The 72,089-nt window shown below is 43.5% G+C and overlaps 1 protein-coding gene across 1 annotated transcript; it reads left to right on the forward strand.

The window, feature by feature from the left end:
- Positions 1–2,002: 2,002 nt before the first annotated feature.
- Positions 2,003–43,541, forward strand: SFXN3 (sideroflexin 3). The gene is made up of 11 exons (XM_044297433.1): positions 2,003–2,122; positions 11,450–11,616; positions 16,731–16,901; positions 18,394–18,492; positions 23,013–23,088; positions 26,777–26,862; positions 30,194–30,321; positions 33,319–33,368; positions 40,299–40,348; positions 41,320–41,367; positions 43,056–43,541. Exons 2-11 carry the CDS (start codon positions 11,453–11,455, stop codon positions 43,150–43,152), a joined length of 969 nt encoding a protein of 322 aa, XP_044153368.1. The 5' UTR covers positions 2,003–2,122; positions 11,450–11,452; the 3' UTR covers positions 43,153–43,541.
- Positions 43,542–72,089: the final 28,548 nt, after the last annotated feature.

A 72,089-nucleotide genomic window follows, 5' to 3' on the forward strand; every position in this document is an offset into this window, starting at 1 on the left:
CTGAGTACGGCGATACCAGATGTGTGACACTTTTTTGCAGCCTAGGTGGGCAAAGGGGCACACATTCCAAAGAGCACCTTTTGGATTTCACTGGTCATTTTTTACAGATTTTGATTTCAAACTTCTTCTCACGCATATGGGCCCCTAAAATGCCAGGGCAGTATAACTACCCCAAAAGTGACCCCATTCTGGAAAGAAGACACCCCAAGGTATTTTGTTATGGGCATAGTGAGTTCATGGAAGTTTTTATTTTTTGTCACAAGTTAGTGGAATATGAGACTTTGTAAGAAAAAAAAAAAAAAAAAATCATCATTTTCCGCTAACTTGTGACAAAAAATAAAAAGTTCTATGAACTCACTATGCCCATCAGCGAATGCCTTAGGGTGTCTACTTTCCGAAATGGGGTCATTTGTTGGGGTTTTCTACTGTCTGGGCATTGTAGAACCTCAGGAAACATGACAGGTGCTCAGAAAGTCAGAGCTGCTTCAAAAAGCGGAAATTCACATTTTTGTACCATAGTTTGTAAACGCTATAACTTTTTTTTTTGCCCAAACATTTTTTTTTTATCAAAGACATGTAGAACAATAAATTTAGTGAAAAATGTATATATGGATATCGTTTTTTTTGCAAAATTTTACAACTGAAAGTGAAAAATGTCATTTTTTTAAAAAAAAATCGTAAAATTTCGAATAATAACATAAAAAGTAAAAATGTCAGCAGCAATGAAATACCATCAAATGAAAGCTCTATTAGTGAGAAGAAAAGGAGGTAAAATTCATTTGGGTGGTAAGTTGCATGACCGAGCGATAAACGGTGAAAGGAGTGTAGTGCCGAAGTGTAAAAAGTGGCCTGGTCATTAAGGGGGTTTCAGCTAGGGGGGTTGAGGTGGTTAAGTAACTGAGCAGTTGTGATGTCATAGTAATGACCTGACTAAAAACACCCTCATGTCACAGCAGCTTACCTGATGGAAACCTATTTGTGATATCACAACTATCTACCAGTTTGAAACTTGTGATCAGGATCAGGCTTTACCACCATGCAAAACAAGCTAATACTTGGGTCCCCAGAAATCTCTGATAATAAATGGAGTAGTTGCTTAACTAACATACCCACTGTTTTATATGGACACAAAGGCTGAGATTCTGTACGCTACCTATTCGTATGTAGTGCAGTCAATCATCTGTGTCATGTGCCACTTTTGCAAGGGGTGGGGGACTGGGGGCATCCCCTTTTTTACGGGCCTACGGTCCGAGCCTCCTTATTTATCATTGTGTTGGGTAATCAGGAGCTGCAGGATGAAGGTTCATGAACCATACTCAGGTCACCCCTGAATATATACTTATCATATTATACCAGTTTGGACAAGCACATATTTGCTACAAATTCAGCCCAGTTCTACCGTGTCTTAGGATACAGCTACACGCAGGGGCGGACATACCGTATGCACATGGCCCAGGTGGTAGGGGGGCCCATGTCACCTTAAAAGTTGCTACCTGCTGCCTGTTAGTCTGTATTTAATGGACCGAGCTAAGAAATGTCATTCTCAGGCATCTTGCACAGGGCCCTCTCCTGTCTGTGTCTGCCCTTGGCCACACGGTCAGGTTTCTGCATGCAGTTTTTGCAGTAAAAACCTGGATTTACTTTAAAAAGAGACGCGGTATCTGCCCTTTCTACTTTCTCTCCTTTTATGATTCTCTCCTGATTCTGGCTTCCAACACTTCATCAGGAAACCGGACCGTGTGACCATGCTCTTAGTATTTCCACTCTTGAGTCTATATGGGTTATGCAATGCAGGGAGAATGTTCATATGACAGGATATACTTCATGTGATAGCAGGCAGCAGCTGGCCTCAGCCGGCTCCCCCTTCCATGTGAACCAGTTAGGTGGAGCTGATATTCTTAGACAGCCTACCCATGCCCCCCCCTGGAGTCTTGTGTGGTTTCCACTGACAGCAGAACACGCTGAGCCACTCACAGGGCGGTATTATGTGGGCATTGGTTGTCAGCAGGCTAGGCTGTGCTCCCCTCCCTTCTACTGTACAAGCATGTGATGTCATTGAGAGGTCACTGCGATCACTGGATGCTACATACCATTTGACTTCTGAGCAAGGACATAGACGAGCGTAAGTGTACACACCGGCTTTTCATTTTGGCACAGAACACGGCTAATATTTTGTGGAAATATTTCTATAAGCTTCTGGTGAATGGCAACTTTGTATCTGAGTGTCTGGCACTGGAAGGGTTACAGTGTAGCAGCACATAGCAGAGGATCTGACAACAATAGGGCGAGTGATGAGCCTGACTGATGGTGGGATGGTGGGCAACAGAAGGGACAGTAATACCTAGAGGTCTGCTCCACATGGGGATAATGGACAGTCTACCTGCGTCAAAGCGATTCTAATCTGTGTGTAAAGAGTGATTGTTCCACAGAATCTATCTATCTATTATTTATTATATATCTATCATCCATTATCTATCTATCTATCTATCTATCATCCATTATCTATCTATCTATCTATCTATCTCTCTATCCATCTATCTCTCTATCCATCCATCTATCTATCTATCTATCTATCTATCTATCTATCTATCTATCTATCTATCTATTATCCATTATCTATCTATCTATCTATCTATCTATCTATCTATCTATCTATCATCTATCTATCTATCTATCTATCTATCTATCTATTATCTATCTATCTATCTATCTATCTATCTATCTATCTATCTATCTATCATCTATCTATCTATCTATCTCTCTATCCATCCATCCATCCTTGATCTGTAACTCTACCACTGGTGCATGAAATATGGTACATGTTGCGTTCCTGCCCCGCAGCTCATGTGCTCCTCAGGGGGATTTTCAGGTGACAGGCTGCTATTTTTGGCACAGAGAGTAGTCATTAGAAATAGGTTCATAGTTTTAGGGTCCTTTTCTTTTTCATATAGGTTACGTTACATCCTTGGGTTCACACTGATAGTGGATTAGAGTATGATTGGGAGGTTTCTGTTAGAGGATTAGGACTCAGAGGAGCTTAATCCTAAACATATCAGCACATAGACTTTCTGCACATATACAGGTTTGTGTGCATTGGAGCAGATACACGAAGAGGCCTGGAGCCATAACTGACCATAGACTTGGAGCTCCAAGCCTTGTGTATGTGTGTATTTCTATACATTCCAATATACAGTAATATATACTAGTGCACACTGTATATTAGTAACCAGCTCCAGTATACAGTAATATATACTAGTGCGTACTGTACTGTATATTAGTAACCATCTCTAATATACAGTAATATATACTAGTGCATACTGTATATTAGTAACATCTCTAATATACAGTAATATATACTAGTGCATACTGTATATTAGTAACCATCTCTAATATACAGTAATATATACTAGTGCATATTGTATATTAGTGACCAGCTCTGATATACAGTAATATATACTAGTGCACACTGTATATTAGTAACCAGCTCCAGTATACAGTAATATATACTAGTGCGTACTGTACTGTATATTAGTAACCATCTCTAATATACAGTAATATATACTAGTGCATACTGTATATTAGTAACCAGCTCTGATATACAGTAATATATACTAGTGCATACTGTATATTAGTAACCATCTCTAATATACAGTAATATATACTAGTATGTACTATAGATTAGTAACCAGCTCTGATATACAGTAATCTATACTAGTGCATACTGTATATTAGTGACCAGCTCTGATATACAGTAATATATACTAGTGCGTACTGTATATTAGTGACCAGCTCTGATATACAGTAATATATACTAGTGCGTACTGTATATTAGTGACCAGCTCTGATATACAGTAATATATACTAGTGCATACTGTATATTAGTAACCAGCTCCGATATACAGTAATATATACTAGTGCGTACTGTATATTAGTAACCAGCTCTGATATACAGTAATATATACTAGTGCATACTGTATATTAGTAACCAGCTCTGATATACAGTAATATATACTAGTGCGTACTGTATATTAGTAACCAGCTCTGATATACAGTAATATATACTAGTGCGTACTGTATATTAGTGACCAGCTCTGATATACAGTAATATATACTAGTGCATACTGTACTGTATATTAGTAACCATCTCTAATATACAGTAATATATACTAGTGCATACTGTATATTAGTAACCAGCTCTGATATACAGTAATATATACTAGTGCGTACTGTATATTAGTAACCAGCTCCAGTATACAGTAATATATACTAGTGCACACTGTATATTAGTAACCAGCTCCAGTATACAGTAATATATACTAGTGCGTACTGTACTGTATATTAGTAACCATCTCTAATATACAGTAATATATACTAGTGCATACTGTATATTAGTAACCAGCTCTGATATACAGTAATATATACTAGTGCATACTGTATATTAGTAACCATCTCTGATATACAGTAATCTATACTAGTGCATACTGTATATTAGTGACCAGCTCTGATATACAGTAATATATACTAGTGCGTACTGTATATTCGTAACCAGCTCTGATATACAGTAATATATACTAGTGCATACTGTATATTAGTAACCAGCTCTGATATACAGTAATATATACTAGTGCATACTGTATATTAGTAACCAGCTCTGATATACAGTAATATATACTAGTGCGTACTGTATATTAGTGACCAGCTCTGATATACAGTAATATATACTAGTGCGTACTGTATATTAGTAACCATCTCTAATATACAGTAATATATACTAGTGCGTACTGTATATTAGTAACCAGCTCTGATATACAGTAATATATACTAGTGCGTACTGTATATTAGTAACCAGCTCTGATATACAGTAATATATACTAGTGCATACTGTATATTAGTGACCAGCTCTGATATACAGTAATATATATTAGTGCGTAGTGTATATTAGTAACCAGCTCCGATATACAGTAATATATACTGGTGCGTAATGTATATTAGTGACCAGCTCGGATATACAGTAATATATACTAGTGCATACTGTATATTAGTAACCAGCTCTGATATACAGTAATATATACTAGTGCGTACTGTATATTAGTAACCAGCTCTGATATACAGTAATATATACTAGTGCGTACTGTATATTAGTAACCAGCTCTGATATACAGTAATATATACTAGTGCGTACTGTATATTAGTAACCAGCTCTGATATACAGTAATATATACTAGTGCATACTGTATATTAGTGACCAGCTCTGATATACAGTAATATATACTAGTGTGTACTGTATATTAGTAACCAGCTCTGATATACAGTAATATATACTAGTGTGTACTGTATATTAGTGACCAGCTCTGATATACAGTAATATATACTAGTGCGTACTGTATATTAGTAACCAGCTCTGATATACAGTAATATATACTAGTGTGTACTGTATATTAGTAACCAGCCCCTATAAGGTTTGTTGCGCTCGCAGTCTGGGTGGGGTCTTGGCACTGTTGCAGAGTTAAATTATCTGAAGAAAACACATTCTCTGTGAACAGATCTGCTCAGTGAGTTTCTGTTCCCTGTTGGATTTTATCTTATGGCCTCATTGCAATGAATGTAAAAGCTGGAGCACAATGAGTATTCTCTGCAGCGCCTCGACCTGTACGTGGGGACATTTGCACGTCAGAACACAGTGCGAGTTCAGTCTCCAGCAGCGGAGGAATTAATATTGTCCTCCTGTCTTTCATGTCTTGTATATTTTACAAACAAAGGAAGTACAATAATGGGAAACTAGGTAACGCCTCCATACACGAGCACGGGAGCTGGTGTCACTCCGACAGTTGTCATGGAAACTGCCTGTACTGTGGAATGCAGCAAGCGCTTGCTGACAGGGAAACCTTAGTGCAATGTATTCCATTATTCTTCACCTGTCAGATACTTCTTTGCAGGAAAAGTAGAACTGACTCGTAAAGCAGAAGGAGAAGGAAACAGTTAAAAAATAATCCACGCCTGCAATTGACATTTTTGGGTGGATAACTCTTGAAAACGGAAAGTTGAGTGTAATGTCTCTAGGCATTGTCCCAAAGGGCTGGGATTGGCACACGAGTTCTGGAAAACATGAGGAATGTGGCTTTCTGTAGGAGTCTCATGAATTCAGCTTTGGGTGGTTGATATGTTTTCTTTAAAACCAAGGTGTAAATTTCGAGGGGCAGAGGTTGCATTCTGGACCCTTGTCTCTGAGGCCACACTTGTCATATAAATGGCACTTAGCCCTGTTAGGGTACGACCACACGGTCAGGTTTCTGCATTCAGTTTTGGAGGCCAAAACCGGGAGTGAATTAAAATAAAAGGGGGAATTGTATCTTTCCGTCATACTTTCTGTCCTTTTATGATCCACCCGATTTTGAATTCTGAAACTGCATGCAGGAACCTGCCCGTGTGGCCGCACCCTTACAGAGTTTACGTTGGGGACTATCAACTTCAACCATGCCAAGAAACAGCTGCATCCAACTGAGAACGGACTTCCGTCAATAGGTTTGAACCTCTGTTCTTTCTTCCTTGTGCCAACCATAGTGATAAATGTAGGACTTGAAAGATGCAGGGAGGAAGTAGGGGCAGGTAAGTGCTTATGGTGCATTGTGTGGGGGCAAAGAAAGGGGAGACACTTATGACCATACTTGCTGGAAAAAGAGATGACCTCCTGGACTCCCAGAAGAGTTGGCAAATCTTCCGAGTTCCACTGAAGCCTCCTGGAAATCAGCACATAATAAATGTTTCCTGTCAATGGTGCCAGGATGCTATATCATCAGATAAAGTCCTGGGGCCAGATTTATCATGACTCTGACAGCTCACTCCACTTTAACATATGGCTAAAGTCAGTTTTAGCCAAGACAGATTTATGATCGGCCTTTTAAGACTGTAATAAATGTGGTTTGACGGTAGCAGTTTATCCGTCAGTAAGCAGCTTTACAAAAGTCACACATCTTTACAAAAAAGTCGCACGTTTTTATGAAAAAGTCGCATGTTCTATTAAAAAGTCTCATAAGATAAGCATGGTCCTCACTGGAGTGAAATTGCGACTTTTTTGTGACTTTTTAAATAGTCCCAATAGTAAATCTGTCTAGAGATTCATTTACATAAGAAAACACGCCCACTTTCAGAAAACTGGCGAGCATAGCGCAGAGCAGAAAATTTTTGCGCAGTTTAAGCGATTGCGCAAAAATTTGCGACTTTTTCACTCCATTATTCTGACTTGAGCTAATGATAAATCTGGCCCCTGGTGTCCAAATTCACATCCAGGGGCCTCTGCTGTGTCCATGCAAAGGGACATGACCTACAAAAGGTGCATGGTCACGTACCCAAAAAATTCTGCACCGCCTCCAAGATGCTGGTTTCCCAAAGTCGGCAAGTATATCTATGAAAACCAAAAAATAGTAAACACTGGGATTTTATAAATCAATCTATCTTTATTCCATGATTATAATAAAAACACACAATTAAAAAAGATTTCATCTCTGGTGGTACATACAATACGCATTTCGCTCAAAGCTTCATCAGGGGGGCGATGATGAAGGTTTGAGCGATATGCGCGTCGGGGTGCAGGGTTCTCGCGGTCGGTATGGTATTCTTATGACTTGCACTGTATGTTGCTTCTTCCTGGCACTTTTATGGGTGTTTTTTTATTTAGCCCATGTTTGTTTGTTTAGTCTCTTTGCACTTTACTAGTTGTGTTTCTAGCTTTATACAATATTGCCAGTTGTATTTACCAGATATTTAACATCTATTATACAACCTTTTCCGTCCGTGTATGTCCCCTGCTTTGGCTATTGGTTATATGTATTCTATGTACCACCACAGATTAAATCTTTTTAATTGTGTCTTTTTTGTATAATCATGGAATAAAGATAGATTGATTGATTTACAAAATCCTGTTTTTTGCAATTTTGGGGGTTTTCATAATTTGGGGGTCATTGCCCAGGTAGATTGTTTTCTATATTGCCTGATATGTTTATTGGTGTAAGTATAAGGGTCCATTTACACGTCCGTAGTGCATTGCGGATCTGCAATACACCCGGCCGGCAGCCTCATAGAACTGCCTATTCTTGTCCGCGGAGAATAGGACATGTTCTATTTTTTTCCGGAGCCGCGGACTGAAAGATCGGGGGCGCGCTCCGGAAATGCGGATGCGTACAGCACACTGTGTGCTGTCCACAACCATTCATGCCCCATAGAGAATGAATGGGTCCGCACCCGTTCCGCAATTTGCGGAACAGGTCCAAACCCATTCTACGACGTGTGAATGAACCCTTAGTATGAGTTAAAGGGGTTTTCCAGAAACATAATATTGATGACCTATCCTCAGGATAGACTATCAGTATCTGATTGAGGGAGTCCGACTCCCGACACCCCTGCCGATCAGTTGACATCACTTTCATTGTTCACATTGCCTAGGCCCAGCTCAGACCTATGCAAGGATATAGGTCTGGGTTGCAATATCAAGCACAGCCAATATCTAATGAATGCTGCTGTGCTTGGTAAGTTGGAAGCACCTTGATCTCTTCAAACAGCTGGTACTGATGACTTAGCCCGAAGATAGGTAATCAATATTCTTCTCCCGGGAAAACCCCTTTAACCTAAAGAAATAATCCAAGCCAAACTGTTACTTTGTTATGTCTTGTGCAGACCTTGACTGGTATTCTCTCTTTGGTGCTCTCTGAATCCCTGTGTCATGTATGGTCCCATCAGGACCTGCACTTGGCATAACACAGTATGTCAATTTCACCCAGAGTAATACTTTAAAGGGATATATCCATATGAAACCTTAGCATATTCACAGGATCTGATTGGTGAGAGTTTCATCTCTGGGACCACCATGTATTGTGAGAGGTATCCTCAGAGAAGAGAAAACAAGGTAGAGAGGTCACCATGGATGGATGCTCCTCACTCTATTATAGTTGTAAAATGCTTGTCTGTGTTCTCCCCGTAGGTGGGAGTACCAAAAATGGGTCCATTCTGAGACACTGAAGAGACTTTCAAAGCTCTGTAATGAATAATTGTTTAGAAATGACCTAAATATGTTTGAACCAATGCTTATCAATAGCAGCCATAGCTTACTGGTGGTAACTTGTAGAGGAAACAAAAGCTGGTGATGCATTTTTATGCACACATCTATAGCCTAGGTCAGCTTCCGATGTATGTTGGGTTAGACTATGGTAGTAACAGTGGAACTCTTTTCTAACACACTCCTAGCTTGTAGAGCATGTTTGCTTTGACATAACCAGTTGGCCCTGGCTTCTGATCAGGGTCACCTAGTGCTGATGCTCCAGCTCTTCCAGTCAATGCAGGAGAGAAGAAGCTGCCAGACAGTTTCCAGCTCTAGATCGGGGGTTATCATCTTCATTTATTCTTAGAATTTTTTTTACAGCAGAGAGTCATTGCAGTATTGGATTTGCATCCCAGGAGATTGTGGACAGAAAATTCAGATCTAGCAGTGTCTGTCAATGTCACATCAAGGCTGCACTCTAACCGCTAACTCACATAAATATATGTACCAAAACGAGACTACTGCACCAGCTGCTGTCAGAAATATGTTGTGTCACTGATTACTAGAACCAACCCAGTAGTCCTTTGTCATGGGGGCTTTCCATAGCTTAACCATGGGTGTAACTTGGCCCCGAAGGCTCACTCGGTCTCCTATCAGCCACAGACCTGCTGCTTAGCTTCGGCCTCGTTCCCAGGCCAGCTTTTGCTAGCTGGGAGGCTCCATGCTCCTAGATCTGCCTTGAGCGCCGAGCTGATCACTCGGTGCTCGACTTGTCTGTCTGTCGGTCATGTGACGCTGGCCACGTCACATGACCCTCACTCCCCACTATAAATACAGGCAACCTGCTGGCTATAGGTTGCCTGTGATTCTGGTCCCTTAGGCTGTGTATTATTATTGTTATTAAGCTTACCTTTGGATTTGACCCTTGATCTGCTTCCTGACACCTCTTCTGCCTGCTCCCTGAACCTTGACGCTACCTCTTGGATTTTGACCTCGGCTTGCTTCTGGAGTTTGTCTTTGCCTCTTCTGTTGTACTGACGTGACCTCCCAGATTTTTACCTCGGCCCGCTCTCGGATCTGTCTTGGATCTGTCTCTGTCTCCTCCCTCCTACTGACTGGTCTCCTGGACTGACCCCGGCTAGTTGACCCGCCTCGCCCTTCCGTTTTTGGTGGTACCTTGCTTGTTTCACCTCTCTGTCCGCTCGAGTGCTACCTCTCATTGGCTGTCTGCTTCCCTGCTGTCTCTATCTCTCTGCTTGCACTTACTCAGGTCAGGGACTGTCGCCCAGTTGCGCCCCGTCACCTAGGGCGGGTGGTGCAAGTAGGCAGGGACAGGGGACCGGGTTGCAGCTCAGGGGGTGCACCTCCGCTCTATCTTTATACCCGTGACGCTACCCCGTGACACATGGGCCTAGGTAACTGAGCTGAAGGCAGAAGAAGCATTGAAGTTCTCCAATAAGTATTTCCTTTATGTTTTGCCTTTGTTTAGTTTCCACTCCTGATTTATGGTAAAAAAAATGCTTAGGTAAACTATGGAGGTTACAGCCAGCAAACTCTAAACTGCTACCAATCGTCCAACACCACTCCTGTTAGTAGATCTAAGGCTACCAAATGTAGCACCAGAGCCTGCCAAAGGCCAGATAGACTTTATTGCTTGGGATTTAGGTTACATCTACAGAGTAAAGCAACAGTGAGCTCACAGTTAGAAGAACTTATTGGAAGAGTAGTCAGCTAGCCAGGGTCAAAACCATGAGAATAAGTAGAAGCCAAATTAGCAGAAAAGGGGTTAATCAGAAACCAAGTCAAAGTTGATACACAGAGGATATCTAATCAAGAATAGGGGGTGAACATAAAGCAATGTAGGGCAACAAGGAGCCGGGAATCAAACAAAATCACAGGCACTGACCAAAGATGACCAAGAGTCAATGCCTGATTTAAATCCCCCACCCACCTAGCCCTCTGATTGGACATCAAGCCAAGAGGCCTTTTTGGTTCGGTATCCTATCTCTAGGCCGACCATCCAGGGATAGGCATTGGAGGCTCCTATAGATGCTAATAGACTAAATAGTGCATCATGCTCCACTTTTTTGCCTGGTATAATGCCAGCCTAACTGATGGAAACCTGACTGCACACATTAGTCAGTGGGGTATACAGAGTATACAGTTCATATGTATGATTGATTGTAGTCATTTTCAGTAGGAAGAGGGGCGCTCTAGCACATGTTGCTTCTGTAAGTAGTAAAATACTGACTAAGAAAAAGGATAATATTAATGAGCTTTTTAGATTTTTTTTTTTACTTAAGCAGAGATCCCTAAAGCATAAGATATAAAAACAATATAAAATACTGGTTACATTTCTCTTACATTGATAACTGTCACCATTCATAAAATATTTTATCGATCTTTGTATTTTTGCAGACAATGCCTGAAGACCTTCCTTTCAACATTAACATCAAGGAACCTCGATGGGATCAGGGCACGTTCGAAGGGAGAGCCAGACACTTCTTCATGGTAACAGATCCTCGTAATATTCTGCTTGGACCCAAAGTTCTTGATGAAGCAAAGAACATTATTGAAAATTACAGGTATATTTTTTATATGACAATGTTTCACTTCTTTTATAGGATTCTTTGTACAGACGAGGCAGTGATAATCATCTCCAGCTCTCAGGTTCATCTGGTCATAATTTAATGCAAGAACGCTGATGGCAATTCCTAATGTGCTGCTCATAAATATATCTATTGTGCAATCCTGAGAACACAACCTGTTGGAGGTAGTTAGGACTGGATTTGAGAAACCTTGTCATTAAACATACACGTTTTATTTTCTGATCTTCTGAGATGATTTCTTCCACCAGTTATAACATATTTTTCTAAGGTGAATATTTACAGAAATTTATGTTAAAAGAAAATCCTAGTCCATAGGCCTTGCTAGGGCGCTTAGGACCCCCACTTGCCCTTCTCTTTATTAGACAGAGATCTAAAAAGCACTGCTACCACTTCATCATGGCTATGTATTACATAATAGCAAATTCATTTGTAATACTATTGTAACGGATCTCCTAGCACCCCGACCGGGTACCTCTGTCGATAGATGCTCCTAGTGCTTCCCGAGGTCTCCAAGCACTCCACTTGACACCGTAAGCGCTGCAAACCCCACGAACCGCCGAAGCTTGGTTGAGGCCTCACCGTCTCCTACCCACCCTGGACCTATGACAAGGCTCCAAGCTCCAGTGGGTGAACCTCTCCTACAGCCAGAGAGCAGGAACAGCTCTTACAAGAGCTAGTAGTTATGCCAGGGGAGTATAGCAAATCTTCAGCGTATAGCAATCCCCCAGTGTTGATCAGTTACCCAAACACCAGCCTCAACATGATGAAGGATAAAACAGGCACAATACATCCCCACAATGCATCATGGTTTCCTCCTCTCTGCCCTGGAGACACCCGAGGAGTAATTCAATTATCTCTCAGGACAAAGGGAAATCGCCAATACACATGTGGGGACAACAGGACAGAAATCACCATTTAAACATACAATGTCACAACCCTTACAGTAAACACAGACATTTAACATATCCCCAGATAGCTCAAGTCTGAGTGCATATTATTAGGTGAATGGCACTCAGACTACACGAATACAATAAAATTAGCTATCTGGGTACCCTCACATAACATACAATACAATTCCAAAGACAGATTTAAGCTGTGCGGCCAGTCTGTCTTCTCCTTTAAAGTTAGTATGGGCCATAATCCTGAGGCAAGAGGCTGGTAGCCAGGCCCCTCCAAAACCCAGTGGCGAGGTTGGTTTCGCCACAACTATAGATCACTAGGAGTCTCAGGAGCTGATTTTTTCTTCACCCCTTAGTGACATCCACCTTAAATGTGATACCATGGCATCTGAGTGGTCAATTAGAGGGGGGAGCTCCCTCGGATGTTTGTAAACCCCCACTTCTCACCTGACCAGGGATGTAGCTAAAGGCTCATGGGCCCTAATGCAAGAGTTCGGCTTGGGCCCCCTTCCCTCAGTGCTTTGTTTCTAGGGGCAGGAAAGTACATAGCCTTCATACTGCATTAGCCAAAAATTGAAACAGAGCCCCCCCCCATTTCCCCGTGCCAAGTTATTGACCTAACCCCTTATCTCCAGCCAGAGGTGTAACTTGACTAGCATGCACTTTCTATAATCCCAGTGTCTTCTTATGTGGCACAAGTTTTTTTTGGCCCTCTTAGGCTCCTGGGCCCTCTGCACCCCCTATAGCTATGCCCGTGAACCTGACCAATTGCTGATTACAATATTGGCGGTTTGGGTGGCTGCCGAGGGCCCGAGTATCCCTGATCACCCATGATCTTCCACTTCAAAGAAAAGCTGCCATATATCACACTTTCTATTTTCTCTTATTGAGGCACAGACAACCCCACAAAGTATGCCCTTTGCAGCAGTTCAGTCAGCTTGGCTTGCAGGGCAGTGAGTGATGACATCACTGTACCCTGTGACCATCTGACTACCCAACATCAGCCACAGCACAGGGCTGAGAAAGGGGTGTGGCTATGATAATATTTTAGCAATATATGGTATCATATCTATGTAGTATTCTTGGTTCTGGTATCGTATGTATCTTGCAATCATATCTGTGTATTAATATTGGTATTAATATTGGTTCTGGTATCATATCTGTGTAGTAATCTTGGTTTTTGGATTGTATAAATATATTAATCTTGGTTCTGGTATCGTAACTATGAAGTTATCTTGGTTCTAACATCGTATCTATATGGTAGTCTTGGTTATGGTATTGTATCTATGTAGTAATCTTGGTTCTGGTGTTGTATCTATGAAGTAATCTTGGCTCTGGTGTTGTATCTAAGGACTAATCTTGGCTCTGGTATAATATCTTTGCAGTTTTACTGTAGATGGATGGAAGGGGACACATTCTTAATTTAGTCGAGGGCCCATGGTAACCTTAATTCGCCCCAGCCCACAACAAGTCCATGGGATCTGTTTTATTACTCTGGCAGCTAGAAACTTGTAAAAGCTCAAAGGTCTGCCATTGTAAAGTTCTTTTAAAGTCCTGCTTCAGGCAATGATATCTTATTGCAGTCTATGGCATAAGCAACCCAGTGATTGCATGTTCACCCCCTTTTCCAATTTTGCAATCAAATAAATGTAAACATTTATTTTTTGTCTAATAGTCACTAACGGGCTTTAGGTTTGGCTGCTGTCTTTTAATAGAGTCCTAGTCTAAGTGCAGTGGAAAGCAGGAGCTGGGTTCTCTTTTGACAGCCAGGCTCCTGCTCTAATGACTGGTCCAGGCTGTATAGCCCCTTAGGAGCAGCGGTCAATAGCGTCCTTGACATCTAAGTTGTTTAGAGGGAGGAGTCTCCCTCTCTCAGGCATCAGCACTGCTTCGAATGAGATTACAACAGAGTGCCGATATTTTAGTATGGTGGCAGGGGTCCAAATGAAGGGCATGAGGTCTGCCTGTAGTGTATGCCTATCAGTATCCCACTCACAGCATAATATACTGTACTAGATAAGTAGTACAGTGTATTATAGAAACAATCAGTAGATTGCCTGTCAAAGTCTCCTTGAGGGACTAATACATTGCAAAAATACAAGTTAAAAAGTTTTATCAAATAAAAAATATCTCCAAGTTAAAGGGGTTTTCTGGGATTTACATATTGATGGTGTAACAGTGGTTCGAGCGCCGTGTTCAGCGGTGATTTGCGGCCGGTGCTTCCCATTAACTGCTGCAGTCCTGGGCTCTGTCTGTGTGTGTGCTGTTGTTCTGGGATCCGCTCCACAGTTTCCTCTCAGCCCTGGCCACAGCATGCTTGCTGTTTGTTTCCTGCAGCACTTTCTTAAGGGCCAGCGCACGTCACTTTCTGGGCTTTATGGGTTAGGTCATGTGACCTCGCTGACCAATCCTAGCCATCCTTCCCATATATAAGTGGCTCAGCCCCCTTCCCAGATGCCTCAGTGTCAAGGTCCTTGTGTCCTGCTAAGGTTCCTGGTTTCCGCTCGTGTTCTTTTGTTCCTGACCTGTATTCCTGGATTCTGCTACCTGTTAGATCCCTACCTGCTTGCCTCGACTCTCCTGTTGCCAATCTGGATTGCCTGACTTGTACCTGTGCCAGCTGCCCTGACCTTTTGCCTGTCTGACTACACCTCTGCCTCATCCTTTGGTCCTGCACCTCTGGTACCTTTCTCAGGTACCTCCTGGTCCGCCTGGACCAGCTGCCTCATGTGCCTATCCTCCTCAAGAGGTAACAACCTGGTGTTCCCCTCGGGAAAGTCTATCCCCACCATCAGGGGTACTGTGAAGATCGAGTGGTTCACTTAGACAACGCCCTTAGAGGAGCTAGGACACGTGGCACAGTGGGTTCACACCCGCTGGTGCGTGACAGATGGCTTATTCCCAGGATATATCATCAATATCAGATCTGCAGGGGTCCAACTTTCGGAACCCCTGATGTAAAAAGAGGCTTCGGCACTTTGGGAGCACTTAGGTCATGTGATGTCACATTCATCGGTAACATGGCCTACCGCTATCAAATATATGGAGCTGTGCTTGGTAAGCTGTAAAAAGGCCAGGGCACTGAGGAGCACCAGGACTACCTCAAACAGCTGATCAGCAGGGGTGCTGGTAGTCAGACCCCCACAGATCTCACATTGATGATCTATCCTAAGGATTGATAGCATTCTCTGTGTAAGTGTGTATACATAGATATCTGTTAGTCACTTCTGTACTGGGAGTTGTTCACTTTGGTTGTTCACTTGCTGGCTGGATTAATTTTTCCATCACATCATACACTGCTCATTTCCGTGGTTACGACCACCCTGAAATCCATTAGTAATGGTAATGCTTGCACACTATAGGAAAAAGCACTAGCCTATGTGCGCTCCCATGGTCCCGGCCACCAAATTGGCCAGCGCTTTTATCTATAGTGTGCAAGCACGACCATCACTGATGAATTGCAGGGTGGTCGTAACCATGGAAATGAGCAGTGTATAATATGATGGAAAAATCCAGCCAGCAATGGAAACAATAAGGATAATAACCATACATTAGTAAATGGCTTGTATTAACTTCCTCTACATGATAAATGCTATTGGCTGAACTGAGATAACCCCTTTAAGTCAGAAAAAGCAGAGATGTAAAAGTATAAATGACATGTTTTACTGAATATTTTCCCATAAAACCATATGTGGTGACAGGTTCTCTTTAAATATAAACTAATCATTTTAGTATATATAACCAACCAAAAGGAGTGAGACAAGTATAATGCAAATAAATCTAATGATACTAAAATAGTCCAAAAGTCACATAATTTATTTGAAAATCACAAAAGGACACATGATCAGCTCATTTTAGTAGTTTCCCCCCATTGACATAGCTTGTGTTACATCAAATAGAACAAGGGTTCAGACATGGAAGAGTTTTTCTAAAATGGATTTTCTGCAAATCCATGATGAATCTGTAGAGAATCTATAAACATATGCAGCAACTCCTCAATATACTGGACATGGCATATCCGAAAATTTGTAGGATGTTTCCTCTACATATGGATAGGGTTTTAATAAGTTCTTCAACATGTATTGTACTGTAACAGAAAGGAGGGGGAAGGGGGCGTGCTGATGAAAATTTCCCGAACTGTCCAATGATAAATTTATTTTTCTTGTTATAAACTCTTATTATTAATCACAGAAATGGAGTTCGAACGCCAGGCCTTACTGAAGACCAGCTATGGAAAGCAAAATACATCTATGATTCCGCATTCCACCCGGATACAGGAGAGAAGATGGTCTTGATAGGACGGATGTCGGCACAGGTGCCCATGAACATGACAATCACAGGCTGCATGCTGACATTTTACAGGCATGTCTCCATCTATCTATCCATCTATTACACACAGAATGGTTACTATATATGGTCATTTTCTAGTGAAAAAGTGGTCTTCTCTTGACATGAACACAGAAGTAGGTGAGAAATCATCAACAATTTGATACAATAGTCTGAACTTTAGTTCCCCAAGACAACATATTTAAGGCTGGATCAGCTGAGGATCTTCCAGTTGGCACAAGCTGTCAGATGACAATTGGGACAAAGAGGTCCAACAGGTCCAACAGTGGACAACCACTTCTGAAGCTCACTGTATAGTTGTCACTTGCAGTTGGGATTTATGAAGTACCCAATTTTACAGTAGATCTTAGTTCTATTTGTCTATTTCTAAATCAGGAGAGAGAGAAAAAGCAGGAATCCTAAGCAGAAAGTTACTTATGAGTAATTGACTTTTCATTAAGGGTTTCTATAGACACAGCTCAAACACAGAAGACTCTTTGGCATGAATTCATGTATTCGAGCTCAATTTAGCATGTTTTACATTCTTTCTGTGAGCCCAAGCTGTAACCTCTTATATAGTACACAGAAAAGAAATCTGATATTTAGTATGATGGATTTCATAAGCCAAGTACGGTATATGTGGTAGCTTCTTATGGTCAACTATATTTGTCCAGTGGAGAACATAAAAGAGAGGGGTGGCCATAGCAATAAACAAAATGGGTCTCCATTACAGTGTTGGTTTTACTACCCACTTCAGTTCTGTTTCCATGACCTTTGGGCCAATGACCCCTTGTTCCTTTTTAGGCTTTAAAGGGGTTGTGCCACCATTAAATGTTATTTTAATATAATTCAGCATGAAAAGCTGATTACTTTTGTAATGTACTTTCTGTTACAAAAATGCTCCAGTTGTGAGATATTTTCTTTAATTCATTATAATGTCGCCACCTCCTGAGGTGGTCGCACATGCTCAGTTCCACTCTTCAACTGTCACCAGCCATATCTACTGCTAGAAGATGTAACTGTTACAGGTAGAGAGAGCTGTAGCAGAAAGGCCATCTCCGCTGAGAAAGAACATGTCCCCTGGAGCTGCCAGCTTGGCCTAAATCTAGGAGATCAATTTTAGCAAAAAAAGTGTGGTAGCTCTGGATCTACAGTATGTGAGATATAGGTCTGGTTCTAGCTTTGTTATAAAGAGAGTGTAATTTACTATATGGAGCCTGATTTTCTTTTTCTACATCAATCATGACATAATGCCAGTATGGCCGGCCTTAGGCTTTGACTACAGCAAGAAATGACAAGAAGCACCATTTCCTTATCATTTTTTATTGTGTCTGTAAAGAATAAATCAATGCAACTGGACTTACTGTAGATTTCTTGAAAACGTTTTCAAGAAATCTACAGTAAGTCCAGTTGCCTTGATTTATTCTTTACAGATATACCATGACCTGGATAAATGAGAACCTTCACAGACATTTTTTATTGTGGAAATTCTATATTTTTAACTAGGTTTCTCTCCTCTTTCCTACAGAACAACCCCTGCTGTTGTGTTTTGGCAGTGGATCAATCAGTCTTTTAACGCCATTGTTAATTACACCAACAGAAGTGGGGACGCTCCTATCACCAACAGGTAAAACACATTTTCCGTTACTTCCAGTTATCTGTATAGTTGTTATTTTAAACTTTAACCTCAGCTGTATGGCATGACTGATCGTTTTAGTAGTATAATTTCTTGAAAAATACAGTAATTCATAAACTGCGTTTCTAGATTTTTCTGTTCACCTCACATTTGTGTACTCCAAAACAACTTTCATAGAATATATACTGACACAGTACTGTAGTAGTCAAAAGGGTTTTCCAACATTTTAATACTGATGATCTATCCTGCAGACAGACAGGTCATCAGTATCTGATCGGTGGGGTTCCGACTGGCACCAATCGGCTTTTTCAGAAGGCACCATCGCTCCTGTGATCACCGCAGCCTTCTCGGAGCTCACCAAGCACAGTGCCGTACATTGTCTAGCGGCTGTGCCCCTTGAATGGGGCTGAGATGCACCTAGGCCAGTGATGGCTAATCTCCAGCGCTCCAGCTATGGTGAAACTACGACTCCCAGCATGCTCCATTCATTTCTATGAAGTTTTGAGAACAGCCAAGCAAGTGTGCATCTTGGAAGTAATAGTTTTACCATTGCTGAAATGCCGGAGGTTAGCCATCACAGACCTAGACCATGTGACCGATGAACGTGTTGTCACTGGCCTAGGCAAAGCTGTGAGAAGGCCTTATCAAACAGGTGATCAACGGAGGTCCTGAGTGTCGGACCCCCACAGATCAGAATACTGATGACCTATTCTGAGGATTGAACATCAGTATTAAAGGGATTCTGTCATCAGATTTGTGCCCTATAAGCTAAACATATGGCCATGTCGGTGCTAATAACATGAATCCTAAACTGCCCTTATTAAACCTGCTTGTGGCTCTATTAGCCCAAAAAACAGGTTTTAATAAGCTGTCACTCACCTACCTAAGGTGCCCAAGGGGATTTACGTTACGTGGGCACCAGACGGCGAGGGTGCAGGCGGGCACCCTGGATTAACATAAAACCCCTTGGGCACCTTAGGTAGGTGATTAAAAACTCACAAATGCATTAAAAAGTTGTGACTTTTCTAAGCCAGAAAGAAGCATAAGGGGAATGATAAAACCCCCTCTGTCCTTTTATATATATTTTTTTTACTTCTTTTTTAAATGCTTCACACAGGATCTTAGTGTTGAATACCTCATTTAGTTTTATAGAACCGAAAAAAGAAGGGCCTCACTATAATACCGTAGGTAAGGGCAACCAGAGAACCAATCATATAAACCTATAAATGCTGCTATAAAAACAACCATAGAATGCCCAGTAGAAATATAAATACTTTATTAGATCATCAATGGATCACAAAAAATTCATAAAATATGTTTTATACACAGATATGCTATGGAGAATAGTCAGCAAAACAGACTGGAAACAATAGTCCCCCCCGTCGGTGCCTCAAACACCCACCAAACAGATGAACAACATGTCAGTGTGATGTGCAGTGAGGTGATTCACCAGTAGAGAGTGTCAGTAAACATCCACTACAAGTGTCTGTGATATCCAACTCACTGCACAACCCAGGGAGAGGTTATTGTGTGAATACAGCAGAAAATGATACTGATATTCTGGAGCACAAGGTTACAACACATCCATCAAATACATCTAGATGCAATCTGCCCATATATAGTAAGTTAAAGATATCAGGCTGTACAATCAAACTCCCACAAAAAAGTATCCACTGGGGACGTGAACATACCCACAGACATGATGGAGGGTGGAGGCACCGAACACAGGGCTGGAAGGAACCCCGACGCGCGTTTCGCCTCAGCTTCGTCAGGAGGTTAATGTGAATGTGGCCATGGCTCCCCCTTTATACCCCTCATGCAGCTACACCTTCAATTAATATATTTCAGCTGATACTTACTTATCGAGCGCTTGTGCCTGATGATGCGCGCCAAGGACATCATGGAGACGCCGCATTCATCAGGAGGAGGGGTGGAACGCAAACGTGCGTTCCAGCCCGCCTCCCAAGGAAACGTAGCCGCGTCACCACGTGACCCGGCGCGCAGCGCATCCTGGCCAAGCGCTATATCAGCCTCTACAGCGAGCCTACCAAAGCGGCTCAGAAAATACCAGAGCCCATCCGAACATATGGCAAACAGTCTTAACCCTTAGTGGGATTTGCATGAGGTCTATAAAGTTCGGGAATGCCTTAAGGCCGCTGAGTATGGATGGCTGATAATTGGGATACATACAGGGGGGGGGAGGGGGGGGGTGGGGGAAAGAAAAATAAAGGTGAAAAAGAAGTTGAGGAGAAAACAAATGGATAACAATAAATCAACAAAAAGTATATATAAAGAGAGGAAGATAAATACAGAGAATGCTGTAAAAATGATTCCATAATTTCATTTTTTTGTACAGATATTCATAAATTTTACACCATGGTTGAATATATAAAATATAGCATGATTTCTTATGAATTATATCCCATGATTTTATGAAAATAGATACACACAAATGTTACAAATTTATATATCACGAATAGCATAATTTTTTATATAATGAATTAGGTCCCATGATTTTTAACAATAAATTTGCGTATCCATGGAGTCATGATTTAATAATAAATTTACATATCCATGACATCATGATTCCATATATAATTACAAAAATTTATAATAAGCAGACTTTATGAACATGATTGTATTGAATAATATTTCATATGTGTTTCCTCTAAGACAAGATGTATATATATCAATTATGTATATGTACAGAAAGGAGCAATGTGTTTCAGAAGAACGAATACCAATGCTATGTTCTCACCAATATTATCAATAGTAACTACAAGTGACTCGTGCAACAATAACTATATAGATATGAGATCTACCCAGTAAAGGTCCCGTCCTATCTAGCCCATTCAAAATAAGGCTACATAGGTCCTGTGAGGTTATACTGCCGAACAAAATGTTTACATTAATAATTGTTATGAAGTATTGCGGGGGATGATCGATGGACCAGGGTGCCACCGACCCCACCCCAACCAAGTGGAGTCAGGCCCATCGCCACACCCCCAGCAGCACCCCCAATTATACACAATCATTTACCCTGAACCCAAAATTATAAATTAATGTAAAGAGACCGTGTTGGTCAATAGCATCATCCAACACCCATCATGTGCATAGTTAATTGTCCAAAACGGACATTGTGAGCTTGTGTAGAAAGGCTGTGCTGGTCAAAAAATGTCTCCCAGCACGGACTATATTACACCCCCCCAACAACCTGTCTGTGCAAAGAATATTAACTAAATAAGTAGGAATTTCAAAATTCTTAATAATAAATATTCATAAGGTTAACTATTCATATTAAAGGGTGAGAGTGTGTCCAAAAGCAGCTGGGTACCATCAGTCATGGTTGTACCAGCCTAATCGGGCACAGCATCACCTAATGATATACATAAAGTTCTGAAACAACATCACATTCCAATTTTACTCCATACAAATTTATTCACCAATAGTCTAGCCCCACAAATATATTCACCAATAGTCTAGCCCATATATCATAGCCTATTCCTTGTCAAATAACTGTGGAACCACCCACGCAGAGATAAATAGAGGGATCATAATATTTCTTCCCGTTGGTATCTTCCTCTCCATTTGCATCATACAATTTCCGATACATATAGGAACTGCTCCTCAACTCGAACACCTCCACTCATCGTACCATGTCCACACAAGAACTAATTTAGTTTTAGCCTAGGGTGATGGCAGTTGGGGCATCTCAACATCACGTGAATTAAATCAGCATTGGAGCTATCCAAAATCTTTCCACAATTAAACATCTATTTTGGCGTGTAATGCACATGGTTTGGTGAAAACAAAAAGTTTTTAATCAGAATAAGATTGATTCTTGTTGTTCGCCCATTTTTAGGGTGCAACGTGCAATTATAATAGTGAACAAATTGTGAAAAGTCCAGTAGAACATTTTCAACGTAGAGAGAGTAATACAAAAAAGTAAGAAATAAGAATCAGTTTTTTTGCACACAAGAAGTGGACTGACCACCACAACAACCATGTCAGGTTACAAGTACACAGGTGCACCAAATACAAGGAGGAGCACTTCCTATATGGTTTTAGGAGGTTATAATCACCCTCCTAATACCAAAACCCCTACCACCATAAGGTAGCTGGTGATGGCCCTCCTTATGGTCATGGAGGACAGGGATACTGGCAAATGAAGTTTCATGTTATCAACCTTTTGTCTAATTGCTTTAACTTTCAGAATCCAGAAGAATAGTTCAACATTAATAATTTAGGTTAGCAATCACTACACAGAAGACTCTGTAGCAGGAAATCATTGAAAAACTGTAAAAAGCATCGGGATTATTCTTGCACCATATGAATGGTCATGACTTTTTTTGTGTTTACATTGAAATAAATGTATTGAGATAAATATTTTCATAAAAGTTCTTTAAAGACTAAACTACTACATATTGTATGTATCTTATAATAGATTCAGAAGCATCCATACATTTACCTTTTCTTTGTCTTTCTAACATATACTTATATCAATGTTGCAGCCAACTGGGAACAGCCTACGTTAGTGCAACCACCGGGGCAGTCGTCACTGCTCTGGGACTCAAGTCATTGACCAAGGTAAATATGATGCATTCCTGTCAATATACTCATCCTTACAGCGAAATAACCCTGTGACACGTCATTGGATCCCCTGCACATCCCATTCATTGTACAATAAAACTCCTTCAGCAAGAAGTCTGGGCTTTAAAGCAATACTGGTCTACTCTGAATTGTAACCACTAGCTTTTCCCCTGATTGGTGGTAGTACTTTTAGCAAACTGTAAATGTTGAGCTACATGTACATGTACTATAGGTGGTCTAACGGGGGTATAATAGATATTGGAATAGATATTGATGACCTATCCTCAGGATAGGTCATCAGTATCAGATCAGTGGGGTCTGACACCCGGAACCAGCTCAGATCAGCTTTTAGAAGAGGTCAGACACTCATTTAGTGCCGTGGCCTCTTCCTAGGCCATGTGATGTCACTGTACATTGGTCACATTGCCTAGTTGCAGCTGAGCCACATTTAAGTGTATGGGGCGGAACTACAATATCTAGCACACTACAGCTGACCAGTGGGGGTGCGGGGATCCGGACTCCTGCCAATCTAATAATGATGACCTATTCTGAGGATAGGCAAACATTATCATTTACTGGATAACCCCTTTAAGAGGCTACCCACAAAAAGTATTCCTATGCCTTCAATAGGGCATTTCAAATTAAGTATTACTGCAATTTACATGCAATAAAAATATTTGTAACATAGTAACATAGTATATAAGGCCAAAAAAAGACATTTGTCCATCCAGTTTGGCCTGTTATCCTGCAAGTTGATCCAGAGGAAGGCAAAAAATACCCTGTGAGGTAGAAGCCAATTTTCCCCACTTAAGGGGAAAAAAATTCCTTCCCGACTCCAATCAGGCAATCAGAATAACTCCCTGGATCAACTACCCCTCTCTAGTAGCTATAGCCTGTAATATTATTACACTCCAGAAATACATCCAGGCCCCTCTTGAATTCCTTTATTGTACTCACCATCACCATCTCCTCAGGCAGAGAGTTCCATAGTCTCACTGCTCTTACCGTAAAGAATCCTCTTCTATGTTTGTGTACAAACCTTCTTTCCTCCAGACGCAGAGGATGTCCCCTCGTCACAGTCACCGTCCTGGGGATAAATAGATGATGGGAGAGATCTCTGTACTGACCCCTGATATATTTATGCATAGTTATTAGATCTCCTCTCAGTCGTCTTTTTTCTAAAGTGAATAACCCTAATTGTCTGCAATTGCGGACAAGAATAGGACATGTTCTATTTTTTTTTTGCGGAAAACGGAAGCACAGATGCGGAAGTGCGGATCCGCAAACGTGGATGCGGACAGCACATTCTGTCCCCCTTGAACATGAATGGGTCTGCACCCGTTCCACAAAATTGCGGAACAGATGCGGACCCATTTTGTGGAAGTGTGAATGGAAATGATATCCCTCAAAATGAAAATAAATTACATTATTAAAGTTAAAGGGGTTCTGCACTTTGTTTTAACTGATGATCTATCCTCTGGATCAGTTGTTTGAGAAGGCAGCGGCGCTCCTGCAGCGGCGCAGCCTTCTCACTGTTTACTGCTGGCCCAGTGATGTCACGACTAGTATCAACTAGCGTGGGCGAGGCTAAGCTCCATTCAAGTGGACAGAGCTTAGCCCCGCCCACGCTAGTTGATACTAGTCGTGACCTCACTGGGCCAGCGGTAAACAGCAAAAAGGCCGCGGCGCTGCTCAAGCGCCGCTGCCTTCTCAAACAGCTGATCGGCGGGGGTCCCGGGTGTCGGACCCCCGCCGATCAGATGCTGATGATCTATCCAGAGGATAGATCATCAGTTAAAACAAAGTGCAGAACCCCTTTAAGCAAAAACCATAGATGTGGTAGGCAATAACAAGTGCTAGGTGGCACCAAATCAGAAACCATATGTCCTACCACAATCCGGGGGGTTCCATCTATCCCTGGGCTAGATAATGATGTGGTATTGAAGGACAGGGTGGGCAAAGAACTGTCCCTGATATTGCCCTACAGGGGGGTGCTATTCTGGCCCTGATAGCCTAACCACAGAGCACCCGCCCTGATAAGAGTGACCCCGTCCGGAACCTTACCCTATATAAAAATGGCCATAGTCCCTAGCCCCTAGGCCCCTGACTTCCAGGTGATCACTATATAGATCTATGTGTTTTTGACTCATTATAAAAGTATATTATAAGTATATCGCACCCCTCTGTGTATTACACCTATCGATAGCACACCTATACTGGTGCTTAAAATAACTTTTGTGGCCCTATTATCTAGCATTTGGTGTCCCTAACAGCCTGTCCCTGCTCCACACAGCAACCTCTCCCTACACTGGCAAAAGACTGAATGTAAAATGGCGGCCAGATCAGGTTTATTTATAAGGTTGGGGGTATTTCCATGCGCTGAAACGTCTCAATTGGCTGTCCTGTACCACCTGATGGATGTGTCATGGGTCAAAGTTCTTCATAATGTAAAAGAATACGGCGGGCGCAAATTTCTCCATATGTTCGCATGTTTGGCGAATCGCGAACATGCAAAGTTCGCCACAAAACGACCGCCGGGCGAACTGCAAGGCCATCTCTAGTTATGGGTATAAAAATGTATGGATTTATTAATAAAGATTCTCCACGCTGGAGACAGGTGCAGAAATTTGGTGTGCCCGAATTTAATCCTGGTTATTACAAACAATTGAATTAAAAAGACGTCACTGCTATTATCAATCTGTATATATTCTGATAAATGAAGAACCAAAGCCTAATAATGATGTTATGAAGCATTGGATTTGTAGCAAATGGTGCAGTTTTCTACTTTGCCTATTCATTTTTCCTATGCTGTATGAAGAACTAACGACCGTGTCTGTTTGGTAGACCGCAAACTGCGGCTCCGCAAGACACGAACACCGGCCATTTGCACCCAGCATCTCAGTGCAGACTCATTGATTTCAATGGGTTCACGATCCGCATGTTACAAAGGCAGGGCAGCCACAGGGACCTGGAAGCACATGGAATGGTTTCCGAACACGGCCGTGTGAATGCATCCTAATTCGTATACATAAAGCAGTCAGTACCCACGTTATATCACCAGCCAGGGATCCACATCCCTCCATCAAATCCATACAAAACTGCCGGGACGCAGACAGTCATTTACTTTATCTTTTTACTAATGCAAGTATAAAATACACTTAAACATAGTGTTCGCCATCCCAAAGAGCATGGTAACAGTGTACTAGATGCTACTTGTGACGCTACTTGCCCTTTCTCAAGCAAGCCAATGCTACTTGGCCTTTTTCAACCAAAATATATGCCACTAATAATTAGGGCCTGCAAAATACCCATAAAAATAATAAATAATATTAAAGGGATAAAAACAGCAATATAAAATCTGAAAACATCTTCACATGAATATAAAGATATGTAAATATACTACGGTATATAATTAAGCTGATCTGAAAAGCGCTGTATGATAAAAAGACAAGGGTTGACTTCTAAATGCAACCTCTCATTATCACGAAAAAGGAAGGTACAGTAGTTGTTACCAGTGAAAATAGAACAATTATTATACAGTATGTGGGTTTTATAAATTCTGGAAGAAAAATTGACAAGATAGTAGAAGCAAGCGAAGGTAAAATTTCAGCTTTAGATGGGAAAGTTTTTACAATGTGCTTCCACTTTGCATCTATGAACAGTTCTCTCCCATTATGTATTTCAGCGCCTTCCCTCATTAATCGGGCGCTTTGTGCCTTTTGGTGCTGTAGCTGCGGCTAACTGCATCAACATCCCCCTTATGAGACAAAGGTAAGTGTGTTTCTTTGCAGTAAACCATTATGTCATGGACATTATACTGACTGATTCATGACAAGTTGTAACAAACCAGGATTCGGCCCCCTAACAGAAGTGGGTTAAAAAGGTTCTCTGGAAATAATTTCTTTGTATCTTATTTTATCTTATATCTTAAACAGATAACTGGAGAACAAGAAATTTTTCTCCGATACAATATATTACACAATTTCATATATTCACCTGCACTATTGATTTATGCAAAGTTGCGCGAAAGTACAGTGACCACTAAGCCTCCTCAGAGACATGTCCGTATTCTCAGAGCAATTTGCGGAACGGCACGAACAGCCTTTACATATAACTGCCTATTCTTGTCCGCAAAGCGCGGGCAAGAATAGGACATGTTATATTTTTTTGGGCGGGTGCACGGAATGGAGCAACGGATGCGGACAGCACACAGAGTGCTGTCCGCATCTTTTGCGGCCCCTTTGAAGTGAATGGGTCCGCATCCGAGCCGCCAAAACAGTGGCGCGGATGCGGACCAAAACAACGGCTGTGTGCATGAGGCCTAAGGGCTCATGCACACGAACGTGTGCTGGCCGTTCCGTGCATTTGCAGTCCCCAATGCACGGGCAACATCTGTGTGGTGTCCACAAACGAATGCAGACCCATTCAACTTGAATGGGTCCATGATCCGTCCGCACTGCAAAAAAATAGAACATGTTCTATTTTTTTTTTGCGGTGTGGAGGCACGGAGCGGAACTCCTTCCGGATTGCGGACCCATTCAAGTGAAAGGGTTCGCATCTGTGATGCGTTGCGCAAACGGCCAGGGCCCATATATTGCGGACCTGCTCTTTGTGTGCATGAGCCCTAAATCCCCAAGTTCCAGTTCCTGAACTGGTTTCCAACAGAAACAGTCAATAGCAGACAGCTTTTCAATCAGACAAGCTGAAGATTTAGAGAGAAGGATCTCGATTAGACACAGGTAGATGGCCAAAGGTTGAATGACTACATAGGAAAAAATCGGAGGTCTAGGCAGCCCAGATCAGCACTAATAGACTGGACATGAAGACAGAGCACACTTTGCAACACAGATATTAGAATTGTTTATTGAGCTAGAAAATATGGTTAACTGGAACTTGTCACCAGGTTTTACTCTTCTAAACTGTACCTACCAAGCTGTACACCTATTCAAATGTCCTGCTCCATATGCAAATGTATTCTCAAGTGTTGGACATATCTGAACCAGGCAAGTGTTCTGGACTAGGGGCACTAAGCCAGACCCTATGTCTTTGATTGAAGATCTTGAAGTACCTTCTAGGTCATTGGCTTCTACAGTCATTCAGCTGCAACAAAAGTATCAAGTGGAAGGCACATCTTTGAACCGCACATGAAGACCTCCATTTTGTGTAATTGTTGCTATGGTCAATGAAAGGCTGTAAAAGCTGATGACCCCGAAGTTACATTGGCACTGGCGCATGCACAGAATGAAATCAAGTCCTCTCCCCAGAAGAGGGCTACCACTCGCCGCACAAGCCAGTTCTCTGCTTTATAGAGCTATAAATCCATGTCTGTAAAAAAAAAAGTGTAGATGATGTAGGAGGCATCAACCACCTTTATCAAAGGTAGAGGGACGAGATTTGTGTGGAAAGACCAGGGCATTTGCATGGTCCAGATGTACCCCAGTGGACACTTAATTATTTGCATATGGCTGAAGAATTTTTCAAACTAGTTTTTCTAAATGATGCAGGTATACTGGTGAGTCATAAAACATGATGAGAATGATTTAGAGGGTAAACCTGACGGCAGGTTCTTTTTAGCTGATGTGTCATGGGATTCTTGTGCATTGTACCTAAAAAAAATGGAAAGGTGTCTCATATGTGGCCCTGGAACAGCAGGTGGCAGCAGAGAACAACTCCAGGAAACCAGCTCAGGAGAACAGAATATTATGATGACTGCACGGTAGATGTAGGTTGCAATAGTTGGCTGTATGTCAGTGGTTTGTTTAGGGCCAGCTCTTACTGCTCTGTTGTTTGGATAAGTTACCCCATAAGGAGCCTCATATTAAAACTTGGAACAGCTAATGATTATTTTAGTCTCCACCCTGCACCTTGTGTCCATGGTTGGACCGGCCAACCAGAGTACCAAACTCTGACACAATAATGAACCTCTACTAAAACAGGGCCCCAGGGTCTAGTAGAAGATAATTTGGAGAAGACCCTGGAACTAATACCTAGATATCCTATTAGATCTTGTTGATTAACCATGCATGCGAAATAACAACAATTACTTAAAAGTGGACATCCATATTATACACAGAGGGTGAGCCCTCAGAATCATGTCCTCTGGTGGGCTTAAGAAACTTCAGTCAGATGCTGCGTATCTTTTCTTTAGTCTCCAAGGGGCAGATTTTATCAAGACTGGCATTTTGTACACCAGTCTTGATATTCCTTATGCTCAGGGGCGGACTGGGAACTTAAAGTGGCCCAAGAAAAAAAAACTTGAACCCAATGTGGGTCCAAATTGACAGAAGGTGGGGCAACACAAGTAGGTAGGGTCAGTAATACCATAGTGCAACACAGAATAACATCCCACAGAATCGAATACCACAGTGCAGCACAAAATACCTCCCCAGAAGCTGCCCCTCTGTGGTGGCCATCAATAGCTGCCACGTTCTGTCCTCCTCATCCAATTGTCTCTAAAATGGATATGGAGCAGTAGGCTTAGGGGTTGAAATGTGGACCACAACATCATGCCAGCCCTACCTTCAGCATTCTTCCTGGACTTCCTGCACTTCTAATAATGATCCCTCTAGTTCTCTCATTAGTATGTACCTGACAAGTGGCAGTGAGGGGAGCTCGAGTTGCCCTATGGACATGGGCCCACCTGGAAAATGCACTATAAGGTTTATGACCAGTCTGCCCCTGCCTGTGGTGATGGAAGATGAGCCTAAATTATGGTGAGATGCCGGACTTGTCATAAATTAGGTGCATCCCCTGGCAGTCCTTGTACCTAAACTGAAATTTACGGCAGTTCGGAGACTCCCACCCTTGCCACATGCCCTACTTGGAAAGTGGCGAGAGCACAGTAAGAACTCACAATGGCATTAAAGCTGCAAACATGGGTTTTGCAACTTTTTTCCACCAGAAAACTGGCGTAGGAAGATAATAAATCTCTGCCCTAGTGCTCTATATTTATTTTTTCACTCTTGCCCTCCATCATACCTTGTGTGAGGTGCCAGGTAATGAAACAGACCACCTCACCATTCACCCTTATTTTTAAAGTCTCAGTTTATCTACTTTTTTTTCAGAATTTCTCTTATAATCCAACTATTCATGTATTATACAGAGAATTGAAGTTTGGGATCCCCATTACAGATGAGAATGGAAACAGACTGGGAGAGTCTACAAAAGCTGCTCAGCAGGCCATTGCCCAGGTGGTGGTATCTAGGATTGGCATGGCAGCTCCGGCTATGGGTGTGTATTGTATGGTTAAAATTCCTTACCTTGGAACATCAACACCTTGTTTACTGTGGTCCTGCTGAGGTCTTAGTTGCTGCTGATATTTGATGAACTTTCAAGAAGATTTTCTTCCTTTGTTTGAGGTTACTTACCACCATGTTCGGCATTTCATGGGATAATTGATATTTTCCTGTAAGGAATGGAACCTTTTCTCTACTACATGCCTATGCAAAGTAATGATCGGTAATAAAAAAATAGTAATCGACTGGAAAGGTCATATAATACCAAGCAGCGTGCTTTGCACAAATCCCTTTAAGCACGACGTACTTTCTTATCTGAGGGCAGATTTATTTGTTTATTTCTTTATTAAAAATAAAAGGGGGAAAAGAAAAAAAAATATCCATAGGCAAAAAATTATCCAAAAAGGGAAACAGCTACATTTCTGATAAAGTGTTTCTTTAAAGAGGTCACATTGCTAGAATCCATAATCTTCTACTAAGGGCTCATGCACACAGCCGTTGCCCGGCCATGGCCGTATTATGGCCCACATACAGTGCGTCTGCAATAGACGGGCACCGGCCGTGTGCACCCCGCATCACGGATGCGGACCCATTCACTTGAATGAGTCTGCAATCCAGGAGATGTGGTGCAGTACGGAACGGAGGCATGGATCGGAAGTCCACGGAAGCACTACGGAGTGCTTCTGTGGGTTTTCGGTCTGTGCCTCCTCACTGCATGCACTACTTTTTTGCGGTGCGGAACGTCGGATGGGGATATCGGACCCCATTCAAGTGAATGGGTCCGCGTTCCGCATGCGGCGGCCCTACGGTCGGTGCCCGTACATTGCAGACCGCAATTTGTGCTCTGCAGCATGGGCCCGGCCAGCACACGGTCGTGTGCATGAGCCCTAACAATCATTTCCCAGAAGTAATGGGCTTTAGCTCTTTAAAAAGTTCCTAAACCCTTTTGGCTCTGCTTCAGTTACTGGAAAGTGGTAATACAATATTCCAGGCTAGTGTAAGCAGGGGTGCACCTAGCCTTTCTGCTGCCTAAGGCAAAAACTGAAACGGCACCCCCCCCTTTCCCAATGCCAATTATTTTACCTAACCCCTACCCTTCAGGCCATGGGCCTTCGGCTGCCCCCCTCTTGCCTCTACCTGGTGCTGCCTGAGGCGATCCCCTCAGCTTGCCTCATTGGTGGTGCACACCTGAGTTCTTGACGTGGTGCGCCATGCCTTCCAAACAATCAGAATAGACCCACATTCCCAAGGACACCACTTTTCTGTCCCAACAAAATTGCTCTATCACAGATCGTTTCATCCTGGAACTGGTACCAGGAAAGTCAATTACAAGTTAAAGGGGTATTCCACACAAGTAAAACAATGTTCCTAGTCTGCAAATAATTAAAAAAAAAAGAACTTAGGACGGGTTCACATCACCATTTAGCTTTCCGTTTTTGTGATCCGTCAGAAGCACAGAAAAAAAAAATGAATCCGTTATTTTGAACATCAATTTTGATCAGTTTGCATCAGTAAGGGGACTATAAGATTCTTTATTTGCAGGCCATGGGTCATTGTTTTATTTGCGCCAAAATACCCCTGTAATGTATTTCTAGCAGCAAAAGAAGCATTCAGTCACTGGTGAGCTCCGGGTGTGAGGCCCTGGAAGAACATTTGTGAGAAGTCTTCTTGTAAGCTGCCGGAAGAAAGGGCGTGCCCTCCTATCAATGCCTGACCCTAGGGAGCATCGGTGTGAGGATTGCCACTGTGAATAAGGCCTAGTTCACACAAACTTTTTTTTGCAAGTGTACGGGCCGTTTTTTGGGGTTTCTGTATACGGTCCGTTCCGCAAAAAAAAATGAATGTACTCCGTATGCATTCCGTTTCCGTATTTCAGTTTTTCCGTTCCGTTGAAAGATAGAACATGTCCTATTATTGCCCGCAAATCACGTTCCATGGCTCCATTCAAGTCAATGGGTCCGCAAAAAAAAAAAACGGAACACATACGGAAATGCATCCGTATGTCTTCAGTATCCGTTCCGTTTTTTCTGAACCATCAATCGAAAATGTTATGCCCAGCCCAATTTTTTTATGTAATTACTGTATACTGTACATGGCATACGGAAAAACGGAAAGGAAACAGAACAACGGATCCGTGAAAAATGGACCGCAAAAAACAATAAAAGCCATACGTTCGTGTGAACTAGGCTCATGCACCCAGCATCACGGATGCGGACCCATTCCCTTGAATGGGTCCACAATCACGGAGATGCGGAACGGAAGCACGGATCGGAACCCCACGGAAGTGGTGTTTCTGTCCGTGCCTCTGCACCGCCAAAATATAGAACATGTTCTATTTTTTTGCGGTGCGGACGTATTACGGACCCATTCAAGTTGAATGGGTCTCGATCCGTCCTGGCACCTGCACGGCACTAGCACCTGCGCGTGTGCATGAACCCTAACTGTTGCACCAAAAGCCACTACCACTCCAATCCTCCTCTCCTCCGGGGCTTGTGGCAAATACACTGTGAAGTTGCCACCTCGATTTGCGTGTTGAAAATCTGCAGCGTTTTACAAAACCGACAATTCTGAAAACTCATCCACACAAAAAAAAAATCAGCAGCGTAAAGTGAGCCGCAATGTGAATGCCAAACCTGCAGCATGTCAGTTTAGGCCACGGAGTTCCACTGGGGATTTCTCCCTTTGCAATGTAGAAGGTGACAACAGAGGCAACTGCGCTGCAGATCTGTGTCAGAATCTCTATGTAACTCATTTTGCTGCTAATTTTGCTGTGGATCTTCATGTAGATGTACCTTTCACCCTGCCATGCACCCTCGTGCCTAGTATGAGGGGGCAGTCAATGAGGCAAGGTCCTGACTTTTGTCATCTTTTATCTCTGTGTCATGCTCCGCCCCCCAGGCCCTGCACTATTCAGAATATGGATTACTTTTACCTGGAATGTTCCTTTAGTGCTTATTCTCCAAATAATCAGCATTAATTTGCTTTTTTCTAGCAATCCCCCCAGTGATAATGAACATATTGGAGAAGAGAGCATTTCTTAAGGTACGCATTTATATTACTGGAAACACATGTCTCAGTATTGCCCCCCCCGATTCAAGATAAATTCTCATTCTCAAAACACGGATCTGCAAAAAAAAATGTTACGTCCATTTTTTTTTTGCAGACCCATTGTAACTATGCCTGTCCTAGGACATGTTCTGTTTTTTTGCAGAATGGACATGGAATGCACAAAGAGTAATTTCCGTTTTTTGCGGCCCTATTGAAATGAATAGTTTCACATACGGGCCACAAAAAAGACCAGTACGGACATGGACAAAAAATACGTTCATGTGCATGAGCCCTAATACTGCACATTTAGTCAGTGCAGTAAAATGCTGTATATTAAAGAGGACCCGTCACCCCTGTGTTTTAGTAACTACAGTACTCACATTCCCCATATAATTGCAATTCTGGAGCTTCTACTCTTATAACGCTATGTTTTATCATTCAACTATTATTCCTACATAAAGGTCTAAATGGGTGTTTCCATGCACAGTCTGACACTGTCCAATCAGTGCTGCCAGTGTAAGGTGCAGGGACCCCCCCCCCCCCCCCAACTGGTAACACCCATCTAGGCCTTTATGGCAGACTTCTGGTATTTCATTCATAAACTTTTATTAGGAATAATATGAGGAATGGCATGGAAAGGTTTTCTGCGAGATAATGTCACCATTTTGGGATAGATATAATGCATTAAAAAACAATGTATACATTTTTTGTGGGGGGGAATGGAAAAATAACTGCGAGGGTAGGTTCACATGCTTTTTTTTTGGCACGTGTTTTAGCTCGGATCCAATTCTGAAAACAGTGCTAAAACGGCCTCACATTGTTTTCAATGGGAGGCTGCGCTGTAGTTCACGTGGCCAAGGATTTTTCCCATGCCGTTTTCCAGATTGCGGCAAGAATGTACACATCCATTCTTGAAGAGGTTAAAGCGCGGACCCCTCAGAAAGCCACAGCGTGATCCTATGGGGCTAAACTGAGAGCTAAAAAATCAACTTCATAAATAACTTTGTCACGAAATGCATTTCTTTTTAAATAGCGGATGCAATGACAGGAAATCACCGCCCCCCCCCCATCATTAAACCCCTCAGATGCCGCGTTCGTGGCATCTGAGATCTATATTAAAACAATTTAATGTTTGCTAATAAAAAAATAAAAAAATTGTACTTACCTCATCCATTGAATCTCGAAAAGGCCGCCGTGGCCATCTTGCTTGAAGATCCAGCGTGAAATCTCACGCGTCATGATGTCGGCCGGAGTGGTGATGTCATACATCACCGTGCATGAGATTTTGCACTGGGTCTTTAAGCAAGATGGCTGTGGCGGCCTCTTCATGCTCAAATGGATGAGGTAAATATTGTAAGGGATCGCTCTCTCAAGCAGGGCGGCGATGACAGAATCCTCCTCTGACAACGGGGTTAAAGTCCAAGTGGTGCTTTATTTTGGCACTTCAGCACCAGCACAAACATAAACGAAAATAAACACCTGCCCGTCTGGGCTGTACCTAATACATAGCTCGTCTCCCTAACTCACCTATAGAGCGCAGTTCACACAAGGGGTGAGATCCGGCTTATCTCAGTTATATGGTCCAGCAGCCTCCTGGCTGTGACCACTCCAGTACCTTAGGGGGGATATGGTCCAAGAGTCCTCCCGACCAGGGGTCAAGTCCTGGGAAAAAAAGTGTGGGAAATCACCCAAGATCCAGTGCCTCCACGTGAAGTCACGGCACGCGGCGTACGCAAAGGGCAGGGAAGGTCACTCTCTTTCTCCCCCCTCCCTTGTCACTCTCTTTCTCCCCCCTCCCTCCCTCCCTTGTCACTCTCTTTCTCCCCCCTCCCCCCCTCCCTTGTCACTCTCTTTCTCCCCCCTCCCTCCCTCCCTTGTCACTCTCTTTCTCCCCCTCCCTCCCTTGTCACTCTCTTTCTCCCCCCTCCCTCCCTTGTCACTCTTTCTTCCCCCTCCCTCCCTTGTCACTCTCTTTCTCCCCCCTCCCTCACTTGTCACTCTCTTTCTCCCCCTCCCTCCCTTGTCACTCTCTCTTTCATTCCCTCCCTCCCTTGTCACTCTCTCTTTCTCCCCACCCACCTCGGGTGTAGCGTGGCCGAGCTCTGTCCGGTCCGTGATACAGGAGCATTTGCTGTACCCGGCCGGACTGACAGGAAGTGCACACTAAGTGAGCACTTCCTGTCAGTCCGGCCGGGTACAGGAAACAAAAGCTCCTGTACCACGGACCGGACAGAGCTCGGCCACGATACACTTGAGGCGCTTCCCTCCTGTCAGTCCCTCTCTTCATGCTGCGCCAGAGCTTGGCGCCGACAGTGTTGAGGGGCACAATGCGCTGCCCTGCTGAAAGGGAACGGCGTTCCTGCTAAGAACAAAAGTGCAGGAACGCCGTTCCCACGCGTTCCTGCAGGACTCGAGCCCTGCTCCCGACTCTGACCATACGACACCTCTTTCCTCAGGCGTCGCTGGGTCACCCAAAATTAAGGATACACACAGCCTCATGTTCCCCCAGCCCTCCTGGCTGGGACCACACAGAGCCTCTGTAGGCTTCCTTTTCCAAGTCCTCTCCCTCACATCATACACAGAGGGTTGGTTTATCCCCCATTGATTACACAGCAGGACTCACCTACGATAGCCTCAATTAGCAGGGTTTCCCAACTCCGGTGCTCGGGACCTACCTACCAGTCATGTTTTCAGGATTTCCTTAGTATTGAGTAGGTGATATAATTAGTGTCCAAGCATCAGGATTTACCACAGGTATTCTTTCTGTAGGATATTCTCAAATCCTGACCGGAAGGTGGGTCCCGAGGACCGGAGTTGAGAAACCCTGGGTTAGAGGGAATAACTGTAGTGGACTAGGGGTGTGGAGTGAAAGACTTCCACTACCAACCTGTCTCCCAGTCCAAAGAAATCCAGCCCATACAACTTGAAACAAAATGATCCCCAGCCAGCTATGCCTTGCTCAAGCAGCACCATTTCTTGATTCCAGTTATCTCACCCAGCTAAACGGAAAACCCAGGTGAGATACACACCGCCAGCCAGTGGCGGATCCAGAGCCTGGTCTCAAGAGGGGCACTTCCAGATTATTTTCTGTCCGCCACCACAAGACTACACAGTGTAGAGGTATACTGTATATTGTGGGGCACAGTGTATGTTATATGTGTATGACAAACATATTTCACATTAAAACTTACAATTACTTGGCTTGGCCCTTGGGGAACTCGGACACCACTTTAACACTTGGCCGGGGGCTCGGTGGAGCTGATGTGTTTTATCCTAATGAGAAAGATTTCATAATAAAGATTTGGAAAAGGGGCAGAGGGATAGCAGAGCAGGGAGAGGCTGGTGCTGCTACAAGGGGCTCATACCATGGGGGAGTAATAAAGCCCACCATAATGACCCCCAGTAGAAATATTTCTACTTTTAATAGACAGTGAAAAAAATACCCCCTTGTAATGCCCCCAGTTGAGCTAATGTCCCTATAGTGCCCCCATAATGTGCGAGTATAAAATACCCCTATATAGTGCCCCCAGTAAATGCCCCCATAGTGCTTCTCTCCCCCCTTCCTCCTAGTGCCCCCCATAATGTACCAGTATAAAATGTCCCATATATAATGCCCCATTAGATGCCCTCAGTGTCCCTTACAATTTGCAGGTATAAAATACCCCTTCTTAGTGCCCCCTGGAGATGACTCCATAGTACTTGTGATGAATACCACACCTCGTGCCCGCTCAACGTCAGCCACGTCGAGCTCACGAGACCTGGTATGGTCACGGGGCCACCAAAAACATGAAGTTACGCCTCCAGTGGAGCACGTAAGGTCAGGTTGGTATAGTTTACACACACACCCCCTGTCCACGTGGGCACAGAGAGGCAACAAGCTGATAGAGCCTTTTCACTGCCGCAGTGAAAACAGCATGCCCTCAGCCCGGGTAACTGCAAACAGTCTCGTTTGATATAAGCCCGGTCCTCTAACGGGATTATATAGGGTCAGAAACCAACCCGCGGTAGCTTATAACTAGGCCAAAACACGGACGTGGGGATTCGTGATCGAGATACAAGATAGCACAAGATTAGATTTAATAGCCGTTTCGGCACACTAGATTTAACACAATATACACAGACAATATATACAGTGGTCTGAGTTTACAGATACAGGTTATATGGTTACAACAGGGTTAAGCAGTGTAAAAGTCAGTTACCGAGTATGATGAAAGTTCCTTTGAGATGTTCTTTGCTGGAGTCCACATGAAGGGCCGTGAGCTCAGCTATTTCCTGGGTCCCTCTAAACACATGTGTAGGATGTGACCCCTCTTCAGAGAAAGACCCACCTACTTGCTGGCACCAGACTTTTAACCTGCAGCCGACCCCTCCTCTCCCCCTCTTCTGGGCTGGCCGCAAATGACCCACAAAACCCTTTAGGGTTCATAGCTCCAGACCGGAGGGTCACAGGGAGATAGTTCTGGGACTAATGGACCTGCCTGGGTTCCGGCTACAAGTCCAAACCTGGTACCGTTATGTGGTTTCTATGAGGAGATATGGGTATCTCCCTACCCCGACCTTGTCCCAGTAAACAAAGACCATGGGAACGTACCTCGTGGCCACCGGGACACAAATATGTATCTGGTTTGCGCCTGCGATGGCCAGGCGATTCATAATTCCTTATGAAAGGTAGGTGCCAACATGTCTGGGAAGTCTCATTGATCCTGGGGAAGGGCGGATACCCCATGCTGGGGTTTTTTCATGCAAGATTCAGTTGGCTCCAAACTGGTGCACAGAGGTGTGACCTTCTCCTTGAAGCCTGGACCCCCTGGGGCCTCTGCTCTTGCCAACTGACACTCAGATGCCTGGGGGGGGGGGGTGGAAACCCATTTTGCATGTACACTGAACATGCCAAGAGGTGCATCAAATTGCAATCAGGGCTGGGGCTTTGAAACAGGGCCCTCCTGTGGAGTTCCCTACCTCTGCTATCTGTCAGCAAATGGAGGGTGTGAGGACATGGCTGACAGTAAATATTAATCCATATTCCTCACAGTACTCCTCTCCCCCCTTCCCCATAGTAGCCACCATAATGTGTCCCAGTATAAAATGCTACTCTACAGAGCCCCCCATATAAAATACCCCTTCTTTGTGGCCTCAGTAGATGCCCCTATAGTGCCCACCAATAATGTGCCAGTAATAAGTGCCCCAATAATGTGCCAGTAATAAGTGCCCCCCATTACGTGCCAGTAATAAGAGTCCCCCATCACGTGCCAGTCACTGGAGTCCCACCAATCATGAGCCAGTAATAAGAGCCCTCCCTAATGTGCCAGTAACAAGACCCCCCTAATGTGCCAGTAACAAGAGGCCCCCCCTAATGTGCCAGTAACAAGAGGCCCCCCTAATGTGCCAGTAACAAGAGGCCCCCCTAATATGCCAGTAACAAGAGGCCCCCCTAATGTGCCAGTAACAAGAGGCCCCCCTATTGTGCCAGTAACAATAGGCCCCCCAATCATGTGCCAGTAACAAGAGGCCCCCCAATCATGTGCCAGTAACAAGAGGCCCCCCAATCATATGCCAGTAACAAGAGTCCCCGTAATGTGCCAGTAACAAGAGCCCCCCTAATGTGCGAGTTACAAGAGGCCCCCCTAATGTGCCAGTAACAAGAGGCCCCCCTAATGTGCCAGTAACAAGAGGCCCCCCCTAATGTGCCAGAAACAAGAGCCCCCACCTAATGTGCCAGAAACAAGAGCCCCCACCTAATGTGCCAGTAACAAGAGCCCTCCCCCCTAATGTGCCAGTAACAAGAGGCCCCCCTAATGTGCCAGTAACAAGAGGCCCCCCTAATGTGCCAGTAACAAGAGCCCCCCCTAATGTGCCAGTAACAAGAGCCCCCCCTAATGTGCCAGTAACAAGAGCCCTCCCCCCTAATGTGCCAGTAACAAGAGCCCCCCTAATGTGCCAGTAACAAGAGGCCGTCCTAATGTGTCAGTAACCAGAGGCCCCCCTAATGTGCCAGTAACAAGAGCCCCCCCTAATGTGCTAGTAACAAGAGCCCACCCCCCCTGATGTGCCAGTAACAAGAGCCCTCCCCCCCTGATGTGCCAGTAACAAGAGCCCTCCCCCCTGATGTGCCAGTAACAAGAGGCCCCACCTAATGTGCCAGTAAAACTATTGTACATATAAAAAAAAAACACTTACACTTACCTCCATGTCAGCGATGCGGTGCCGGCCTCTTCCGGCCTGTGTCCCGCACTGTATAACTCAGGCGGCCTAGTGCCTGCAGCCTATCAGAGGAAGGGGAAGGGACACTCCTCTCCCTCCTCTGCCCGTTCACATTTGCAGCACAGCCATCTGTATCGCTGTCCTGAGGACGGCGATACAGATGACTATAGAGACGAGCGCTTCTGAGCAGCTCGGGGGGGGGGGGGGCAATTGCCCCGTTGCCCCCCCTCCCCCCTGGATCTGCCAGTGCCGTCAGCCCACCTCTATCATGCACTTCACCACAGTATGATTTTTTTTTGGCTACCACGAAGCATGAGGAGCTTCGGCTTTGCGGCAAATCAAATTTTTCTTGAAATTCAGATCGAAGTCCTCTTCGTCAACTTCGATTCGCTCAAAACTAGTGGCCACCACTGCATTCAGTTCAGCACCTTATTCTTGTGATCAATGGTCCCTGCGGTCTGACCCCCATTAATCAGATACTTATTCCCCATCCTGTAGTAGATAAGTTCCTATTGTGGGACAACCCCATTTCATATATTCTCCAGTAAATGGGATGACAGAGGACACCTGCTGTGTGTTCCTGGGATTTACAAAATGTATGATAGTGGAAACAATTTGGATCTATAAGGTCCACCTTGTAGGGAGGACGTATGGAATCACAGTCTTTATAAAATCTATTCTGGTTGCCCTGAGTGACTTGTATCTCTTGTATTCTGACAACAGCGCTACCCCTGGATGAACGCACCACTACAAGTTGGCCTAGTTGGATTTTGGTAAGTTTGTTGACTTATGTTTATGAACACTCCAGTATATCTGCCTGTATACATGACCTCTGTCACTGGTGAGAAGGTGGGGAGACAGGGAGAGATGGGGGGATCACTCTCCTCATCAATACAGCAAACTCCTTAAGAATGGTTTGTGGGAGAATCCTGAGAGAACTGAGATTGTTGGAAAGTGCGGTGTTGAATGCATGGAGTTGTCCAGGTACTGTGTTAGACCTGAGTTTTGGGGGAAAAAGCCAAAGATATCCCTAACGCTTCAGAAGCAGTACTTTGCCTGGTAAACGTATTACAGAATCTTGAGACGACTCCAAGACCCCTGATAGATCCCCTTCTGTATTAGACTAAATGGAGAGCAACTGTGCAGAAGAAAGAGTATCTCTTTCCACGGGAGGACCTGGCACATCAGGCCTGGGGCATAATACTTTTATTAGACTGTAGTTGCACTGCAGGGAAATCGAACACTTACTTGCGCGGTGTGCTTCCCAGTGATTTCAATGGGACTTCCGAAGATAGCCAAGCACGCCGCTCGGCTATTTTCAACACTCCTGTAGAAATGAATGTAGGATGGCCGTTGTGCCCTTCAGCACTTTACCGAAGGTCCTCTATGTTCAAGGTACACTGCAATGTTCAAGGTACACTGCAAAACACTGACAGCGGCCATGTGCACATCACCGGAACTATAATAGAAAATGCCTATTATATCAGACAAGAATAGGACATGTTCTATTTTTTTGCGGAGACGCGGACCGGAAGTTCGGGGCCACAGAACAGAAGTGCGGATGCGGACAGCACACTGTGTGCTGTCTGCACCTTTTCCAGCCCCATTAAAAATAAATGGGTACGCACCTGTTTCTCATAATTAAGGAACAGATCCGGACCATTCATACAGACGTCTGAATAGAGCCTAATACTCGACAGCATCTGCATAGAATATAAACCTCTTGCTCTTTTTTTCATTTTAGTCTGGTGTTTGCAACTCCTTTGTGTTGTGCACTTTTCCCTCAAAAGAGGTAAGTAATGAATCCATGGAGCAGGTCTGTAACGGTGATGGAGTTATTTTATTATTATTAATGCTATCTGAAATTGTGTTTTGTACTTATGAAAGGATCTATCTATCTACTGTATTTTTCGCCCTATAAGACGCACCTGATGATAAGAAGCACCTAGGTTTTTGAGGAGGAAAATAAGAAAAAATATATTTTGAACCAAAAGGTGTGCTTTTGGTGGGTTTTGAACTAATGGTGGTCTGCGGGTGACACTATTATGGGGGATCTGTGGATGGCACTGTCATGGGGGCATCTGTGGATGCAACTGTTATGGGGGCATCTGTGGATGGCACTGTTATGGGGGCATCTGTGGATGGCACTGTTATAGGGGCATTTGTGGATGGCACTGTTATGGGGGCATCTGTGGATGCCACTGTTATAGGGGGCATCTGTGGTTGGCACTGTTATGAGGGTATCTGTGGATGGCACTGTTATGGGGGCATCTGTGGATGGCACTGTTATGGGGCATCTGTGGATGGCACTGTTATAGGGGCATCTGTGGATGGCACTGTTATAGGGGCATCTGTGGATGGCACTGTTATGGGGGCATCTGTGGATGGCACTGTTATGGGGGCATATGTGGATGGCACTGTTATGGGGGATCATTATGGAGGCATCTGTGGATTGCACTGTTATGGGGGCATCTGTGGATGGCATGACACTGCTATGGGGGGATCTGTGGATGACACATATATAGCATCTTATCTAATGTGTCATCCACAGATCCCCCATAATAGTGTCCCTGTGTAGTGAATGGGGGCCGGCATCTGGTTCTGTAATGGCAGCGGGGCCCGGTGCAGTCACTGTATTCTACTACACCGGGTCGCGCTCACAGTAGTATCATCATATCTAACTTGTAGGTATTGTTAAACTATTCAAATATCATCTGAAATCCAGCACTTTGCTTACTACAAACTTCGTAGCAGTCAGGAGGCCGGGCGGGCGCTCGCAACGTGACTCACTACATCACGCACCTGCTTCATTCATAAAGTTGGCAGAGCAATCGCGTGATGTAGTGAGTCACGCTGCGAGCGCCCGCCCGGCCTCCTGACTGCTACGAAGTTAGTAGTAAGCAAAGCGCCGGATTTCAGATGATATTTGAATAGTTTAACAATACCTACAAGTTATATATGATGATACTACTGTGAGCGGGGCCCGGTGTAGTAGAATACAGTGACTGCAACGGGCCCCGCTGCTATTACAGAACCAGATGCCGGCCCCCAGCCCCTCCTCCCTCTCAGCCGATACACCCGACGGCCGCAGCATTCACCCCATAAGACGCACTGCTATTTCCCCCCACTAAGTGCGTCTTATAGGGCAGAAAATACAGTATTTACATCTATCAATTTACATCTATCTATCATTTATCTATCAATGTCTATCTATCTATTTACATCTATCTATCATTTATCTATCAATGTCTATCTATCTATTTACATCTATCTATCTATCAATCTATCTCATGTCTATCTATCATCTATCTATCTATCTATCTATCTATCTATCTATCAATCTCCTATCTATCTATCTATCTATCTATCAATTTATCCATCCATCTATCACATCTGTTTTTAGCTGTGTTTTAACTTAGCTCCCTTTCTTTCTGATTCTGGAAGAAAACCTTTACTTCCTCTCTTTTATTATCTCTTTAGCTCTATGAAAGTATCCAGTTTGGAGCCGGAGGTCCGCGATCACATCCTAGCAAAGAGCCCCGGTACAGAGCTTGTATATTTTAACAAAGGACTCTAGACATGGGCCATATAGTGTCTCCATACTGAGCAGACCCTATAGGAAACGTTTGTGTCTACAATACACTCTACAAGCTGCTACTATACATTGTATTCCTCCATGAGGGTATTTCCAGCCTTCTCAGGTATAACCAGACACAGTGTAATGTTCTGTGAGGTTTGTGATTGGGTGTTTTCCTGGTAAATTGAATACATTCCAGTTAGAAGTGACATTTCCCAGGACTGATTTCATAGGTTATACTAGGCCTTTGAGAACTGAAAACAAAAATAGGCCTAATTCATATTCATATTCAGGCAGATTTATGAAAATTGTCCTAAGAAATATTTTATTTGCTGCTCATAGCAACTAGGGATGAGCGAATTGACTTCGGATGAAACATCCGAAGTCGATTCTCATAATACTTCATTTCAATACTGTACAGAGCGAGCGCTCCGTACAGTATTAGAATGTATTGGCTCCTAGAAGCTGAAGTTATTACTTCATGAAGTCTCACGAGACATCGCATAATAACTTTATAAATCAATTTCTACTGTAAAAAAAACTTTTTCCGAACTTGGCTTCATTTGCAAATGGTACCTTGGAACCGAAGCCGAGTTCGGGAAATGTTTTTTTACAGTAGAAATTGATTTATGAAGTTATTGTGCGAAGTCTCGCAAGACTTCACGAAGTAATAACTTCAGCTTATAGGAGCCAATATATTCTATTACTGTACGGAGCGCTCACTCTGTACAGTATTCAAACGAAGAATTATGCGAATCGACTTCGGATGTTTCATCCGATGTTGATTCGCTCATCCCTAACAGCAACCAACCAAAGTGCGATTGGTTGCTATGCTAAGACAATTTTCTGACTGTTTTATACATCTTCCCTGTTGCATTTGATTAATATACCAAAATATATTCTTAGTAGTGGTAGGTTTTCTCTAGTCTGAATTCAATAATGATCCCTGCAGAATCATATAAAAGCATAATTGCCTCATACAATCTGAATGTGTGTTATATATTATTTGGTCTACAACATTTATATGAAGATTATATTATTATAGAATGTGTCGGCAGATAAGAACCATTTGGCCCATCTAGTCTGCCCAATATACTGAATACTATGAATAGCCCTTGGCCCTATCTTATATGAAGGATGGCCTTATGCCTATCCCATGCATGCTTAAACTCCTCCACTGTATTTGCAGCTACCACTTCTGCAGGAAGGCTATTCCATGCATCCACTACTCTCTCAGTAAAGTAATACTTCCTGATATTACTATTAAACTTTTGCCCCTCTAATTTAAAACTATGTCCTCTTGTAGCAGTTTTTCTTCTTTTAAACATTCTCTCTCTTTTACCTTGTTGATTCCCTTTATGTATTTAAAAGTTTCTATCATATCCCCTCTGTCTCGTCTTTCTTCCAAGCTATACATGTTAAGGTCCTTTAATCTTTCCTGGTAAGTTTTGTCCTGCAATCCATGTACCAGTTTAGTAGCTCTTCTCTGAACTCTCTCCAAAGTATCAATATCCTTCTGGAGATATGGTCTCCAGTACTGAGCACAATACTCCAAATGAGGTCTCACTAGTGCTCTGTAGAGCGGCATGAGCACCTCCCTCTTTCTACTGGTAATGCCTCTCTCTATACACCCAAGCATTCTGCTAGCATTTCCTGCTGCTCTATGACATTGTCTGCCTACCGTTAAGTCTTCTGAAATAATGATCCCTAAATCCCTTTCCTCAGATACTGAGGTTAGGACTGTATCACTGATTTTATATTCTGCATTATTATGTCCTGTATAAAGTTATGTGACATACATGATAATCATATTTACATACATCATGCATTTACATGACATCAGCAGCTCCTCGAATGATTTCCAACAGGCTGCAGGTGTCTATAAGAGCACATTCATACGGCGGTAGTGTTTTCCGGTCCACAAATTGCATATCTGCAAAACACGGATACCGTCCATGTGCTTTCCGCATTTTGTGGACTGCACATGACCGGCACTATTATAGAAATGACTATTCTTATCTGGACAAGAATAGGACTCACTCTATCTTTTTTGCGGGGCTGCAGAACGGAACTACAGATGCAGACAGCACACAGTGTGCTGCCACATCGTTTGAGGCCACATTGTGGAACAGATGTGAACCCATTCATACGGTTGTCTGAATGAGCCCTAAATCTTAAGAACCCCAGTGGTGCTATTCAGAGATTGTCATCTCCAAGCAGGGTCGGACTGGGGTTCTTGGGCCTATCAGAGGAAATTGTTCTCGAGGCCCAAATCCCATATCAACAATAAAGTCTAATAAATTTAGATTCGAAGATATAGACCCTAGTGGTGAGTTACTGGCTCCAAAAGCAGCTCCAAAAGTTTTTTTTCCTTGACCTTTGGGGCCCACTATGGTATCAGAGCCTGGTAGAGGTAGATTGTTCAGTTGCTATGGGTCCTAACCTTTGGACAGAGGTGACCCATCCCTGACTGGTCTAATCCCATTTGCAGATCCTGTGAAGGACTTGCCTCTCATCTGCAGTGTTAGCAATCAAGAGGAGAATGGTGCAGAAGGAAAAACATATACAGTACCAGGATTTTTATGTTTGCTATGTGGTCCTTCTCACTTTTGTCTATCAGTAATTGGTTCCTCCAAAACATTCTTTGACCTTGTGGTATGTAAGTGCAACTTTTTCTGAAAGGTTGTCTTAAGCCGCATTTCTCCCGATGTTTGGGTTGCTTATCTGGAATGAGCATTCCTACAAATGCTCGTTCCCGATAATCAGCTAATGTAAAGGTGCCTCATATCACCCAATGAATGAGCGAAATACTCAATCATCGTTCCCAGTCCGCAGATCGTGGTGTCTGAACACGAACAATGATGGGGACGAGCGATAGCAGCATCCATCACTCTTCCATATTCTGTGGAGGTGATCACTGCATGTAAATCCAGTGCTTTACCTCCACTTAACGAGTGAACGCTTCTTTCCCGACAATCGGCTGCTCCTCGCAGAGTCTACAGCTTTACCAATTTTGGCCAATTTCTGCTAATCCAATGAAAGGTTTCATACTATAGATTTTTGGTACTGATCATATTTCTTTAAACATTTAAAGCTTCTTTGAGCAATCTTTGGAAACACTATGGTTTTCTCAGAATTTTTGCCAATTTGTTTGAAGTCCAGATGACTGGTCATCCACCTGTGTGAGCAGCCAAACTGAACAAGATGCAAGTATTTGAGTGGGACTTCTGTGGTTGCATACTGACAATATGTATCATATTCTATTATATTTCTCAAGATTATTATTGCGCCGCAGCCAGGCAAATCTGTCATATTGTATGACTTCTAATTAGTACATGCTGTAAATCTATTGTGAATGGATGGTACAATACATTTTATGATAAATTCTGCCTTGTAATGACCAGTGATTGATAAACAATTTTACCACCAATTTCTACTTGTCTTGACGAGCTAGAGAGGAAACAATATACATTCTATGCAGTCTGTAGTCGTAAACCTGGTTGATATGTCAAAATGTGGATGTAAACCCTTTATAATCCGCTGACTGCCTTGAAAATAAAGCCTACATAAATGGTGATACTTTGTGGTTTCTTCAATGAAAAATATAATGAAATACATGTTTAATTATATTTACATTACAACTCAATTGGTTAGTGGACATTTGACAGAAATGATAAGTTAGTTTACACCTGTTATTACCCAAACCACCAGGGCAATACTGACATCAGAGCTCCCATCAGGAATTTCAGGCCCCCATACAGGCAAAGTGTGTGAACCTCCCGCCGGCCCTACTCACATTCATTGCTATAACAACCGTAACTTTTTTTTGCGTCAGGCCATTTTGTCATACACATAATTGCAATTTTAATTTCTATAAATGGATTAAATGAAGAAAGGAAAACAATTGTGCAGGTTATTATGATTACAAGGATTCCACTAACCAGTTGAATTCCAGGGATGCCAAATGGTGTTTTGTGATATTTAATAGTAAGTATGAAACACATTTATAGTAATGTTTTTTGCTTAGTAACATTAACTTTGCAGAACAATGAAACATTTACATTCCAGTTTTTCTTTTATAGTAAAATAAAAGCTGGAAAGTAAAAGTGCCTAAAAAGCTACTAAGAATAATACACTTTATTTAATATGTGACTGTGAAGAAAACAATAATATTATTTAGTAGCTTTTTAGGCACAGAAAACCCTGTCTTTATAACAGTGAGGGTCTATAGAGTAGTGGTAAACTTGCTGCCTGCCATGCAGAATGCCTGTGGTTCAGTTCCCCACAGAGATCTGTAAAATAATTTCTTTAGTAAATGTCTGTGTGCTGGGAGAGTGCCCTAGTCAACCCATATCCGCAGAAAGGTCACACAGCTTTAATAGTATTCACTGCATTGAACTGAATACTTATGAGGCTGACAATATTACAGACCCAAAGTGGCCTGGTCCTTCCAGCCGCTCCAGGTTTGTGATTGCAGTACTGCCAGTACGGCTCTGACTGACACGTCTAATATCTAAAGAATCTTTATTCCGTGAAGGACTAGATTAATCATACACAAATTTGATCTGTGTATGACCAACGAAAAGTAGTTCTCCAATTTCAATACCATGTGGAGGTAAAGGGGTTTATCAGGATTAGGAAAGCATTGCTGCTTTCTTCCAGAAACAGTGCCTTGTGTTTATGTGGTATTGCAGCTTAGCTCTATTCACTTTAATGGAGCTGAGCTTCAATGTCTGACATAACCCATAAAAGGTTGTGGTGCTGCTTCTGGAAGAAAGTAGCCATGTTTTTCTAATCCTGAACAACCCCTTTAATGTAATATATTGAATGGGCTGCTGCAGTGAGCCCGCTCCATACACGGTGGGTGCCGGCTGTATACTACAGCAGACACACGGATGCAATGACGGGGAACAGCTATCCCGACGAATCCTGTCATTTAACCCCTCAGGTGCCACGATCAATGCTGATCATGGCACCTGTGAGGCAAAGCAGAGGGATGTGACCCCCTCTGCCTTCCAATCAGAGCTCCTGCCATGAAATCGTGGTGCTCCGATCATTTACTATGGCAGCCTGGACACTTGTGAAGCCTTCCACGCCTGCCATGGTAAGCTCCTTGCTGCTGTGTGCACAAAGAACAGTGCAGCAGGGAGCAGGTGAAAATCCTATTCACCCTAATAGATCTCTTTTAGGGCGAATAAGAAAAGGGATCCCAGGTTCTAGCACCATAAGAGCTAATGGTTATTAAATAAAAAAATATTAAAAGTTACAATCACCCCCTTTCCATATTTTCCATATAAAAATATATTAACAGAAAAAATAAACATATCAGGTATCGGCATGTCCGAAAATGTGAACACCGTAACAGAAAAAAACAAACACACAATTTGAAATTCTTTAGTTACCTTCCCCCCCAAAACAATTTATAACAGTGAACAAAAAGTCTCATATACCATAAAAATTGTACCAATAAAACTACAGTTTGTCCTGCAAAAGAAATGCCCTCATACAGCTCTGTGGATAGAAATATAAATAAGTTATGGCTGTCCAAAAATGGTGATACAAAGAAAATTTAGATTTTCTAAGGTTTTTAATTTTTTTTAAAGTAGTAAAAAAAAACAACTATATAAGTTTGGTATCATTGTATTTAGCTGCAGATCAAGAATATCATGTCATTTTTAGCGCACAGTTGTTGTTTTTTTTTTCAATTTAAGCCCACAAAGAATTTTTTTCCTGTTTTCCAATAACAGACATGGTAAATTAAATGGTGCCCTTAAAAAAATACATCTTATCCTGCAAAAAATTAAGCCATCATATGGCTATATGAACCGAAAACTAAAAGAAGACTATGGCTATTGGAACGTGGGGAGGGAAAAGTGAAAATGCAAAAAAAAAATGGGTATTTAAGGGGTTAAAGGGGTTTTTCATCTTTTTGGGGTGTTTGGGCAGACACCCTGGTCCGACCTGCAAAGGGAAGCATACGTACCTGATCCCTGCTGCTGGGTCCTAGCTCCTAGGGCTATGTCCAGTACATGCATTTATGAGGTTCCTGAAGGTACGTACAAACAAAGGCCTTATTCACACTTCCATGTGAACATTGGTCCACAAAATGGTGAGAAATACCATATACAGTACAGACCAAAAATTTGGACACACCTTCTCATTCAAAGAGTTTTCTTTATTTTCATGACTATGAAAATTGTAGATTCACACTGAAGGCATCAAAACTATGAATTAACACATGTGGAATAATATACATAACAAAAAAGTGTGAAACAACTGAAAATATGTCATATTCTAGGTTCTTCAAAGTAGCCACCTTTTGCTTTGATTACTGCTTTGCACACTCTTGGCATTCTCTTGATGAGCTTCAAGAGGTAGTCACCTGAAATGGTTTTCACTTCACAGGTGTGTCCTGTCAGGTTTAATAAGTGGGATTTATTGCCTTATAAATGGGGTTGGGACCATCAGTTGCATTGTGGAGAAGTCAGGTGGATACACAGCTGATAGTCCTACTGAGTAGACTGTTAGAATTTGTATTATGACAAGGAAAAAAGCAGCTAAGTAAAGAAAAACGAGTGGCCATCATTACTTTAACCCCTTAAGTTCTCAGCCCTATTTCACCTTAAGGACTTGGCCATTTTTTGCAAATCTGACCAGTGTCACTTTAAGTGCTGATAACTTTAAAACACTTTGACTTATCAAAGCCATTCTGAGATTGTTTTTTCGTCACATATTGTACTTCATGCCACTGGTAAAATGAAGTAAAAAAAAGTAATTTTTTGCATAATAAAATACCTAATTTACCAAAAAAAATTGCAAATTTGCAAATTTCAAAGTTTCAGTTTCTCTACTTCTGTAATACATAGTAATACCCCCAAAAATTGTGATGACTTAACATTCCCCATATGTCTACTTCATGTTTGAATTATTTTGGGAATGATATTTTATTTTTTGGGGATGTTACAAGGCTTAGAAGTTTAGAAGCAAATCTTGAAATTTTTCAGAAATTTACAAAAACCCAATTTTTAGGGACCACTACAGGTCTGAAGTCACTTTGCGAGGCTTACATAATAGAAACCGCCCAAAAATGACCTCATTCTATAAACTACACCCTCAAGGTATTCAAAACTGATTTTACAAACTTCGTTAACCCTTTAGGTGTTGCACAATCGTTAATTTCTAACGATAATTTGTTTTCCCTTAGTCCTAACAGCAGCACAGATGGGGTTAACTGCCCCTGTGGACTGGTAGGACCGGCGGAATTTTAATGAGCCCAAGAACCAATAAACGATCTTCAGCTCCCTGAAAGGGAGGAGATCACCCCCCAGCCCACCGTGTTTTTATCATGTATTTAGGGTGGGATATTTGTGTGCTGCTGTTAGGACTAAGGGAAAACAAATTATCGTTAGAAATTAACGATTCCCTTACGTCCTACCAGCAGCACAGATGGGGAGATAGCAAGACGAAACCCCTAGGGAGGGTCCTCATGCCTGGCAGAACTAAGAACTGTCTGCCCAAAAGCCGAAAACTCTGCCATCCTAGCATCTATCCTGTAATGGGAGATGAAGGTTGATTCAGAGCTCCAGGAGGCCGCCTTACAGATCAACTCTAAGGGGAGAAGACTTCTCTCCGCAACCGAGGTGGAGACTGCCCTAGTAGAATGGGCTCTCACAAACTCGGGAGGATCTAAGGATTGGGAGACAAAGGCTTCCCTAATGGCCTCCTTGATCCAGCGACTAATGGTGGCTTTAGACGCTTTACTGCCTTTAGACTTACCGGCAAACAGGATAAGGAGATTCTCATCTATCCTGAACTCTCTGGATCTATCCACATAGATCTGGAGGCATCTTGAAATATCCAGCGGGTCTCTAGCTGGAGTATCATAGGAGGAGGCTGTAAACAAAACTGGTAAAGAGATTACCTGCTTGATATTTTGAAAGGTGACACCCCACTCCCCGACGGTACCCCAGACACAAAAATCGCCGCAATCAGGCCTAAAATAAAGGCAAAGAGAGCCAAAAATGGGGCGATCCTTCTAAGGAAAAAAAGAGCCCCTAGCACTCTTCAGCTCCCTGAGGGGGAGCGATACGCCAGTCCACCTGTCCAGAGGACAGAAAAAAACACGGTGGGCTGGGGGGTGATCTCCTCCCTTTCAGGAAGCTGAAGATCGTTTATTGGTTCTTGGGCTCATTAAAATTCCGCCGGTCCTACCAGTCCACAGGGGCAGTTAACCCCATCTGTGCTGCTGGTAGGACGTAAGGGAAGAGTTATTGGCAAATGGGGATGAAATTTGAGAATTACATTTTTTTGCCTAATTTTCCATTTTAACCCATTTTTTCCACTAACAAAGCAAGGGTTAACAGCCAAACAAGACTGTATCTTTATTGCCCTGACTCTGCAGTTTACAGAAACACCACATATGTGGCCGTAAACTACTGTACGGCCACACAGCGGGGCGTAGAGTGAAAGGTGCGCCGTATGGTTTTTGGAAGCCAGATTTTGCTGGACTGTTTTTTTGACACCATGTCCCATTTGAAGCCCCCTGATGCACCCCTAGAGTAGAAACTCCATGAAAGTGACCCCATCTAAGAAACTACACCCCTCAATGTATTCAAAACTGATTTTACAAACTTCGTTAACCCTTTAGGTGTTGCACAAGAGTTATTGGCAAATTGGGATGAAATTTGAGAATTTCATTTTTTTGCCTAATGTTCCATTTTAACCCATTTTTTCCACTAACAAAGCAAGGGTTAACAGCCAAACAAGACTGTATCTTTATTTCCCTGACTCTGCCGTTTACAGAAACACCCCATATGTGGCCGTAAACTACTGTACGGCCACACAGCGGGGCGTAGAGTGAAAGGTGCGCCGTATGGTTTTTGGAAGCCAGATTTTGCTGGACTGTTTTTTTGACACCATGTCCCATTTGAAGCCCCCCTGATGCACCCCTAGAGTAGAAACTCCATGAAAGTGACCCCATCTAAGAAACTACACCCCTCAAGGTATTCAAAACTGATTTTACAAACTTTGTTAACCCTTTAGGTGTTGCACAAGATTTAATGGAAAATAGAGATACAATTTAAAAATTTAACTTTTTTGGCAGATTTGCCATTTTAATATTTTTTTTCCAGTTACAAAGCAAGGGGTAACAGCCAAACAAAACTTATTATTTATGGCCCCGATTCTGTAGTTTACAGAAACACCCCATATGTGTTCGTAAACTGCTGTACGGGCACACGGCAGGGCGCAGAAGGAAAGGAATGCCATACGGTTTTTGGAAGGCAGATTTTGCTGTACTGGTTTTTTTGACACCATGTCCCATTTGAAGCCCCCCTGTTGCACCCCTAGAGTAGAAACTCCAAAAAAGTGACCCCATTTTAGAAAGTACGGAATATGGTGGCAGCATTGTTGGTACTAGTTTAGGGTACATATGATTTTTGGTTGCTCTATATTACACTTTTTGTGCGGCAAGGTAACAAGAAATAGCTTTTTTGGCACTTTTTTTTTTTTTTTTTACAACATTCATCTGACAGGTTAGATCATGTGGTAATTTTATAGAGCAGGTTGTCACGGACGCGGCGATACCTAATATTTTTTTTTATTTATGTAAGTTTTATACAATAACTTATATGTAAGTTTTATACAATAACCAAAAAAATGTTTTAGTGTCTCCATAGTCTAAGAGCCATAGTTTTTTCAGTTTTTGGGCGATTATCTTGAGTAGGGTCTCATTTTTTGCGAGATGAGATGATGGTTTGATTGGTACTATTTTGGCGTACATGCGACTTTTTTGATCACTTTTATTACCTTTTTTGGGAAGTAAGGTGGGCAAAAGTTTTGAATTTTCTCATAGTTTTTATTTTTTTATTTTTATGGCGTTCACCGTGCGGGGAAAGTAACATGACCGTTTTATAGATCAGTTCGTTACGGACGTGGTGATACCTAATATGTGTAGTGTATTTTATTTTTTTAATTTTTATTCAGTGATAAATGTTTTTTTTTATCTTAACTTTTTTCACTTTTTTTTACATTTTTTTTTACCCAGACCCACTTGGTTCTTGAAGATCCAGTGGGTCTGATGTCTGTATAATACAGTACAGTACAATATACTATGCCTTTAGCATAGATCTGTTCAGCACCATGGACAGCAGGACGCCTGAGAAGGTGTCCTGTTGCCATGGGAACCTTCCCCGTCTGCCACAACTTTGCAGACGGGGAAGGGTAAGAACAGGGCTGAGGGGGGCTGTCGGGGGGCTCTCTTCCTCTCCATCGGGGGGCTGCAAAGGCACAGCAGCCCCCGATGGAAAGGGTGGGAGCTCTCTGACCGATGACAGTTAACCTTTTCCAAGGGTTAAACGGCTGACATCTGCACAGATGTCAGCCGTTTATACCAGGGTGTCAGCAATGTGCTGACACCCTGGTATACCCACTAGAAGCCAACAAATTTTCAAGGGGAGGCGGGCGGGGGATCGCGATCCTGCCTGCCGCACCGCTCGCCTCCCGCAACGCCCCCGCCGCCTGCGACACCCCCCCTGCACCACCCACCGGCATAAAATCGTGCAGGGGTGCAGGGGGGGTGAAAAATCTTTATTTTAGGCACTCAAAAGTTGATCAGAAACTGCAAAAAGCGCAGCAAACCGCAGGTCTGAATTGACCTGCGGTTTGCTGCGATCGCCGACACGGGGGGGGGTCACATTCAGATTAACCCCTGGGGCGCCGGAATCCCGATTTAAAGTTAGGACGTACCGATACGCCCTGAGTCCTTAAGGACTCGTGAAATAGGGCGTACCGGTACGCCCTGCATCCTTAGAGGGTTAAGTAATGAAAGTCAGTCAGTCCGAAGAATTGGGAAAACTTTGAAAGTGTCCCCAAGTGCAGTCACAAAAACCAGCAAGCGCTACAAAGAAACTGGCTCACATGCGGACCGCCCCAGGAAAGGAAGACCAAGAGTCACCTCTGCTGCGGAGGATAAGTTCATCCGAGTCACCAGCCTCAGAAATCGCAGGTTAACAGCAGCTCAGATTAGAGACCAGGTCAATGCCACACAGAGTTCTAGCAGCAGACACATCTCTAGAACAACTGTTAAGAGGAGACTGTGTGAATCAGGCCTTCATGGTAGAATATCTGCTAGGAAACCACTGCTAAGGACAGGCAACAAGCAGAAGAGACTTGTTTGGGCTAAAGAACACAAGGAATGGACATTAGACCAGTGGAAATCTGTGCTTTGGTCTGATGAGTCCAAATTTGAGATCTTAGGTTCCAACCACCGTGTCTTTGTGCGACGCAGAAAAGGTGAACGGATGGACTCTACATGCCTGGTTCCCACCGTGAAGCATGGAGGAGGAGGTGTGATGGTGTGGGGGTGCTTTGCTGGTGACACTGTTGGGGATTTATTCAAAATTGAAGGCATACTGAACCAGCATGGCTACCACAGCATCTTGCAGCGGCATGCTATTCCATCCGGTTTGCGTTTAGTTGGACCATCATTTATTTTTCAACAGGACAATGACCCCAAACACACCTCAAGGCTGTGTAAGGGCTATTTGACCATGAAGGAGAGTGATGGGGTGCTGTGCCAGATGACCTGGCCTCCACAGTCACCGGACCCGAACCCAACCGAGATGGTTTGCGGTGAGCTGGACCGCAGAGTGAAGGCAAAAGGGCCAACAAGTGCTAAGCATCTCTGGGAACTCCTTCAAGACTGTTGGAAGACCATTTCAGGTGACTACCTCTTGAAGCTCATCAAGAGAATGCCAAGAGTGTGCAAAGCAGTAATCAAAGCAAAAGGTGGCTACTTTGAAGAACCTAGAATATGACATATTTTCAGTTGTTTCACACTTTTTTGTTATGTATATAATTCCACATGTGTTAATTCATAGTTTTGATGCCTTCAGTGTGAATCTACAATTTTCATAGTCATGAAAAAAAAGAAAACTCTTTGAATGAGAAGGTGTGTCCAAACTTTTGGTCTGTACTGTATATGGACAGTACTGTCCTTTATGGGTGTCACATACTGTAGTGTACTGCATTCCCCCAGAGACACTGAAAACCACCAACATACACAGGTATGACAGAGTGATTTAGTGCTTACTACCCAGCAACCATCCATCCACCTCTAACCTGTCACCTCATCTTCAGATTCTAAATACAAGATTTATGTTTTAAAAGATTTAATTGGTAATCTTGACCCTTAAAGGGGTTGTCTAGCTTTTGGCCATTTTTGCCTGACTCCTACAGCATGTTGGAATTTTGAAAGAGATCATAATGACCTACTCCCCCCAGCTCCCTGGCTTCATTCAGTAGTTCTCTGGTCTCCATCTGTAAACTTCTGAATGGACAGGGTTATGTGCTCCAGAGCAGTCAATGTCTGTCTTCAACAATAACATGTCCCCAAGCAGTACATGTCCCAGCAGTGACATGCCAGGACTGAAAGACCACTTGAAAGGAGTCAGGGAATGGTGGGGAGCAGGTAGTGGTGGGGGAGACTGTAGTACCAGCAACTTGGCTAGGTGCACATTGAGCTTCTGCGCCTCTGGATGAGTGGACATATACTGTTTTCTTTTTGCAATCGCCTCGGTGATCCAGATCGCCCACTTCTTCCACCCTGCTGTCTCACTGGCATGCTGCCACCCTCGCCCCCTGATAATGAAGATGTTCCCTCTTCATCTGGCTCCCACATGCCATCAGCTACATCATCATCTACATATGTTTGGTCATCACTTGTGTCTCCCCCATCTGTTTCTTGTGCACATCCCTGACCCCTTGCAACATGTGCTTCCACACAACTGTCATCATGGGTAGTTGCACGCCTAAAGCAATCCACAGCGGACCTCTCCTCCAAGTCTGTGCTGGCCTGTAACCACTGACTGTCCTCACAAAGCTCATCGTCGCTGAAAAGTGGAGCAGAGCCTGCAGCATACATTACTTAGTTAGCAGAAGGAGCCACAAAAGCAAGAGGCAGGTTCAGGACAGGTGACGGCATAGAGACAGTTCCTCGGCCGTGTCAACTAAGCGTGGTGTCAGAGGAACCCACCGATTCCTGGCTATGTGTATCTGTTGTAACTTGAGATGATTGTGAAGAGTGAGTCAACCATTCCAGTACAGCTGGATTATTGGTCACAGTATGACCGCTGGGTGATAGTGGCAGCTCTGGTCTGTTCCTGCGGCTGCTACCACTACCCCTTCCTCTGCTGGAACTTGTGCTGGCTACAGCTTAATTTTTTTCACTGCCCGTTCCTTTGGAGGGCCCAGGCAACTGTCTGTTGGTTATAGTGTACATTAACTATATCAGTAATGTAATGGATTAACTATGAATGTCGATGTACTGCACAGTGATGCACACGGCGATATATTACACCTGCCTTTAATACTGACGCACAGTCACTTGTTTTGCCAACAGAACGGATTAACTATGAATGTCAGTGCACTACACAGTGATGCACACGGCAGTACACTCTCCTTGCACTCTCCCTGCACTCTCCAACAGCAACACTGTCTCTAGTGAATGTGCGTCTTGTCATGTCTCTCCCTATGCTCAGCTCACAGGAAAATGCCAGCAACCGCGTGGGATCAGCATTTTATAGGGCTCTGCCTGCCTGTGGCATCACAGGGGGGTGGCTACCTACTGACTGGCTGCACTGCACGGTACTATGGGTGATCTCACGTTCCCGAGCTTGTCTCCTCTACACTTACATTAACTTTCTAACCATTTTCGTCACTCATTTCCACCCAAAGAGCTAAAGTATAATTTATTAGAGAGTGTTTTGTAGTCATGTTTATTTTACCTGCAGTGATATTGGCATTTTCTTACCTAGTTGTATAATTGACATTTTTAAGTGACATCACAAGCTTTTGAGCATGTTTTTTGTATCTCTTTTTCTGTGACAGATACCATATGGGTTCTTGCTAAACAATTTTATATAAATTCTACAGATTTTTATCCTTGTTGGAGTTGGTAAGAAAATAATAAAGTATAATAAAAGTGGCAGAAAATAGTAAAACAATAATTAACTACCGGTACGTACAGTATATTTTTACAAAGTGCCTTTGAACAGGTCTACCAATGTTCTTCATTTTTAACGTGTGGTTTAGGATAACTTGCTCAAGACTAGGGTTGCAAATAATTATTATATTATAATTATTATATATTATGTGATTAGTACTTTTAAATTTTTTACATGTATTTTTTACAAAATCTCTTTGAGGGCTTTCAGATGTCATTGTGAGTTTATAGTAAAAATGATGATAGCGCACCAAACTTATAGTCAAAAGTGACAGTGAGTAGACAACAGGACTGGCTCCTGGAACAATGCAGACAGAGAAAGTAGGGTCCAACACTGCATAAAATCCACATTTTTATTACGGTAACTTTGTAAACATAGTCATATTTGTAGCAGATGATCTAGGGGTCCTTTTGCATGACTCAAGTGCCAATCAGCAATAAAGCAAATGGACTGGCACACTTTTAAAAGGATGGATAGTGCATGAAGGACGAACAACCGTTGAAATGGGGCTACACCTAAACTTTTTGTAGCACTTTTAGGCTGGGGGTACACCTAAACTTTTTCTAGCACTTTTAGGCTGGGGCTACACCTAAACTTTTTGTAGCACTTTTAGGCTGGGCCTACACCTAAACTTTTTGTAGCACTTTTAGGCTGGGCCTACACCTAAACTTTTTGTAGCACTTTTAGGCTGGGGCTACACCTAAACTTTTTGTAGCACTTTTAGGCTGGGGCTACACCTACACTTTTTGTAGCACTTTTAGGCTGGGGCTACACCTAAACTTTTTGTAGCACTTTTAGACCGGGGCTACAGTGACACTTTGTGTTGTATGTTTAATTGGTTTTAACTATTGAGCTACAGCTATAGTCCAATGCTGTCTTGTATGCAACCTTGTGAATTGCAGCTGTTACTTAAAATCAAATTGAGCTACAAATATGCTAGGTGTAGCCTCAGCCTTTCTATGACTGTCCGCCACATGTTCACATTTTGTTGGTGGCATATCCACTGTTTGCATGAGGAGATGTGCTGCTGGTCAGTGAGCATTTTCATGCTCACAAAAACAATTTTATCAGTTGGCAAACAAGTACTTGTTGCTTATTTATTGGATGATTGCTCCTGCATTTAGGCTGCCCGGACACAATGAACTGATCAGGACTAATTGCAGGGACCTGGTAATTCACTGCTAAAAGGTTAATGACATACTTTAATGTGGCTCACTGCTAATGTGAGTTAAGGTTGTGTGTATGGGAGAAGTAGTTAATTTCCTTGCCCCAGACTCAGTTATTAGGAGTGGGCTGGCCCCATCACTCTGAGTTAGGATCTGTAGTGTAGAGAGTGAGCAGCTAGTCTTTGCAGCTGGTGTCTGAGAGAGACAAACAGGAAATGACATAATTTCCAACCCCCACAAAGCACATGGTCCTATTCAAACAGGAAATAACATCATTCCCACCCCCCACAAAGCACATGGTACTAATAAAACAGGAAATGACAAAAAGGTAGTGACATCATTTCCACCCCCCACAAAGCACATGGTACTAATAAAACAGGAAATGACAAACAGGTAGTGACATCATTTCACCACTCACAAAGCACATGGTACTAATCAAACAGATGTTTAAAGCTCAATAATAAGTCCTACTTGTGTACTGCTTATTTGCAGTTTTTAACTTACTTTATACTGCTCCTGATAAAGGGGGTTGTAATCCCCTGAAATGCATAGAGCCCTCCTGTGATTTATTGAAAATAAAATAAAAGGAAAAACACCAGAAGTGTGAACACGGACGTGTTTATTTCCTACAAAACCACAAGCGATCCTGGCGGGGGAGGATTTGGTGAGTAGGTGTCTTGAGCGTTATCCGACTTACACCCTCCTCAGTGAAGTAAGTCTTTTATATAAGATACTCTTTTAAATATCTCCCATTTTTATTGACGTCTCCATTCACTATACATTTTTTATTACATTGTCCTATTTTCATCCTTCATTTCTTCATTTGGTCGGCGCCGTTTGGTTGGTAGATCTTTTTTCTTTCCCACGAATGTATCATTTGATGCAGTAGGTCCCTACGCATCCCTACCACCCTTGGCTGCCCCCACATCTGCTTTTTTCCTCCCCTTTAACGTCTCTACCTTGTGGCGCCCTGTTTTGTTGCTTCATGATTATTCCCCCTCCATTTTTTTAGAGGGAAATTTTTCTGGACCAACACTCTTTGTTTAATTGTGTTCTTCTTTTGTCTGAGAGAGAAGCAGACAGGGTTACATCAGCACTGCAAGCCAAGAGAAAGAAACCCACCATAATCTTTGCATATAATAGGGCCCTAGTCTAAAAACTATAGATATCAGCGTCTCCTATATGAAAAGATTTATAGTAGTACTTTACCACATGTAATCACATCTAAACTATCAATATTCAGTGGAGGTATTAAGCAGATACAAGGTTGGTCCACTGTTAATGGTTCTTGATTGGTCTTTATACAATTCCTAGTATACACATAATCATTTCATGCAGTTACATTGTGCTGTAGATAAGAGTTTTTGCCCACAAGAGGGCAGCCTCATAAAGGTCTACACAGTGGTTTTCATAATGGTGTTTGAAATGATTGATGAGTGATTGCTCTGGTTTCCAGATCAAACATTATCTACTACTGTAAATAGTAGGGGGCAAAATAAGGTACTCAAACACCATCCTGAAAGATGAATCATATGGATAAAAGTGCAGAAGAAGATGAGTTTAATTTATGATCAATTATTTTGGCACAAACTTAAAATTAATTAGTCAAAATGTAAAAAAAAATATAAATAAATCCCTATTCCTTTTGTGTGTAGAGGTAGTATTTTTCTGTCTTGGTTTGGCTGGAAGGAAAGCCCTGTGTCAAAAGATTGAATCAATTTCAAGGGTTCATAACAGTATGAAAAAAAATAAAAAAATTTAATATTGTCTTTAACCCTTAATGACCAGATTTGTGCCTCTCCATTTTTAATCAGTTTTAACTTTTTATTTTATTTTATCACTGATATTGCTGTACAAGGACTAGTTTTATGCAGGAGTAATTTTTTTGTGCTATTAGAGAGTACGTATTAAATACTGTATTTTTTGCATCGCTAATGTAGAAAAAAACACTTTTGACTTTTTTAAATGTATTAATACTGTATATATTTTACACTTAATAACCTGTTAAATGCTTTGTTCAGGTTATTCCGATTGTGTGGAAATATTTTTTTTTATGTAATGCATGCACAATAAAATGCATTTTATATAAAATAATAGCTTATGTTTTGTGAACATTTTTCTTCAGTTAAATTATTTTTTAATACATTTTTAGCACTTAAAAAAACAAACATTAAGGAATTAATGTCTTACAAAATAATTATATAGTTATAATGTATTAGCATGCTCCTGTACTCCATTCCTACAGAGATTCAGCTGAAGATCTTATCAGCTGTATTCAGGATCAGAATCCCTGATAAGTAGAGCAGAGGAGGATGAGGCAGCTCTTTAGCTCAGTGTTGTGAAGTAACTTCTGTGTGATTAGGACAGGTTTTGTGTGTACTGATAGGACAGCGCCCATTTTATTTTTCCTAATGATTGCTCCTCATTATAACTAATGAAAGGTATTTGAGAATATATTTATAATAAAGTAATATTTAAGTATTTTCAGTAATTCTATTTTATTAATTCCTGGAGAACCCCTTTAACTGTGTTGCACCGAAACCAATGAAAATTTTTAATAATGACCGATTAAAAAAAAGATTTTTAGTCCAAAATGATTAACATGCTATGCTAAAATAATGCCCCTGAAGTTGTTCATATCCTTTAAAACTTGGAAGACCAAGTCTAAGAAACGTGCAAGAAACTAAAATAACGGGCGCGTCATCCGATTCATCTTATTCACAATGGTCTGTAAGCTGAAGGCACTGATCAATAAACCATTTTACAGCTTCATTTCCAATTAGTCCTCGTCATGAGACTGTCTGTTTAGAAGACTGAATGTTTGGGTTGATGCATTTAGGGTACGATTTACTGCAGGTTTATAAGGACACGAGTTAAGAAGACAAAAGAGACATCCTCCACCAGATGGCATTCTTCCAAGACATCTCAGCCTTGTCAAGATGAACTCTAAAGCAGTCAGCTTCCCTCAAGCCTTACCCTGATCTGACTCCGGCAATAATTACCTTGTGTTTATTTTTCTATTGAACTCCAGAAGAAAAGCAAGTGTAGCCTTTTGTGTGATTATTACCTCAGGGAGGAGAACTGATCAGTGTCCCTAAATTGCCAAGTCATATTGGATTTAAAGGGAAAGGACCTATTATTTTAATATACCAGGCAAAACATGTGGCTATTGAGTGACCTTCCAGAGGGAGAGTCAATTTTTCCTGGTGTCACTTTCCCACTCTGTGATGGGCCTGAGATGAAATGTCACATAAGTGTCGGGTACTTATTTAAATGCCATTGGTGCTACAGCTGTACAAAATGAAATTACACATTAAAGGTCACAAGATATAATGCCTTGGTACTTTGGTAGCTTAAAGATTATCATTTAACTCCTTATGTGCTGCACTGCAGGTTTTTGACATGTAGTGCATTAAAGGGAAAGTGTCATCAGAAAATGACCTATTGTGTAAAGCACATTTCTATGCTAAAGATATTTTTTAATCATTTTTGATGATGTTATTTTTAAGTTTCCATGTCAATATTTATACCTAAACAAAAAACAATAAGGCTACTTTCACACTAGCGTTCGATCGGATCCGTTCTGAACGGATCCGATCATAATAATGCAGACGGAGGCTCCGTTCAGTACGGATCCGTCTGCATTATTTTAGCATATAACAGCCTAAGTGTGAAAATAGCCTCGTACGGATCCGTCCAGACTTTCAATGTAAAGTCAATGGGGGACGGATCCGCCTGAAGATTGAGCCATATTGTGGCATCTTCAAACGGATCCGTCCCCATTGACTTACATTGTAAGTCTGGACGGATCCGCACGGATCCGCACGCCTCCGCACGGATCCGCACGCCTCCGCACGGCCAGGCGGACACCCGAACGCTGCAAGCAGCGTTCAGCTGTCCGCCTGTCCGTGCGGAGGCGAGCGGAGCGGAGGCTGAACGCCGCCAGACTGATGCAGTCTGAGCGGATCCGCTCCATTCAGACTGCATCAGGGCTGGACGGCTGCGTTCGGGTCCGCTCGTGAGCCCCTTCAAACGGAACTCACGAGCGGACCGACGAACGCTAGTGTGAAAGTAGCCTAAAATCCTGCAGTTTTCACACTGGCCCTTATAATGCCCCCCCCCCCACAAATGCCCAGGCCCCTCACACAGATTGTACTTACCTCACTCCCTGGAACACACGTCGCATGGACGCCGCTGCATCTCCCTGTCTCACGGATCAAAACATCTGGGGATGGGGGGAGGGGTAGCCAATAAAAGGCCGCGATGGAGACGAGCATCCCTAGAGTCACCCGTGATGCTAGGGAGGCTCGTTCCTGTTGCGGCCTGCTATTGGCTGCATATCCCACATTACCGGATCCGCGCAACAGGGAGATGCAGCGATGGCCGCGCAGGCATCAGAAGCGGTGCGGGTGCCAGGGAGCGAGGTAAGGACAATCTGTGTGAGGGGCCTGGGCATTTGGAGGGGCATTATAGGGGTTGGATAACCCCTTTCATTAAAGTTATCTGCTTATCCTTACCGACAGGATTGGATAGGACCTCTTTGTATAGATAAGACAGAACCCACTATTCACAATAGTCAAAGTTTATCCACTACTTGCTTGTAAAATGACCTCTGTACAGGTCAAAGTATGCCTAAAGAACTGTACCATAGAAGTCAATAGGGTCAGCTCCAGACCATTGTGTCTATGTCCCTTGTGGCTAACATAAAGCAATTTTTTTAACCCCTTACGCACATTTTTTTTTGTTAATCGCATTCCAAGAGCTAGAACTTTTTTGTTTTTTCATCAGTGTACTTGTATGAGGTCTTATTTTTTTGCAGGACAAGTTATAGCTTTTAATGCACCATTGTATTAGTGTATTAGTGGTCACTAAGAGGTTAAATGCTTTCTAAATGCTGTCAGGCAAGATTGCCCCCATAATCATGTTCAGAATAGAATAAAAAAATCTGTAATTTAAACAAATAAAAACAGAATTTAATATAAAAAAATATGTTTTTAACTGGCAGAAAGACATTTTGGCGACACATTCCCTTTAACTTCTAATGTGCTTCAGGTTCTTGAAATGTGTTGTTAGTATGTCTTTAAGTATTGATATTGCACATATCCGAACAATTGGTTTAAACTCCAGTAAGTAGCTCATTAAATCACACTTGCACTGTGGTCATGCTTCACAGTCAGAGGCAATCATTCATATGATTTGAAAACACAACCTGTAACCTCTCCTGACAAGTCTTGCATTCCCCATGTAATATTAATTCTGGAGCATCTATTCTAATGAATCTATCTTGTACTATTCCTTTATTATTCCTGCTAGAAGTTATGAATGATTACTAGCAGTGTGTAATGAAGGTGCACCCAGATGGGTGTTACCAGTTAGGGGGTGTGTCCCTGCACAGTCTGACACTATCCAATCAGTGCTGCCGTGTCAGACTATGCAGAGACATACCCCCAACTGGTAACATTTATCTAAACCTTTATTACAAACTCCTGGCAATTCATTTATAACTTCTAGCAGAAATAATAAACGAATGGCACAATATAGAGTCATAAGTATAGATGCTCTTGAAATTTTATTGCAATCAGAATACAAGTAGTTACTGTAACATGGTGGCTGGTAATGTACTGGAGGGGGTGTATATCTCACCCTGAATACTCAGATGGATAGGGTAAAAGAATACAGGAAAGCTGGGTGGTTTTAGCAAAGTGTGGTTTGCTGAGCCATTTTTCTTTTAAGTGTTTATTGGGCCTAGATTTTTATGGAAAGGTGAACAGGTTGGTAGAGGAACCTGCCATTCCCTCCCCAATCCAGTACAACATTTTTCTCTTCTGAGGTAAACCCAGGTGTAGCTACTGGGCTCTTACTGTGGGGATAAATAAAAGGCTGAAATGCTTATTCATGGCCAGTGACTGGAATCATGACGTGCTGGCTGAGTAGAGTCTGATTGTCTCTTTACCTAGTACCTGGGTAACGATTCTGTTTGTTTAGTGCACAGACTGGCAAGAACCTGGATCATCAGTGACAGATTACTACCTGGATCTCCCATGATAGTTGACTATGTGAGATGGGTAATAGCTCTCCTTTTCTGAACACTGTTTGTGTAGATTGAATTTAATGATCTGGACTGACATTCTGCTGTTTGGCCACAAGATGATGCTGTTTCCTAAACACAGCTAACAGACTGCATATATTTCCATATTCATGAGAGGTGGGGTTACACAGAGCCTGGAGAGGAAGAGAAAGGGAGCAGCCATCTTAGAGGGAGCTGAGACTGAGGAACTGTGTGAGCAGAGGATCCGACGGCATCCAGGTGTGAAAGCATTCCTCAGTGACCAGAGCTGCAGCTAAGTGAAGCTGATCATGTCCAAGACCTGGATCCTGTCCAGAGGAACGAGGATTGCTTTCAGGAATGCTTATGAGAGCTGAGGAGCAAAGCGACATACACTGCAGGATCGCATGCTTGTTGGAGAGGTATTTGTTTGGTTCAGAGTCACCAGCGGATGCAGAGCAAACCCGGGTCAGTAAGATCGTGCACGCACCTCATTACAGTGTTAGGGTCTCTGTTTGTGTCAGGCCACAAGTGTTGCTATTGTCCATTGCAAGGACTCCATAAGTTAAAGGGACATTTCACATTGCAGAGCTGATAAACTTCCCACAAACTCAAGCCAGGCTGACGTTTTGCTCAGAAGGAATACTCAGGCATGTGCTACAAGACCAGTTATGGGAGGGGGAATCCTGTAGAGCTTTGTAAGATTGTAAGCTGTTGTGCTGCACCCGTGGGTTAGCCCATACCACACACCCATACAGTTATTCTTGTTTTTTTTAGGGTAATAACAGGTAAGGTGTAGCGGTTTAGTCATGCCCGCCAGTAGGTAAATTACTACGCTTTCCTCCTGCATCCATCGGAGGGCGCCACGCTGTGGAGCACAAGGGTCTCAGCCTTCGGGCTTGGTGTATGCAGGCCTTTTTTTCTGGCGGAATGCCCCGGAACGGCGTTCCGCCACCTATTTTGACTCGCCCGCCGCCGCAAACAAAATAACCCAGTTGTGAACAAGATAAAATCCTCTGTGATTCTGCGATCCTCTCCGGTCTCCGTACTCACAAACTCAGTAGCAGGCCGGGCGGCAGCGCAACTCACTGACGTCACGCGCCTGCTCCTCCCACTTCATTCATAAAGTGGGAGGAGAAGGTGCGTGACGTCAGTGAGTTGCGCTGCCGCCCGGCCTGCCTGCTACTGAGTTTGTGAGTAGTCAGAGACAGAGGGAGAGGATCGCAGAATCACAGAGGATTTTTCTTGTTTAAAATGGCCTACATAATGCATTATTTAATCGGTTATTAAATAAAATTAATAATGCGGCATGCCTACAGTGACAGTGAGCGGGCCCCGCTGCCATTACAAGTTGAAGTTCAAGTTCACCAGATGCCGGCCCCCAGACCCTGTATTGGGGATTTACCTCACAGGGACACTGACTGTTATGGGGGGATCTGTGGATGACACTATATAGCATAAGGTGCTATATGTAAGTCAGTGTCACCCACAGATCCCCCCCACAACAGTGTCACCCACAGATCCCCCCCTCACAACAGTGTCATCCACAAATCCCCCCCACAACAGTGTCATACACAGATCCCCCCCACAACAGTGTCATACACAGATCCCCCCCACAACAGTGTCACCCACAGATACCCCCCCACAACAGTGTCACCCACAGATACCCCCCACAACAGTGTCACCCACAGATTTTCCCCCCACAACAGTGTCATCCACAGATCCCCACAGCCACAACAGTGCCATCCACAGAGCCCCGATAACCATAACAGTGCCATCCGGAGAGCCCCCATAACAATGTCATCCACAGATCCCCCATAACAGTGTCATCTACAGATCCCCCATAACAGTGTCATCCACAGATCCCCCATAACAGTGCCATCCACAGATCCCCCATAACAGTGCCATCCACAGATCCTCCATAACAGTGCCATCCACAGATCCCCATAACAGTGCCATCCAAAGAGCCCCCATAACAGTGCCATCCACATAGCCCCCATAACAGTGCCATCCACAGACCAGGCCACCATAAGTTCAAAACCCACCAAAAGCACACCTTTTGGTTCAAAATATTTTTTAATTTGGCTATTCCCCACCCCTCTTGCAATTGTTCCGCTACTTGTGGGCTGCGCGGGCATGAGTTCAGTCACTTCGGTGTGCAATGCCGTCCTGCAACGCGTGATCCGCTGTAGTTCACAGGTCTCGCGGGATCACGCGCCGCAGGATGGGATTGCGCACCGAACTGACTGAAGCTGAACTTATGCCCACGTAGCCCGCAAGTAACGGATTAGTGGAACAAGTACAAGGTGGGTGGGGGATGATCTGTGGGGTTGCCCAGATGGCTAGGCCCTTCACAGTAGTTATTAACCCCTTTCAGCAGTCCTCCATTCACTGAAGGGGGGACTGCTGAAAGGGATTAATAACTATTGTGAAGGCCCCCCCCCCTTCACAGTAGTTATGCCCAGATATGTGCCCCCTTCACAGTAGTTATGCCCAGACATGTGTCCTCTCACAATAGTTATTCTCCCTCCAACCTCCAAATAACCATCATCCACTGTCCAACAGGCCCTTCTACTGTTTTTTATGACTACTTACATAGCTTCTACAATCCCTCTCTGGATTACAGGCCAGCCAGCCAGGCCCAAAGCCTGCCAGCCGCAGCCAGCAAGCCCACAGCCTGCCAGCCTCAGCCAGCAAGCCCACAGCCTGCCAGCCTGAGCCAGCAAGCCCACAGCCTGCCAGCCAGCAACCGTAATTGAGGTAAGAGGAGCCAACTTGGCCTAGGTATCAGCGAGCTATGTTGTGTTGCTATATTGTGAATAGGAACCAGAGTGTTGGAGAGTGTTGGGGCAGTTTTAGGGGGCGGTCCTAGGGTGGGTAGAGGCGTGGCCATGGAGGGGGCGTGGCCAGGGGGTGAGTTCCACCACCTTTTCTCTGAGAAAAAAAGCCCTGGATGTATGTAACTCTATTGGAGGTTTTCAGCATTTGTGGTTGTGTTCATTACTACATTTAAGCAAAATTCTGTTTTGGCAAAAGCTGGTGGTGGAGTTGTTTTCCTCGTTCGTGACTTCGCTGTATCCTGGGGAGCCCACCCCAATACACAGCTTACATCTTGGCGAAGTCGGCAGGATACAGCGACCGTTATGGACGGGAAAGCGGAGGCACCAATGGCACCAATCAAGGACCCAGCTCAGGGTGCGCCAGTGCAAGGCCAACTTGCCCCAACACTGCTCATACAGCTTGCCCCTGCCATGCTAGCCCCAGTAGGGTACATCCCCGTGAGGGTTCTGTTGCGTCATCTGACAAATTTGACCGTAAAAACATGACGTTGCAGGACTGGACTGAAAGGATGTGAAGTGAAGTTAGAATGTGTAACCTGACCCCTGAGCTGCGGGCAGAAGTTGCGTTGGGGGTTCTAGAGGGTGACGTCAGATGGACAGGGACCCTGATGCAGTACTCTAATGCCCTACAGGAGACGTTAAATGAAATACAGCGGCGAGGCCCAGAGGCCATTGGAGCCTTCCGGGAGGTGGACCGGCTACTAAGAGACCAGTTCATAGTGGGGCTCTCCAACAAGTTCTTACAGGACAAATTGCAAGAGATGACCTGGACGACGCCCGACATGACATTCTACAGTGTCTACCTAGCTGCCGGGTAGAGAGAGAAAGAGCACATACCTGTGGTGGCGAGAGTAGTGAGTAGCACCCATTCCACAGGAGGTCGGTCTGTCCGCAAGGATGTGGTCTAGGCCTTGCGGACAGAATTGAGAGAACTTCAGCTGGAAGTGTCCCAGGTGAAGGCAGGATCACCCCGACCTCCGGAAATGACCACACCGCCCCGCGCCACTTCACCCAGGATAACTCAGATGCGGAGGCTTGTCAAAAGGGGGCCCCTCTGCTGGGCTTGTCGACAGTACGGCCATATGGCCAAAGAATGGCCAGAACAGATGAAGTCTGAGCCGACGCTAAACTTCTGACCGCCGCAGTAGCTGGGCGTCCTGCGGCGGTACACCAAAAGCTAAGCCCTATGCATGAGGGACACAACCTATATGCCAGCAGGCCTTTTATGGAGGCTGAGTTGGAAGGCCAGAAGGTACTCTGCCTAGTTGATACAGGGTCTGAGTGCACCCTTATGCCTCTGGAGTTCTTCAAAAGACACTTTGGACATATGATGGAGCTGGAAGATGGGAGCGTCATCAGGCTGATAGCTGTCAATAACAGATAGATGAACGTCCTAGGGATAGTCTGGATGCGGGTCCGACTGTTTGGGCAAGACGTCGGCAAGAAGGGGGTCGTGCTGGTGGACCATTTGTCCTGGAGAGGGATGGACATGGCGTTAGGTATCAATGTGCTGAGTGACCTAGAACATTGGACATGGCATCTGAGCCTATTGGACATGGCATCTGAGCCCAGAATACCCACTTCTCCCACCAGAACAGATAAAAATTGTGACCGCTGATGAAGGTCTAAGATGGCCGAAATTCTATTTTATAAACACAGCTATATATTTCCATATTCATGAGAGGTGGGTCTACACAGAGCCTGGAAAGGAAGAGAAAGGGAACAGCCATCTTAGAGGGAGCTGAGACTGAGGAACTGTGTGAGCAGAGGATCCGACGGCACCCAGGTGTGAGAGCATCCCTCAGTGACCAGAACTGCAGCTAAGTCAAGCTGATCGTGTCCAAGACCCTGATCCTGTCCAGAGGAACAAGGATTGCTTTCAGGAACGCTGATGAGAGCTGAGGAGCAAAGCGACATACACTGTAGGACCGCATGCTTGTTGGAGAGGCATTTGTTTGGTTCAGAGTCACCAGCAGATGCAGAGCAGACACAGGTCAGTAAGATCGTGCACGCACCTCATTACAGTGTTGGTGCCTAAAGACTGAGACCAGGCCTGTAGTTAGTTAGTTAGGGTCTCTGTGTGCTAATGTCCATTGCAAGGACTCCATAACTTAAATGGACATTTCACATTGGAGAGCTGATAAACTTCCCACAAACTCAAGCCAGGCTGACGTTTTGCTTAGAAGGAATACAAGACAAGTTATGGGAGGGGGAGTCCTGAGAAGCTTTGTAAGATTGTAAGCTGTTGTGCTGCACCGTGGTCTAGCCCATGCCACATAGCCATACATGTATTCTTGTTTTTTTTTAGGATAATAACAGGTAAGGTGTGGCGGTGTAGTCAAGACCACCAGTAGGTAAATTGCCACTTTTTCCTCCTGCATCCATCGGAAGGCACAGCGCTGTGCAGCACAACGGTCCCAGCCTTCGGGCTAGGTGTATGTAAATCTATTGGAGGTTTCAAGCATTTGTGGTTGTGTTCATTACCACATTTAAGTAAAATTCTGTTTTAGCAAAAGCTGGTGGTGGAGTTGTTTTCCTCGTTCGTGACTTCGCTGTATCCTGGGGAGCCAACCCCGGTACATGGCTTACAACTACCTGAATCTACTATGACAGAGGTCTACCTGGTTCTACTATCATTGATGACTAAGATAAGATAAGATGCCTTTATTGTCACTGTACAATACAATGTAATACAATGTACAATACAATAAAATGTTGTTTGGAGCAATCCTAGATGCCATGGACAGGGGAACAAGAACTGACATTTAAACTAAAGCATTACACTAGAAAAAAACTAAACATTGCACTAGAAGGCATTACTATTCACAGTTCACAGCATATATATAGCAAGAGCAAAGTAGGAAGTGCTCATGAGTAGAGTTGAGCGAACACCTGGATGTTCGGGTTCGAGAAGTTCGGCCGAACTTCCCGGAAATGTTCGGGTTCGGGATCCGAACCCGATCCGAACTTCGTCCCGAACCCGAACCCCGTTGAAGTCAATGGGGACCCGAACTTTTCGGTACTAAAAAGGCTGTAAAACAGCCCAGGAAAGGGCTAGAGGGCTGCAAAAGGCAGCAACATGTAGGTAAATCCCCTGCAAACAAATGTGGATAGGGAAATGAATAAAAATAAAAATTAAATAAATAAAAATTAACCAAAATCAATTGGAGAGAGGTCCCATAGCAGAGAATCTGGCTTCACGTCACCCACCACTGGAACAGTCCATTCTCAGATATTTAGGCCCCGGCACCCAGGCAGAGGAGAGAGGTCCCGTAACAGAGAATCTGTCTTCATGTCAGCAGAGAATCAGTCTGCATGTCATAGCAGAGAATCAGGCTTCACGTCAGCCACCACTGCAACAGTCCATTGTCATAAATTTAGGCCCAGCACCCAGGCAGAGGAGAGAGGTCCCGTAACAGACAATCTGGCTTCATGTCAGCAGAGAATCAGTCTTCATGTCATAGCAGAGAATCAGGCTTCACGTCACCCACCACTGTAACAGTCCATTTTCATAAATTTAGGCCAAGCACCCAGGCAGAGGAGAGAGGTCCCGTAACAGACAATCTGGCTTCATGTCAGCAGAGAATCAGTCTGCATGTCATAGCAGAGAATCAGGCTTCACGTCAGCCACCACTGCAACAGTCCATTTTCATAAATTTAGGCCCAGCACCCAGGCAGAGGAGAGAGGTCCCGTAACAGACAATCTGGCTTCATGTCAGCAGAGAATCAGTCTTCATGTCATAGCAGAGAATCAGGCTTCACGTCACCCACCACTGTAACAGTCCATTTTCATAAATTTAGGCCAAGCACCCAGGCAGAGGAGAGAGGTCCCGTAACAGACAATCTGGCTTCATGTCAGCAGAGAATGAGTCTTCATATCATAGCAGAGAATCAGGCTTCACGTCAGCCACCAATGCAACAGTCCATTGTCAGATATTTAGGCCCAGCACCCAGGCAGAGGAGAGAGGTCCCGTAACAGACAATCAGGCTTCACGTCAGCCACCAGTGCAACAGTCCATTGGCATATATTTAGGCCCAGCACCCAGGCAGAGGAGAGAGGTCCCTTAACAGAGAATCTGGCTTCATGTCAGCAGAGAATCAGTCTGCATGTCATAGCAGAGAATCAGGCTTCACGTCACCCACCACTGTAAGAGTCCATTTTCATAAATTTAGGCCCAGCACCCAGGCAGAGGAGAGAGGTCCCGTAACAGACAATCTGGCTTCATGTCAGCAGAGAATCAGTCTGCATGTCATAGCAGAGAATCAGGCTTCACGTCACCCACCACTGTAAGAGTCCATTTTCATAAATTTAGGCCAAGCACCCAGGCAGAGGAGAGAGGTCCCGTAACAGACAATCTGGCTTCATGTCAGCAGAGAATCAGTCTTCATATCATAGCAGAGAATCAGGCTTCACGTCAGCCACCAATGCAACAGACCATTGTCAGATATTTAGGCCCAGCACCCAGGCAGAGGAGAGAGGTCCCGTAACAGACAATCTGGCTTCATGTCAGCAGAGAATCAGTCTGCATGTCATAGCAGAGAATCAGGCTTCACGTCAGCCACCACTGCAACAGTCCATTGTCATAAATTTAGGCCAAGCACCCAGGCAGAGGAGAGAGGTCCCGTAACAGACAATCTGGCTTCATGTCAGCAGAGAATCAGTCTTCATATCATAGCAGAGAATCAGGCTTCACGTCACCCACCACTGTAAGAGTCAATTTTCATAAATTTAGGCCAAGCACCCAGGAAGAGGAGAGAGGTCCCGTAACAGACAATCTGGCTTCATGTCAGCAGAGAATCAGTCTTCATATCATAGCAGAGAATCAGGCTTCACGTCAGCCACCAATGCAACAGACCATTGTCAGATATTTAGGCCCAGCAC

Source organism: Bufo gargarizans, chromosome 6 (assembly GCF_014858855.1).
Source record: "Bufo gargarizans isolate SCDJY-AF-19 chromosome 6, ASM1485885v1, whole genome shotgun sequence".
NCBI lineage: Eukaryota > Metazoa > Chordata > Amphibia > Anura > Bufonidae > Bufo > Bufo gargarizans.

What these genes read in the sequence shown, in the direction of transcription:
- SFXN3 (XM_044297433.1), top strand. Translation starts at nt 11,453, where the DNA reads ATGCCTGAAGACCTTCCTTTCAACATTAACATCAAGGAACCTCGATGG. An exon ending in AACATTATTGAAAATTACAG is followed by an intron (nt 11,617 to 16,730) that starts GTATATTTTTTA and finishes TATTAATCACAG; the next exon opens with AAATGGAGTTCGAACGCCAG. An exon ending in AGAAGAGAGCATTTCTTAAG is followed by an intron (nt 33,369 to 40,298) that starts GTACGCATTTAT and finishes TTCTGACAACAG; the next exon opens with CGCTACCCCTGGATGAACGC.